General features: G+C 43.3%; 6 protein-coding genes across 10 annotated transcripts in view; 2 read left to right on the plus strand and 4 right to left on the minus strand.

Moving 5' to 3' along the window:
* tent5bb (terminal nucleotidyltransferase 5Bb) overlaps positions 1-88 on the minus strand; it is an 8,241-nt gene extending 8,153 nt beyond the window's left edge. Inside the window, exon 1 of the mRNA XM_076011503.1 lies at positions 1-88. This exon is cut by the window's left edge and continues 512 nt beyond it. The gene's annotated coding sequence lies outside the window, so the exon portion shown is untranslated.
* Positions 89-25,489: 25,401 nt separating this feature from the next.
* Positions 25,490-39,754, minus strand: zdhhc18b (zDHHC palmitoyltransferase 18b). Of its 3 annotated transcripts, XM_076051821.1 has the most exons (10): positions 38,432-39,751; positions 37,360-37,520; positions 34,839-34,988; positions 34,501-34,638; positions 34,157-34,208; positions 33,752-33,854; positions 33,284-33,393; positions 33,078-33,198; positions 29,226-29,286; positions 28,033-28,154 (listed from the first exon to the last, which is right to left on the minus strand). In XM_076051821.1, the coding sequence occupies exons 1-9, from the start codon at positions 38,677-38,679 to the stop codon at positions 29,242-29,244; spliced, it is 1,128 nt and encodes a 375-aa protein (XP_075907936.1). In that variant the 5' UTR covers positions 38,680-39,751; the 3' UTR covers positions 28,033-28,154; positions 29,226-29,241. The 3 variants fall into 3 exon arrangements, with proteins under 3 accessions (XP_075907933.1, XP_075907936.1, XP_075907935.1); XM_076051818.1 differs by lacking the exon at positions 29,226-29,286 and having other exon boundaries at positions 25,490-28,154; positions 38,432-39,752; XM_076051820.1 differs by lacking the exons at positions 28,033-28,154; positions 29,226-29,286 and adding an exon at positions 31,787-32,066 and having other exon boundaries at positions 38,432-39,754.
* Positions 39,755-40,158: 404 nt separating this feature from the next.
* kdf1b (keratinocyte differentiation factor 1b) lies at positions 40,159-46,757 on the plus strand. Of its 2 annotated transcripts, none has more exons than XM_076051823.1 (4): positions 40,159-40,860; positions 41,762-42,744; positions 42,831-42,917; positions 46,065-46,757. In XM_076051823.1, the coding sequence occupies exons 2-4, from the start codon at positions 41,817-41,819 to the stop codon at positions 46,151-46,153; spliced, it is 1,104 nt and encodes a 367-aa protein (XP_075907938.1). In that variant the 5' UTR covers positions 40,159-40,860; positions 41,762-41,816; the 3' UTR covers positions 46,154-46,757. The 2 variants fall into 2 exon arrangements, with proteins under 2 accessions (XP_075907938.1, XP_075907937.1); XM_076051822.1 differs by having other exon boundaries at positions 40,165-40,860; positions 41,795-42,744.
* A 1,331-nt stretch (positions 46,758-48,088) lies between these two features.
* LOC142905240 (nuclear receptor subfamily 0 group B member 2-like) lies at positions 48,089-49,565 on the minus strand. Its single transcript, XM_076051824.1, has 2 exons — positions 48,965-49,565; positions 48,089-48,873 (listed from the first exon to the last, which is right to left on the minus strand). Exons 1-2 carry the CDS (start codon positions 49,491-49,493, stop codon positions 48,632-48,634), a joined length of 771 nt encoding a protein of 256 aa, XP_075907939.1. The 5' UTR covers positions 49,494-49,565; the 3' UTR covers positions 48,089-48,631.
* A 1,662-nt stretch (positions 49,566-51,227) lies between these two features.
* nudc (nudC nuclear distribution protein) lies at positions 51,228-55,276 on the plus strand. 2 transcript variants are annotated; one of them, XM_076012066.1, is made up of 9 exons: positions 51,228-51,500; positions 52,076-52,153; positions 52,235-52,453; positions 52,547-52,627; positions 52,703-52,816; positions 53,122-53,316; positions 53,409-53,492; positions 53,664-53,782; positions 54,946-55,276. In XM_076012066.1, the coding sequence occupies exons 1-9, from the start codon at positions 51,342-51,344 to the stop codon at positions 54,995-54,997; spliced, it is 1,101 nt and encodes a 366-aa protein (XP_075868181.1). In that variant the 5' UTR covers positions 51,228-51,341; the 3' UTR covers positions 54,998-55,276. The 2 variants fall into 2 exon arrangements, with proteins under 2 accessions (XP_075868181.1, XP_075868182.1); XM_076012067.1 differs by having other exon boundaries at positions 51,229-51,413.
* Positions 55,277-62,292: 7,016 nt separating this feature from the next.
* Positions 62,293-65,436, minus strand: tbxta (T-box transcription factor Ta). Its single transcript, XM_076011726.1, has 8 exons — positions 65,149-65,436; positions 64,563-64,827; positions 64,149-64,283; positions 64,002-64,063; positions 63,855-63,916; positions 63,573-63,746; positions 63,346-63,469; positions 62,293-63,229 (listed from the first exon to the last, which is right to left on the minus strand). The coding sequence occupies exons 1-8, from the start codon at positions 65,331-65,333 to the stop codon at positions 62,971-62,973; spliced, it is 1,266 nt and encodes a 421-aa protein (XP_075867841.1). The 5' UTR covers positions 65,334-65,436; the 3' UTR covers positions 62,293-62,970.
* Between the last annotated feature and the right edge of the window lie 3,796 nt (positions 65,437-69,232).

Below are 69,232 nucleotides of genomic sequence, written 5' to 3' on the forward strand. Positions count from 1 at the left end.
TCTCTCTCTGTCTCTCTCTCTCTCTCTTTCTCTCTGTCTGTCTGTCTGTCTCTCTCGCTCGCTCTCTCTCTCTCTGTCTCTTCTCAGATTAACGGCGCCTCCCGACTCACAGTCGGTTTTTTACCCTGCGAGGATTAAACGGAGCCTTCTGATTGGCTGGCTGAGATTGGCGAACACCGCAGTACGCGGAGGACTACAATCATCCTTTGCGCGCGCGCGCGCGGACACACACACACACACACACACACACACACACACACACACACACACACACACACACACACACCTACTTCCCATGCGTCAGATGACAGGTTCAAGGACTGTAGGAAATATGGTAATTGCCGGTTATGCGCAATTAAAGGACGCCGTCCTCCGGAGGGAGGCACACGAGGCTCGAAAAGTGTGTCCCATTGCATCCTTAACCCTGTATTTTAAGTATTTTGCATGTGCAAGGAAACTGCAAGGAAAGAGACAAAAATGCATTTATTTATTTATTTATTTATTTATTTTTGCCTTAAAACAGTGCACCAAGTTCGACGAGTGTAAACAGTAATAGAAAGATGGTGAGCGCTTTGGTGGGAGTGTGGACAATTAGCAAATTTGGCCCTTGAAACAATATGCTAGTTCATTTGTGACTTTAGTTACCTTTTAGTTGCCTATCTTACTTTCCCGAAATGGACACAATAGACTTCCGTTGGTTTCAGATACAGTAATCGTGGACGGGGACTGCTTTATACGTGCTTCTGGGAAATGAGCTCGTAGAAAGCATTTACGAGAAGGAGAGGGAGAAGCCCCCTAAAGGAAAACTTTAGGCCACTGGACAAATTTTTCCGAGAATCAAAGTTGAAACGTCAGGCGGACTCCTGCATTACCATTGGGGCCGGTTGGTAACATGCAAGGGGACTCAAGCTGACATACTCCACCACCCTGTGGAGCTGGGGGGCCTTTAAATCACCTCTCTTTTTTTTTCTTTTTTTTTTTCTTTTTACACCCACGCACCAAGTAAATCTCGGCTGTCGCATATCACAGAATGGACAGGGGAAAGTATCGCAACTTGTATGAGAGAAGCCTCGAAAGACATGGCGAATAACAGTTGAATCATCAAAGTGCCCCCACGGTCTACGGACTATGGGAGTGACGTGACGAGACGCAACTAACCAACTCCACTCTGCAGTCACCAGAAGTAGTGTAAATATTCACACTGTGTACTTAAGTAAAAGTATGGATACTTGTGTACAAAAGAAATGCTCAGGTCAAAGTAAAAGTAGTAAAAGTACTGATTCAACTCCTCGACTAATAGGAAGAAAGTACAGGATCTGAAATGTACCTGAAATGTGTCTTAAGTAAGAAGTAAAAAAAGGATTATTTTTTTTTGCAATTAATGAAAATATACATTTGTTGATAAGTCAAGGTACTCTAAAATAATCTCCCTCTAAAATGTGATCCAGTTTCACATTCTACATGCTACACACTACACAACAGCATAGTTCAAATAGCTCCACTTCAAGCATCAACAACTATAATAAGTGAATTACTTTTCCTAGAATTTGTATGTTTTAAACAAAAAAAAGTGACAAGCATGTTTTTCCCAATGTAAGGAATAGAATGAACAGATGTTTGCGTACAAATTTAGGCAGTAAGTAAAGTAAACACTTCCTGCTATTCCAACACAGCAAAACTTGGGCCACAGATCAAAACTCATTCACCCATTGCTTCAGTCATATTGGGACTGGCCCTGTTTGCACTTGGTCACTTGTAACTGTTTTGGGGGATTGGATCACGAGAACGGATCTCGAAGCATCTGTTCGCACGTAGCATTAACATGCGCCTCGAGCGTGCCACTTGTGATCGCATTACAAATGCGATTTGGCGATCGGAATACGAAAAACGCATGAAATGACCAAGTGCAAACAGGGCCTGAGTGCAAGACAAACAACTGTGCATGTCTTTTGGACTGTGGGAGGAAAAGGGGGCACCCGGAGAGAAGGAGCACCTGTCTTTTTGCGTTGCCAGGAAGTAGCTGTCAGTTCTATCGGATAGCATGAAAGCCAACATGCAGACGGTGAGCGGCTTCCTCTAATGTTCCAGAGCCATGGACATATTTTGCTATTGAGAAGTGATTTTTAACTTGGAACAGAATACGTCTCAATAGCTCACGCCTTCACGTCTGTGCCAAAAACTCACTCAGCATTTATTTTGAGTTTACATATTTAAAAAAGTGGTCTTTCAGCGGCAGTTTGTCAGAGCAAACCTTGTTTGGCACGGGGGGGAAATGCACAAGACATTGTCCCATGAGAGAGGGAGGGGGAATTGATGAATGTGGAATTCTGTCGTTTCACATATTTCAGGAATCTTCATTTTGATGGATGGAAGTCCGGGTCCAGAGTTAGTGTTTGATCTGTGGAAGTCATCAGGGGAGAGGGAAGAGGTAAAAGCAGATGTCTCCGATGATATTTCACTGGATGTATTGACACTTGACCTGCAGGTCAAACTGGACAAAGATCAGGATTTTCATCTTCAAGGGAGCTTGAAATGCCTGCAGAAAATTTCCTCCAGCCCAGTCAGCCAGAGTCCATCACCGGCTTAGCTTTGTCCCCAGAACACCTGACATCTGTTTTTGGAGAATTTTATTTCTGCGATTGGTTTCTAGAAAATAACTGGTGCTATTTTATGTTTCCACTGAACCGAGAAGGCAACTCTTCAGCAAAAATCGTATAAATCTAAGTGTGTTTTAGCCACAAAAATTGCAGAAGCCCATTGAAGATGATAAAGTCTGCATAAACCCCAGATGTCAAGTCAGATTTCTTTCTAAGTTTACCCTATTGATGCCCTTGGGAAATTGACTCTGCATTTGAGAATGGGCTGCTTCAGTGCAGCAAGAGCTTCCAGAGATTTTTGTTCTATTTTTATTTACATTTTTTGAAAAAATACATTTAATGATAGCAAGCAGGTTGTGGGTTCAATCCTGGGCCCTTTCTGTGTGGAGTTTGTCCTCCCTGTGTCTGGGTGGCTTCTGTCCTGGTAGTTCAACTTCCTCTTACAGGAACATGCATTTCAGGCCAATTGGGAACTCTGAATTCCTCGTAGGTGTGTCAGTGTGAATGGTTCTTTCTTTGTAAGTGGCCCTGCGATGACTTCTCTAGGATGTACCCCTGCCTTCGCACCATGACCGCTGGGAGAGGCTCCAGCAGACCCATCATAAGTGTAGGAGGTAGCATATAAAATAGATGGATGGATGCAACCCCATCTTCTGCAAAAGGTAGCAAGGAAGAATTCCAGCACCCCCCCCCCCACGCACACCACCACCACCACCACCACCGCCCAAGAGAAGACTTTCTCACGTGTGGAAAGTTGACAGAGAAGCGAAAAGCAACGTCGTGACAGCCAGCGAAGCGACAGTTTGAAAAGAATCTCCGAAAACGCACGTCAGACTTTTGTGTCGAAGACAAAAAAAACAAAGTGCGTCACGCACCTGTGACTCTGCGGCCACTCCTGGTCTGGCACGTTGATGGATGGGGAAGTGCACCTGCCGGCGTGCGCCCAAAATAACACAATGCAGTTTTATGATAGTTGTCGCCGCCACACCCACTCCTCTGTTTCCTGTTTTCCTCAAAACGGATCCAGCCGAAGGATCGGAAAACAGGCTGCATGGCATTCTCTCTGTTGTCTTTCACTCGCAAGTAAAAGATAACGAATTATGTAAACTAGGAAACATTTCAGTGGGGAACATTTAGTAGTATTTTCCAGGCGCTCATTTGAATTGCACTTGCAGTTTTCCCCACACACGGAAACAATGGTGGATTTTGCGATTACTCACGTGGGATGAAACTAAAAATTTGCTCCAAGCTAATCGAAACTAAGTTCAAGGTGAGTGGATACCAGAGGTGTCGTTTTGAGTAAGTAAAAAGTAAAAATTATTTTTTATTTACGTACTTATTTACGTTCTTATTACCATAAACAATGCCATTTTCTACACATTTATCATTTCTCTGTACTGAAAACTGAACAGTGACCCCAAAGTGAGGTCCTCTGAAATAATCTCCCTCTAAAATGTGATCCAGTTTTATATTGAACTTCACGAGAGCAAAGTTCAAACGGCTCCGCTTCGAGCAACAACAACTATCATTTAAAATAATAAGTCAGTAACTTTTAAGATCATTATTTTTGATCCACCCCCTTTGAGTGTGCTGGAACATACTGCCCTTTGTCACACAAAGGTTTAAAAGCTTTGCCGATGAGCGACGATTCTTGTGTCTGACTGCGGAATCAGACAGAGATTACAATCAAAGCGCCTCGTGACAGGGTAAATCCTCAGATGTTAATCTATTATCTGAACTGACATGTTTATTAATATATTATTATTGAAGGACATCCGGTTTCATTAAAGCATCACTCAGACAAAACGAGCCCAAACAGAGGTCGATATGTAAATCGCCTGGAACTCATCAATGCTTTATGCAAAACGCTAATGTCACGTTTTACACAACAGTTACTGTCACTGAGTTACTGTACATGTGCATTTTGACCGGACAGGACGCATTCCATGTGCTGCTCATTATGCTCCGATAACAAGAGGAGCAAAGTTCGTCACGCAGTCTCATAACTTTTCATACCTTTTTTATACCTTTTTTTTTTTTTTTTTATCTTGAAGCAAAAAGCACAGAAAACAAAATAATTGAACAAATCATAATCTTCCTTTTTTGCATTTTTTTTTTTTTTATATGCCGTACAACTTGGCTGAAGTATGGTTTGCAGAACTTCCATTATGCTCCTTTCATTGACAGTGGTGTGTAGTGGCTTTGCGTGAGGCGCTGTACTGTATACATTTTTCACTCGAGCGGCTCAGCGTCGGCGCGGTTTTGCGTGCCAGAGGAGGAGACAGCGTCACTCTTACATAACTCCGTGGGGCCTGCTGCGCCTCTTCGTTTCCACTCTCCACGGAGGTGGCTCTTCCTCACTGAAAGGAAAGAATGTGTTAATAACTTGAACACACGCGGGATGATGCCGGCCAATACTAGTACAATAATGCCGCTGACAGGTTGAAAAAAAAATGCGCTGACATTTAGTGGGACTAGCTTGCCAGGCAGATTCCAATAAGCTCATTTGTTTTCTGGCTCGCAACCCTATTATTAGCCGTTCCGTCAACTTTGTCCTGTTGATCGTCCCTGAGATAAACATTGTGTATTCCTTTTGTAGCCTGGTGGAGATCAGTCGAGCTCGAGTTTCACCCCGTGTCGGTCTCCACGTCGACGTAACCAAGAAAAAAAAAATTCCCTCCAGTTTGCTTAACCATACATGACCATGACGCGCTGCCGCGGCTGTTTACATCCACCGCCTCTCTTACATAACGGTCCCTTGTGTTTACGTCGGCGTGGAAACTAGGGGTAGCCTCGGCTAATACGTTATCCGCTGGGTTGGATCGTGTAGTAGGACGTTTATTCATGCCGTTCCTTGGAAAGTGTGCTGCGCGTGGGCCGGATATGTGATCCGCCGCCTCTTAATGTGTAGCCACGGGTCAGACTTAAATCAGCCCGTTGTCAAAACATTAAAGTAGGTGATTACTCTGAGTGTAAGCACGGAGGTAAAGGATGTTTGAAACATGTTACTTGTAATAAATGTTGGCGAGCAAAGACCAGTTTGGCTATTTTATCCAGCACTATTTTTGCCCCCTTTTCCTCAAACCTTTCTTCTTAGTCTTAGCCAGGTGTTCTTTGTTGTCTATTCCCAATATGACGGCCCTTTCACACGCTGTTTTTTTTTTTTTTTTTTTCATTGTGAGTTTATTACCACTTCAGAGATAGGCAAATGTATGGGGTTATCCTGACACAATGGGCAGCGATCAACAATAGTGCAACAAAAACAGCGACAGTAAAGACTGGTTCTATATCAGAAAAGCTTGTTGGCAACGTGGTTCTAAAATGTTTATTCATGACACAATGAACAACAGTTAAGCTATATAACTAGTTGTTGCTTAAAACTTATGCATCTGTCCCTTTGATTTTCCCTGTGTGAGGGTTGTGCAAACTTGGGGCATTTCTAGGCGTATGCAAGCTAGGCGGTATATGCCACCACCTGATGGAGGTGGTGGCATATATTTCCAATTTCCGAATTCCCACCCCTAGTTTGTTTTTTGTTTGGGGGGGTTTGTTTTGTTTTGTTTTTAGAATTATCTTGTATAGTAATGATAATCGGTGATGTCCCGTAATAGCATGTGGAATTTGAACTTTAGAGTCTTTTGTTAACCTGCTCTATGCACCTGCAATATGCAGTGAACTGTTATGCTGTAGTAGCATAAAAATGTGAATCTGAGTACGTTTAATTTTCATGTTTATATATTCTATTTTTACCAATGGGTAAAATTATAGGTGGGTGCTAGTTTGTGATCTTGTGTAAGGGTGCCAGGGTGGCTCGAAACAAACAAACCACTGAAGCAAACCTTTTAATACAAAGGGACACTGTGGCAAGAACCCTGGTCATTTCCGTGCAATTCATCCAGGCCCAGTAGAGGGTTTTGCTAAATGAATTGAGATTAAGAGATTAAGAGTCTCATAATAAAAATATTCACCTAGCTTTTCAACAGCATGAAGTGTCTCAGGTCTGTCAATGAACTCCACTGAGTAGCAAGAAAGCCTGTATTTTTTCGCATTAATCTTGTAATACAAAGGGCACTGACATCACGTCAGTGTCACCACCCTGAGCCTTGCGTTCATTCCTTCTTCTTGGGCCACTTGAAAGCTACCTTGTTGGTGCGCTGAGCACAAGCTTCCACAATATGTCAATATCCAACGAAGCCTTCACTTTTTATTTGTTGTATTTACACATTTGGTAATAGCATCTTGCTTTCAATGGTTTCGCTATTGCTCTTCGGAATATTCTTGATGGACTGTGTTAAATATTGAACAGCCATCAGCTCGGAGATGTTTTTTGTTGCCAAGATGTTTTTTGTTATGCTTCATCTGAATTTTGTTTCAAGTTTGCCCATGCCACTGGCAAGCTTGTCTACTCCCCTGAACATAAAAAGTCACGGCCCCTGCTGCCAGGTTTTTTTGGAAATGCCAGGATTGATCAAACTGCACAAATTATTCTGTGTGGTCATTTCCTGTCCAATCAGTGGCCTGCACTTAGTTGACGGCTCGACTTACCTCGATTAGAACCAATGTTATACCCTACCAGGCACTACCACCCATTGGAAAAGTTTAAAAAACGACTACAGCCAAGTAGGTGGTAATGGAAAAGGCCCGTAAAAGTGCATCAGCGTGAAGAAGAGATGGAAGTGGCAGGACACACTGTTCTAGCTCAACCTGCTACACTAGAAGTGGTTGTCATGTGTTCTTCATTCCTATTAGATGTATTTGGAAGTAAGCTACTTTTTGATTATTTTTCCCAGGTTCACCAACGGTGTGATTCATGGTCTATTGACGTTCCATTTAGCATTTGTTGAATTAATGCCAACAAACACTTAACACGTTTCGTTTTACTTGGAAGTCACACCACATGATCAGCAGAGATCAAAACGTGCTTTATGAGGTGCGATGGTCGTAAAGTCTAACGAAATGGTCTATTAGGGGTAAAGCAATTTTCTTCCTGGCGGTCAAACAACAGGTCCACTTAAACCACTTGCCATTATGTACCATTGTCGAGGAAGTTGCAGCTGGACGCCCATTCCGTGAGGCTCTTGAAGCTGCCAGAACACTGGTTCTGGTCCATGTGGTCACATCTGGTCACATCTGAGGGCTGAAATGTGTCAGGGTTTCAACAAAATAAAAGGGAGGAAGATTTTAAATAATAATAATAAAAAAAATAGTATAAAGTATAGTACTTAGTACTTAATTCTTATGTGGGGTCTTGAAACTGAATCAGCATGTTAAATTTGGATTGGAGCAACACTCCAGCCACCATGTTTGTTGGCTCTCAGTCACAGACCTATTCATATGTGTGGGTGTCATATGATCGCTGCCAGTGAATGTTATTTTTGTTCTGTCAAAATCTACCTCAGTCTGTGGTTTCGTCGTCCTCCAATGCCAATGCCAGGGATCAGAACATATTTCATCATTCAAATGGTCCATTGCAACTCTGGATTTAAAGAGATCAGTCCTTATACTGCCTAAAGAGCACCTACTGACGGATATATAGTCTCGCAGCCTATATGGAAGTCACTGACACAGGAGGGTTGGGGGAAGGGGGGCTTCACTGTTTTCAGATGTGTAAGTGGAAACACCACACATGTATTTTTATTTCACCTTCAGGGAGCAAGATGTCAAAGCGTTCACTCGTAAAGTCGGTGGGGCCAAACTGTAAGTTGCACTTGAAGCCAGGCTTTCACAACCAGTCAGCAAAACTAAATTATCTGTCACTCGGCGCAGGAAATCTTTTCAAATGCAACTTGATATACAATAAACTCATCGGTCACTTTATTAGATATGGTACTTAACTGCTCAGCCAACCACGTGGCAGCAGACAAATGGATGCATTTAAGCATGTAGACATGGTGAAGAGGACTTGCTGGAGTGACATGGTTGTTGTTGCGAGACGGGCTGTATATACTGTATACACCCCACAGACAGACAGTCTCTTCAGCAAGTCCTGGGTCTGCCCCAAGGCCTCCTCCTCACAGGGTATGCCCAAAACACCTCCCCAAAAACGCGTCCAGTAGGCATCCTGACCAGATGCCCGAACCTCCTCAGTTGACTGATCTTGAGCTGCAGTTGCGTGGAGGAAAATACCATGTTTGATGTCAGGCGTCAGAGGTCAGAATGGGAATAGTGGTTGTAGACCACAGAGAGGCAACGGGAACTCAAATAACCTGAGCCTCTTACAGGCAAGACTCAACACGTGCAGTCTAGCTGCAAGGTGTACTTCATAAAATGGTCTGTCAGTGTATCTACTGGTAAAAAGTAAGAGCCACAGTTGATGTGAGATTTCGGTCCATGGTGATATGATAGCAGAAGACAGCTGATTGAGTTGCTTTAATGGACTGAGACATTTTCAAAGACTGATACTTCTGAAATCCTTGTTGTGTCCAAGAAAACAATTTTAGATGTTGTTTGATTTCTGAGACATGCTGCGTTACCCTGCTGCAAGTGGCCATCAGGAGGTCATAAATGTATGAGCATGGTCTGCAACAATATTCTGGCACGCCTGGGTGTTTAAACAATGTACTTAGTGGCCCCATGTGTGGAAAATATCTTCCACACCCTGAACAGCAGCATAAAGTCTTGACACCAGGCAGGAGGGATCATTGCTTTCTTGTTGTTTACTGTAACTGACCTTACCAAATAAATATCACAGCAGAAATTGTGACTCAGCAGTTTTGCTTGTTTGTTCTTTGCTGGCAGGAGGGGAACCCAGTGTGGTTCTCCGCTGGTGCAGCAAATCTGTTGGAAGCAACCGATGACTTGGAAGCAGTGGCAGCGGCAGGGTCGGCTCCATGTTGGTTGTTCTGGATGAAGTGACTGCATGAACTATACTCCAGCCCCTCTGTCAAATTTTTGAAAACATTTTGGCCTACGGGTCAAAAAGTTTTCCCACTCCTTCACGAAGCCGTAAGTGGCCCTCCACTGCATAGTGGCCCTTCAATTGTGGCTCCTCCCTTAGTAGTTGGCATTGACGGTTTTGTAACTCACTGTTTGTGATATGTAAAAATCCCCAGATGCTTCAAAGAAGCCCTGCAGCAAAATCACACCCATTGATTTCTGCTGATTGAACAACGGCAACTGATCAAACGTCAAAGTTCCTCCAGAGAAGAGTGATATTATCCTCTTCTCAGGAATACGGGTGCGGACCGGTTGAGTTGCGTAACAAACGTCGCCTCCCTTCAAGGCAGCACGGTTGTTGTTGAGAGCAGCAGTGTTGAGCATAACGTAGCAACCTGTTTGCTGCCTATCTCTGCGTGACGCAACCTTGGCCAGGGCAACAGAAGGTTTGGGCTTCAATTCTGTAGTTTATTAACTTCACATAACTAAACTATTTAGACTCTTACCGAAGAGCATGAATCCTGCTGAGTTGGGAAAAACGACATGTGCCCATAGGAAAAAAAATCTGGAGTCCAGTCTTTGCTGATGTATTTTGCAACCTTTTATTTTTAAAATTGGAACAAACATAAGAGTGTTACATGGCAGGTTTTTGTTCCATACACCACCAAGAGGAACGCACATCTGGTGGTCTTGTTTGCCACACTGCCTCAATTTTGCCACAAATGTGATGTAATGCTAACAGGCCTGTGCGCACACCAGTTTCTAATTGAAACACTGCTGCAAGTAAAATTAATACAAAATCAAAACAACCTGTAGCTGAAGGGATGTGCTGAGTAAAACTCATTTCCCATGGCGTCATTTGCAAAAATTGAAGGTACTTTTCAGTCCCGAAAGAAAGGTTTTTTGTTTTCTGTTTTGTTTTGTTTTGGAGACACTAATAATCAGACCCCACAAGGTATGAGAATTCAAATGTGGAAAAAAAAAATATTCCCAAGCATGACAATTCCAAGATTCGGATATCGTGATATTCTTGAAACTTAAACAGCAGGGTTTATTTTAAACAGGTAAAAGTCTGTCGCCGTTTGTCTCTCTCAGCTCTGGATTGGGGGCAAAAAAGAACGAGCTCTCGGCTTTTCCCATAGCCATATATCTTCCTGGCTTTAGAGGCTTCATTTAAAAAGGACAAAGTGCTGATTCAGAGTCCTTCAACATTCAGACCGCTGACCAACCGCCACCCAAGTGTCGAGTGCCCTTTGGTTAAAAGGGCATGGTAAGCTGTAAGCAGCTGCACCCAGTAGACTTTGACCGCATCGGAATCACAATCAGGTTTTTTTTTTTTAGGAGGGCCGACAGCGTTTCCAGATGCAGTTTTAAAACTCTATTTAGTCAAGTAAAGTCAAGTAAGAAATAGAAACTTTGAATGGCATTCTAATTAGAAAACGAGAGTTAGCATACATCTCTAGAGCTTGCTTAGATGAGGCAAAATGTGTGATATACAGTAACAGTCTACACTTTGTTCCACATCTTTTGCCACTTTTGCAGAAGTGCCTCAGAAAAGTGCATCTCAACCTTGCAGTTCAGTGTGTGTGATCTGAAATGGCACTTTTGGTTGTTTTTCCTCCTAGATTTGTGTGTGTGTGTGTGTGTGTGTGTGTGTGTGTGTGTGTGTGTGTGTCCCGAATTTGCAGCCAACGAAGGCTTGATAAATAATTTGTCTTTACGGTGTTTTGATGTGATGTATGACTGGGGAGCCCACATGTGGGTTTTTTATTTTGAAAATAAAAAAAAATCACCATGTTCTTTTTGCCAGTTGCTGCGTCTGACATCCTGCCTGGCTCCATCAGCTCGGTGCAGATGACACATTAGGCAGCCAAACAGGGAACCACATCTGGGACGTTTGTAAAATTGCAAGCTTGGTGTGGAATGGCAACCGTCGGCTCCAGGAGGCCACAGTCAAGCCATGGTCCCTTTTTTTTTTCCAAAGCAACCATGGTGCATTTTGGTTAAAGGGCCAATACGTGATTTTCAACATTGTCAGATATAACAGAACAACAAAGATTGGTACTGTTGGGTGTTATTTCATCTTGGGGCAGAGCGTCACACCACGTGCCCTCTCTGTCTGTTGGGTTTTTTTTAACCTCCTGTTTATAAAACTTCACCTGTCGCGCCTGCAAGTTAGCGCACGTGACTCTCCAGCTCCTCCCGCCCATCTGTACAGTTGCCACACCAGGGTTATGAATAGCAGAAAGTAACCACCCGGAACAGAGCATCAGCGCATAAAGATGCAGAACTCCGATGTAACATTTAATGTCTTGGTCTGATCGCAATGGTGTTTTTGAGCTGCGAGACCACCAAACAGAAATTATTTAATGTAAGTTAAGCTCCAAGCGTTTTTGTTACATTGTTACATTTGGTCACATGTTCCTCGCTCCCTCAGTGGGTTGCTATTTGAGAACAGGGAGGGGCGGTGCCACGGAGATGACAGGAACGTGAGGAGGTGTGGCTCCGAAACCTCTACATTTTTGGTTTACATGTTGTGCACAGCTGTTGAGCTGTGAAAAAAATCGCTTGTCGTCCCTCAAAGTGAGTATTTCTAAAAATTTCAAAATAAAAGAAAGCAATAAGCTTCATTTGTGTTGCTGTAGTAGGTAACATGGAGGGTATTGTGTGATTGCAGTTTTACATTGGGTTAATAAACTTCATATACACTAGTGTTGTCGTACTCGATATTGGTCTTGGTCTCCAGACCACTTTTTAAGGGTCTCCATCTCGTTTCGGAGTCTGAGGCAATTTTACTGGGTCTTGTCTCGGTCTCGATACTCTCTAGTCTTGATAATGCCTTATAGTCTTGGTTTGTGTGGTCTTAATTACAACACTGCACACACAAAATTCAAATATCAGTCTTTATGTTAGTCACGTGTTAAGCCGTCTTCTGTATTTGTCTGTATTTAGCAAGGATTTGGGTTATTTGAATATGTAGGTGTGTTGGCCTGTTCAGGCATCAGTAGACAATGTTTTCAGAGTTGGAAAAAACATAATGGTTACATCCAGACTGACAGACACGTCACTTTGTGTCAGACAGGTGGCAGGGAAGTTGACAGATGTCATATTGTGTTGATTGCTTATGTTGGGTGACAGCGAGTAACTGTGACAGCAGGTACAAGATGTTAACTTGCTAACTCTGCCAACTATTTATGAAGTATTTAGGTGTGGATGTTTGAAAATTTTGGGGATTCTCTCTCTTTCTTTTTTTTTTTAACCTTATGAGAAAGACTTGCTCGAGATTCCATCAGATCTGTCAGTGGCTCACCTTTCTGGACTCAAAGCTAACCTACTGACCCTGGCCTTGTAGCGTGGCGCAGTTGTAGCTGCAAAAAGGTCAAAGATGAAGTGTATATGAGAAAGTGTGTCAGACTCGGGTCAAGGCTCCAGCCGCACTCTGCGCTTTTATTTGTGGGAGATTCCAAACCTTTGGTCGGAGGTGAGAACAGATTATCCAGACACATGGTTTAACGGCTGCTAGTAAGACCTCCAGTTCAGCATCGGGGCCTTATTCTCCACAGCACCTCTCCCCCACTAATGTTTTCCATCAGCCGAAAGGCCTACGCTGGCTTACCTGTGCCTCGGCCCCCCCCCTACCTGGCTCCATCTCTCCTCTGGAAGAGAACAAAGGCCCTGTGATCCTCATTACACGCCACAGTGAAGATTGAGCACAGATGTTGGGGCCATTTACGCTCAGCCCAAAACCCTATTTTATAGCCACATAAATTCAATGGAGTCCACTCGTTTGATCTCGCACGGAGAAGCGGCGGACGTCACCAGATTGACAAAGTTTTGGGCCTTTGAAGTCCTGCGCTGATAATCTCGGTATTTCCAAAGGTTTGATCCGCCGAGGTCACATCTCCATGCAAGTCTGTGCAGCGAGACTTTGGTCCGCCGCTTGCCAGACAGGGAAGGTTTGACTCAACGCAATGTAATGCACAGATATATGTACACAGATACGCAACATGCGTTCTTGAGGGAGAGGGTTTAATGCGATAATTGAAGCGATTTGGGCGAATCCATTAGATGTGATTAAAGTGATGAATCAGGGAATTAGCTGTCTTGATTTTATAGGTGCAACATGCAGTAACAGTACACCCTTGTTTAGTTTTACATGCAAACACTGACTCAATAGCACGGCAGGATCTTTCAGGGGTGGTCTTCCTTTATTAGCGCTCCATTTAGATTTGCTAAATGTACACAAAGCGTGTGGGCAGATATGGCTCCGAATTCACCAGGGGGTGCTGAGCGCAGTAGGGAGGCAAAAACTTAAATGCCGAATGATGAATTTTTAGCAGTTTCATCCAATCAAGCTCTGCCGATGACATTGGATTTTAGGTCCTAAGTTTGGTTTTTGACAATGTGTTGGGTTAATGTAATTCTGCATTGACATTTAAAAAAAAAAAAGCATATCTGTGCACATTTCATCTATTATTGCCGTGCAATTGTCCATTAGTGTAATTGTATCATTGAGGTTAGCAGATGATTGTGACATTTTTCATTTTCAGGGTGGCTGAATGGTGGCACTCGATTGCTGTTTGCAATCTAACGTGACATTTATTTACGTATTATACACACGATTAAGTTAACTGAAATATTATACATATACAAATTCTTTTTTTGGTGGTCTACCATCAACATTAAACGTTTTTTTTGCTAAAAAAAAAAAAAAAAAAAAAAAAAAAAAACTCAGCCTTGACTAGTTTTGTTTCTTCTTCCCTCCCCGACCTGCTCAATTCGTGGTTCTGCCTTTGAACAGCTTGCTCCCTTTTGATTGGCCAGCCTCGTATTGCTACTGAGCCTGCTCTTTGGGTCGCATAAAGTAGAAGTATCCCTGGAAGCCAGTTTAAAGTGTCAGGCTTTTTCGGTGTAAGGACTAGTTGAGCAACTCCATCGAAATAAATGAGTAGCTATCTTGGATTCTAGGGGCCTTGATTTGCTCTCATGCGGTGACGCCTTGCCCACTTTAAAAAAATAAAAAATAAAAAGTCTTCAGCGTCCGTATGTCTACTACTATGCCGTTACTTGATAATCAGCTCCCATTCCTACGTACCAGGTTGAGAAAGATGGTAAAGATATTTTGGTGCTTCGCACTCCATTAAGATATATACATATATATATATATATATATATATATATATACATATATATATATATATATATACATATATATATATACATATATATGTATATATATATATATATATATATATATATATATATATATATATACATATATATATATATATATATATATATATATATATATATATATACATATATATATATATATATATATATCAGTCCTCATGTGTCGCTTATACTTTCAACTTTGAAATTTATTTAACTTGTGTTCATTGTTTTAGTTAAACATAGTCAATATCAAGCAAATTAAAAAAGCAAACAAAAAATGTTCAACATAAACGGCTGTCGTTGCATCAACTCACAATGAATGTTGCTCCATTCAAGTACAGATCCCTTCTCCTCTTCCTGATCTAAGGAATGTTTCTCCTGGGATGCACGCTCGCTCGTGTACCAATTTTGACCAGCTCCTGAATCGCCTGGTGACCTTCAACTTTTGTGGCCCTAAATAGAATATTTCTAACATTAAATCTACTGCTGCGACAAGTAAATGGACTCTTGCATAGGTGCGGGTTAAGGTTGGGCAACTAAGACAACTATATTTATGTCTTGGGTGAGGCTATGGTTGTGCTTAGGCAACTAAAACAATTTTGGCGAGGGTTTAGGGAGAGGCTTTGGTTATGGTGAAACGGCAAAAAAGCTTCAGCTAGACATTAAAAACTTGACTCGCAGTGTGTCCTCGTCTATCGTCGTGAATTAAAGGCCATCCGTCCGCCAACTTGACCACAACACCCTCACTGTACTCTCATGCCTGCTATTTAAACATCGGACCGCCTCTTATGTTTTTACTCCTTCATTTTTCCCGCTTGTGAAGAAAATCATATTTCGTCGGACTCAGTGCAATTTTAAACCAGACAAGAAGAAGGTTTTCTTCTGCAAATTCAAACGGTGAAGCAGTGAGACCGTTTCATTGCATGCGATAATCGTGGTGACTGTTCTGCTCCGAGCCGGACCGGCTCCTCCTTTTCCTGCAGTCTGTTTCCTAATAGCTTTGTGATGAGAAATTCCAACACTTTTCTCCTGCAACGGCCTCATTTTTACCCAGAGCGACTCAAATATGGAAAAGGGGTGGAGATTCCTTTGATTATATTTTACCGCAGGCTTATTTTTACACGCACAACACGGCCCATTGACCTGTCAATTGCAGTCCTTTGCTCTATTTTGGGTCCCCTATTTTCTTGTTCTCGGTTGGACTCGCACGGCAAGTTCACTGGTTCCACTTGTTGCTGTTGTTGGCCATTGACTCTCCCTGAGCTCAGAAGCAAACTCAGTTTGACCCCTCTTGTTCATTGCACATCCAAAGGCTTTTATTCGGATTCTTCGGGGGTTGATGAGGCGTTCTGCAATCCGTGGTCCGTGGACAGTTGTGGTGATGTGCTGCTTGCAAAAACCGTCAGTGTCTAAACGCATTGGGACGTTCAGAACAATGGGGGGAATTAACATTTTTAAAAAAAGAACAGCATTGCAATGGATGCTTGTGCATTCCAGTCCAGCTGACTGCTTGAGTGGCGTAGCCAACAGGATCTCACGGTGATTTATGAATTTTCCCAAAGAAAGGATTAGAAGAAGGATTGAGTTGCTGAAGTTTTTTATTTATTTATTTATTTTTATTTATTTTTTAAAGAATTTTAGACTCAGAAATGGAATGTTCTTAATCATTTCTAATCTCTTTTGGCAAGTGTTCACTACAACTGGTCACTTTAAAATAAAAATGTAAAGTTTAGAAAACTTTAAAAAAGAAAGATTACCATTGAATCTTTATTGCATATTGGGCATAAATACTGAATCGACTATAGTATATAACCTACAGTTATCACTTTTGCCTTCACTAAGCCCTTTTATTACACTGATACATATACTTATTATGCGGATTAATTCAAGGACCCAGCCTGCACTGAAAACTGAAAAGAGCAGTTGGACATGAGAGCAATTTCAAGGTGGTAATGTTCCCAGTATAAAGCAATTACATCTCGTTAGACACCGCTGCTAGTTTGGTAGCTTGGCTGCTCTTTCATCGTAGAAAGAGTGGAAACTGCCACTTGCCAGATCTGTTAAGGGACCAACTTGGTACCTTAGCCAGACAAGGAAAGTGTGAAATTTCAGGACAATTTATTCAATTTATAACCTATTTCTTATCTTGATCAGTGAGGTGTGCCTTGCAGGAGGCAAAGAAAAAGCGCTGATGCTTTTTTTAGTTCCCGAAAAAGCAGCATCCATTAATGAGCCGCTCGAGCCAAGCACCTGCATTTGATATGGCTCTGCGGGTAGGAAAGCAGTGTTCTTTCTGCACGTCCAACCATCCGTTCGCTCTGCCAGGTTTCACGCTGGCGGACCCCACACGGCGTTAGAAGCTAAACAGTTGGGGGTACGGATCAAGTGTGAGGCAATGCCAGCCCACACTGTAAAAAAAAAAAAAAAAAGCCACAGTTTATGCTAATTATACTGAAGAAAAAAAAACCCTGATAGACAGCAATTCTGTTTCGGCGTGAGGGAACGAAGGGCAGCGGGATTAAATTAAATAAAGGAGGAAGAGGGGGTCAGTTAAGCACTTTCTTCTTCTTATGTGTGTCCCACCTCCATCCGAAGCAGTGTCACAAATTCTTAAACCAAAAAAAAAAAAAAAAAAAAAAGGCATTATGGCTCTTTGCAGTCAACATGTGGCCTCAAGATGCTCCATCACAATTTCCATGTTCCAGCTGTCCAGCAGCCGGCCTCGGAATACCAAACCATGGAGACACAAGACAGCGAGACCGAGCACTCACCTGGCATTGGTTTCACAGACAGAACATTCAGCACGCAGAGAAAAGTGCAAAAGTGGTTTAAGTTTCCGCATCATCTCAGACATTTAAATATGATTCCATGAATGTGTAGGCATGGAACTCAAATTTTCTCCTTCCCCTTTGAAAACAAATATTCCGCCTGCCCTGACGTACAAGGTTTTTGATGATTATGTTGCTGCATAAAAAGCCATCTGTGTCCTTGTGTGCAGCAGCTCTGTCTGAGCAAAGCTGCACGACACATTCAGTGAGACGCAGAGCGGACACGCCCAGCCAAGCAGGAAAAACACACAGTTTTGATTTCAAAACGCCTTGTAAAATTATCAAAACACAATTCTTCTTTTGTTCTGGTTTGCTGCTTTGTTGCTCTGAATAAAGTCGCCTTCTTTAGCATGCTGGGCCACTGCTTTGTCTGTCTGTCTGTCTGTCTGTCTGTCTCTTTGAACAAGAATCCAGTCCATGGATTTCTGAACTTGAAGCTCTAGATATCTGCGACCTTGAAGCAGATGTGCATTCCAGCATCTGTGTTAATAGATGGCACAAACAGTCATTTTCGAACTCAGAGGACAGTGCTACCTTTGGGGGCATGTCAGACCTGTAACCACACACACACACTCAGGGTTAAATACATACGCCAATGCAAAAGTTTGGAAGCTGCAGCATGGGGTGGTGACTGAAACCGATCTATGATTTTAATAAGATGCTCATGATTACAGTTTAAAACAACCTGATCAAACAGGAGGTGTGACCGTCTCTCTTGGGGTTTGGTCAGAAACATGAATTAAGCTAATAACAGGCCATAGTGCCGAGTGTCTGCCTGACTGATTATAAACTGGATGCAGACAGAAAGGGTCCCGCTAACTCCAGCTTTGTCCAAACATTTTCACAAATAATACACTTTTCATTTCAAATTCAGGTGTTTTCATGGTCCAGTTCGTTTTTAAACTTTGCTCATGTTTACATTGTGTTACCTTTCTGGGTGTGATGGGAGGAAAAAAAGAAAATCCTCAGCCAGATATGATTGCAGGTGGAGGTAAAAGGGGAAAAAGAGGGAAGAAAGTCTCTTCCAAGCAGCATTTTTTGCTCCTGGAAGATAGGGTCTGTAATAAACATAAGGATTCCACATGGCAACGTCAGCCAAAAACCCTCCCCTGCTGGAGGAGAAAGTGGGAGGATATGGTTTGGGGGTGGTTTTAGTTCAAAGGAAAATGTTCTCCTAAGGGTGACTGAAAAGGTTAACATAGGTACAAAAACTTTCCATGTGACTTACACTAGCCAAGGCTGTCACAACATTTGATGTCCATCGTGAGCAGTGAGTTATGGCTCGTGGAAAAAAAACAAAGACAAAAAACAGGGTTAGACAGTGTGATAGAGCCTTTTCTGTGAGCCAACAGTCACAAAAGCAACATCTGGACTCCCTCCTGTATTAAGCCAACTATTCCGAGCCTAATTTGCTGCTGCAAGCGGTCCACTTTTCTCTGTTGCAGTTGGGAGCCGCAGATAAAAGTGACGCCAATGCTTTTTTCACCAAGCTGGCCTATTTGAAAGTACAGCGTGTAAAAAATATGCCCTCTAGTGGTTAGATTTTAGATTGCAGCGCTCATTCGCTCACCCTCCCTCTCCCAAGCTTGCCAATTAACTACAGTGGCCTGAGTACACAAACCTGGATATATCATTCATCTTCTTCTTCATTGGTTTATTTGAGGACAAGAGTGTTCACCCTAAGTACAAAACGAGCTGTCAGGCGGACTGGATTATCCACGCCAGCTTTCTTGATAATATGGCGGCGCACGATGTCAGCTAACTGGGAGCAAGACCCTTGATCTATGAATACTGTTTTATATAAATAAGAACTGTTTGATGGGTAGTGTTGTAGTACTCCAGGTTGGTCTTGGTCTCCAGTCTCAGTCTCGCACCCAGCCAAGCAGGATGTGACTTTTATTTCATACATATCTAGGCAGTATAGTAAGCTTTTACCAATATAGAAAACAGAAATCAGGCGAGAGGGAGCGTGAGATGGAAAGGGTTTGTCGCATGCCACAAGCCTGAGAGTACTCAACTTTATCATGTCCCAGACCAAACAACTGTCACACAAGTTAGCAAGCAGGCAAACTGGGAGCAAGCAGCACAACGGTTTACGGTTTGAACCATTCATTTTCATTTCTTTTGTCTTCTCACCAACTTCTTCCAGAGTCACACGTTTGTGCTGGTCGAACTTGGGGTGAAAGGGAAATGTGGAGTATGCACATCTGGTCTGGGTCCGATCAATTTAGGTGTATATATGCAGGATTAATTTAACCCTTCATTAACTGGGGTGGGTTCTGTCAGATTTAGGAACACAATAACAGGCCGAGTCATGTCAGATCAGCGGCATGTGGCCTATTTCAACTGGTTTGCTGACTCAGTTAGGACTGCTAACAACACATTTGAACTGATCCTGGGTCAGAAATAGAAAGTGGAAGAACAGAAAGAATGACATGACAGTAGCACAGAAGAGTAACTGATGACGGTAACATGCTTACATCTGTGTTCACATCCATGTGCTGTATAGTATTGACAGTGAAGACAACCTGGAAATTTTCAGTTTCAGTTTCATTTCAGTCCCAGTTACATCCAAAAATAATAGTGCATGTTGAAGGGAGGAGTGGGAGGTGTGGTTAAGAAGCGTTTGGGATCTATGAATGATATTTAAATCCAACATAAATCTGAAATGTGAAAAGAAAACTTCCTCTAATGTTTTGGACACCCACAAGTTAATGCCAATGTCTCTTCTTCAGCCTTGCAAAGCAAGTAAGTCAAAATGAATGGCAATCTGGGCACCATGACTAAAGAAACCTTCCTCCAGGAGACAAGGCAAATTAGTTTCACGTGAGTATATGAAGAGAGATACAAATCTCAAGATCAAAGCGGGTTGGAATCCAAAAACTCCTGTCTGCCAACTCTTTTGCTGCGTCACGTACGTACTGCGATCTCATCAGAGTTGAAGGAGGATATCCCATCGAGCTTCAGCGACTTCTTGTTGATACGTGCATTACGAAACTTCGAAGGTAGGATATTTTCCAGTCCCCGTGTTTGCTGCCTTATTTCTAAGCTCCTGACTTAAGCTCCATGGTTGGAAGTCTCCCTTTGTGTTTGTGCTTCACTCACGTGTGACTTAATGTTTGCTTGCCGTGTGGTAGTGCTGTGATACCTTCTTTAATTCTGCAGTATGATGATACACCTTTAAATTCAATTAACTAAGGACTTTTTGGAAAAACATTTACGAAAAACCAAGCCAGTATCTCGCTAAATTTCAAATACAGACAACTGGAACAAAAACTGCACTGACTTGATTGAAAGGACTGAAGGATATTAAAAAATTATATTATTTTTCAATAATACTTCAAAATTTTGAAGAACAGAATGTAGTCTCAGTATAGCATTGTTTGCATATTCTATAGGACTTTTTCACGCAGTTTGTACCCTCAGGACCTCAGCTAAGGTCAAGTAGATTTGACGGTTAGGTTACGACCAGTAGAGTAGTTGGGAACAGCAAGATGGTAGCAACTTATGACTGAAACTTCCTGTTTCTACCAACTTTAGCCCCCAAAGGACAAAGCCCACAAATTTGGTCTGGTCGTGTTCTATTGACTTCGTCCTGGAGTAGACAGCAAGATAAGTAAATAAATCGCTCGCTGTCCACAGTCAATATATTTTTTTAAAAGACTTTGACTTTTAGCCATTAAAGGTTTAATTTTTTTAGATTGCAGCGTTCATTTGCTCATCCTCATACTTTTATTAATATATATATTGGCTGTATATTTAGTGTAGAAAATATATAAAAATTGTAAATCAGGACAAATTTTACTCACTGGACCCTTAAGACCTCTAAATACAGCTTTACTCAAAAACACTTGGTTTCAACTCTCTGTCTGTCAGCTTTTAAAATCCCAAATTTGCAAAACAACAGACGGAACCGTTCTAGTCAGGTTCTAGAAAAACTTTCTCCACGGTGCCCTTGATCTTGAGTTTGGCTCTGGAAATTGTGAGCGGGGGCCTTTTTTTTTTCTTAAATGACGGTCACGGGGTCTGGCGAGACGTCACCAGTGCCAAGAGGTGAATGCAGAGTGGAGGGTGATGAAAAGCCAAATACCCAGACAAAGAGCCTGCTGAGTACAAAGAGGAGAGGGGGAATCTCCTCGGCAACCACGCTGCGTTTTCATGACGCACTCGGCGCGGCGGACGGGGAAGACAGGGGAGATCACCGCTGTCGAGCGGCTGTTCTCCATAAACATTTATTTGTTCTTCCAAAGGAACTCATTAAACATTTCCTTGACCCAGAGCGAGCTAATTTGTCTCCACATTCCTGGGAGCATATGGCGAGAGGGGAACCCTGCTTCCCTCATAAGCCGCACACATGTATGACCGACAGGTAAACTACCGCCTGGACAGCTGCTAATAAGAACTTGTAAAGGCGTTACAGCTTACAGTTTGTATGCAACACTTTGTGCATTCGGTGCAAAAGCACGAAGGATTTCAACTTTTTTTTCTTTTTTTTTCTAATTTGTGTGCTTAGATCTTACTATGTTGTAGAATTAGACATCCAATTAAAGATTTGCAGCACTTTTTGCTCTTGTTTGGTCTCAATCAGCTTATTATAGAATTAGCTCTATGCTAAATACTCGGTGTAGTCTCAAGCTTGGCGCATTAATATATGATGGCATGAATCACCTGGGAGTCTTTGTGTTCCTCAAAACACCGTGGCTGAATGCGGTTGTCAAGGTGTGCTTGACAACCGCATTCGTTGTAGTAGTGTTGTAGTACTCAAGATTGTTCTTGGTCTTGGTTTTTTGATTGGTCTTGGCTGCTTTGCCAAAAATAGTTGGCAAAGCAGCAAATTGTTGAAGAAAATTACTCAAAGATACCTCGCTGAAAAGAGATCTTTCTATTATACTGATATAGCAAAATACTGACACTGGCCTTTTTTGTTTTGTTGCTATTTTTCTTTGATATATAGTAAGTCTTGGTCTCGATAGACCCTAGTCTTGATGATGTCTTGGCCTCGCTTGGTGCGGTCTTGACTACAATGCTAGTACACACTCATGACAACATGACTACAAAACAGTCACAAAGGTTGGCAAGCTTTGTTTTCTTGATTTTAATCAACGACGGGCGATCTGAAAATCCGCGAGAACGACGCCGAATGTGAAAAATCAACAAAACTGATTCTTTCATTGGTCCCAAGCTGCTTGCGATTGTTTAATCGCTGTTTGAAAAGGAGCTTGCAACGATGCAAGACAAAGCCATGTTGTTTTGTGACATAACACGGACAATAGCCGAAGCCATGCATCGACAACGGTGGACCAGACGGAACAGTGAATGGTGAAAAGCCAGTGCAATAAAAGAGGAACGTCTGTCAGCACAAAGCCTGTCAGACGACATGAAGGCTCGGCGTTTTCACAAGATCCCGTCAGTCCCCATTCTTGTCGGGGAACATCTGAAAGGGTATTTACATTGCTCAAAGGCATTCCAGTTACAGGTCGTTCTACAAGGAGTTACATTAAAAAAAAATTAAGAAAAAACATTCCCTCACAAGATTTTACAACTTGACAGGGACATCAGTCATCAGGTTAAGCTTACTGTGACTGAAATAGAACCTTGCACAGTGTGTTTTCCAGATACTCGTAAAAAAATATATTTTTTAAAACTAATATTAAGATTTAATCACACATGCAACCAGAGTTGCCACAACAATCCAGCAAAAAAAAAAATAGTGCGCAGTGACAGAAGTTAATACGATAATTCATTCATTCATCTTGTATACCCACTTATTCCTATTCAGGGGGTCTGCTGGAGCCTATCCCAGCTGTCTTAGGGCGAAGGCAGGGTGACACCCTGGACAAGTCGGCAGTTCATCGCAGGGCCACATAGAGACAAACGACCATTCAGAAGTTAATACGATAATAATAATTATTAATACTGTGGCATTTAACTCACGCATAACTTGTTTGATATATTTGATTTATCTTCACATGAACTTTCATCAATTCTCCAGGGATCCAAAATGTCTCCTCACCTGCTGCTTGATTCACTTGTCAAGGCCAATCTTCGTTTCTGAATTCGTGCCGTAGGCAACGTGCTGACCGAATTATTCTCAGCGCTCTGTACAGCTTTGGTTCTTATTGCTGAGGAATGTAACTAGGCAGCAACGCCACTGCTGGCTCCTTCGAGTATGAGCAGGAAGCAGATAGAGGTTGTTTTCAAAGGGAAAGAAAAATCATGATCATCTGTGTTGTTCGTCGCGTAAACTTTGCAGACTTATGACGGACACAGGGCGTGATACGTGATTGGCCGCTTTCCCGAAGAGCTGGAACCGGGAGGACAACGTCCCTTCTCAGATTAGCGCTGATAGAAAAATTGCTGACAGACAAATCAGATCACAATCTTTGATGAAAATCTTCCTAAATATTACCCCAAAAAATAAGGCTTCAGTGGCGTTACTGTGGTAATCAGCTCAACTTCTTTTATAGAAAGTCGAGTAAAATCCTCACGTCGAGTTTCAGCACAGTAACACGGAAAAATCCAGCTCATTTAGAAATACATAACTTTTCATTTTTCCTACTTGGTGTGTTAGCTTGCATGCTAGCCAAGCAAAAAAGACGAGTTAAAGAGCTGAAAAGGTCAGTTTTTGGTAATAGGACCCTTTGAATTCAGTAACCATTTTCGAGTGCAATACATATTTCCAGTGCAATATTTCTTTCATTGTAGCCCATGTGTAAAATTCATTTTCATTTTTTATATTCTTAGTACTTACAAGAGTATAAAGTATTATAATATAGTTAGATATTGCATAGTTTATATAGATAAGACCAGGTTTACTTTTTGGTATTATATTAAAGATTGTTTTCATCATTTGTTTTAGGTTTCTTGTACTGCTGAAACAAAGCAGCAATTTCCGCACATTGTGGGATAAATACAGTCTATCTCATCTAATCTAAATGTTTAACTGTTCAACTAAACAAGAACCCTCAACTGCTCACTGCAACGTCTGATCAACTGCAGACAAATTCCGGCTCACCTTTCACCACTAAATTTCGCAGACAGACGAATGAGGAAATACATACGGCGAACAATACATCCTGTTAGTTGTTTGGTGAAAATAAAATTATTCTGCTGTAAATCCTGTTTGCAAACCAGAGTGACACAAGCTCTTCCTGGCATTGATCCACAGGAGCATGATGGATGTTTACATTTGACAGCGGTCCAACAAATACCATCATCACAGCTATAAAGTTCAGTTTCTTCAGAGTGTTTCTTGAGAGCAGGCTGCTGCTAAGGCAATGGAGTCAAGCAGCTTTGTTTGGGTTTTTTTTATTTTTTTTCCTCGATAATTTCTTTGTATTATCATTTTGTTTATTTTCACAGGCTACAGCTAAGCCCGTCACATTGAAAGTATCACGTTGCAGAATCAGTTTGTTTGCCTTGTGTTTCCTGGTACAGCAAAAGAAAGTTACGCAACCCCTCAAGTGAAAAGGTTACAGGATCAGGGAAGTTTTCGGCCCCATGTTTCTGTCAATAAGGTGCGGGAATCAGGAAACTGTTGTTTCCGACAAGCACTTCCTCGTTAACAGAGGTCAAAGGACGTTATTAAAAAATTCTAATGGCTGTCAAACGACTGCTACTGTAACCTGCTCATCTGGCTGTGGGGAGAAAAAAAAAATTTGACTGCCCTGCAAATGAACACAAGGAACTGCAAACACATTTTCCTATGGGCCTCCTCTTCCGCAGTGTTTGTATTTTTTATTTTTTATTTTTTATTTTTTTTTCAGATGATGCACAAAATAAAAGTTCCACTTGGCTTTTCAGGATTATCATTTTTGAATGCCACACGAAGCAAAGCAACGTTGCGTCCAGACCGAGAAAGAGAGGTGTGGCTTCTTAGTCTCTTGAAATGTTCCCTTTGCTTTGTATTTTGTTCGATTTTCCAAGTTGCAATTAGCGTGTTATATAACTGCTCAGAGTCGAGCCACAAACATGCCTCTTATATTTATTTTTTTTTCATTGTCACACTGAAAATAAAAAACTGTGTGGCAGATGTTTTGACAATAGAAAAATGCCTTCGCTGTCGTTTGGCAGCCAGCTGGAGTTGATTCTCTTTTAGTTTTACACGTGGACGGCTATAAATCACACAATGCCAATGAGACGAGTTGATTGGCAAATAACAAAGCCAAGAGGTTGGATAATAACAGCAGAGGGTTTTTGTATGTATAGTTATGCACGTATGCCGAAGTGCATACTTTCTCTTTTGTTTTCAAAGGGCCGCGGGCATCAGTAAATACTGAATCGGGTAGATGGCTGAAATGGAATTCATTCCTTCTGCGGCGCTGAGCGAGTACGAGGAAGGAAAGGACAGAGAAAGTGGGGAGACTGTCTTCGCCACAGCTGCGCAAACGGTTTTTGTGCTCGGTGTGGGTCATCACTTCCCTCTAGTGTTCAAAAGCAGTACTGAAGAACAACCGAGCCTCTTTTTTTTTTTTTGTATCACTAAACTTTTTATCTTCTCGTTTTCCGTTTCACAGTTTCAGCTCACAAAGCGTCGCCATTGATACACACAGTACAATTACAGTAGGGTGCATTTCTTCACAATGACACTAGACCTCATAGTGTGTGTGTGTGTGTGTGTGTGTGTGTGTGTGTGTGTGTGTGTGTGTGTGTGTGTGTGTGGTGCAGCTATTGCCTTTGATTTTCAAACACATGTCACAGGAATCTTGCATTATTGCATATTCTTCACAAATTCAGTCGTCCACCTGAGAACAAATCGACCAACCCGCCGTTCACAAAAGATCGTGACGGGTTTCTCTACGCTCACAAAATCTGGGAATACGAGTGACAGTGTGCAGGATATCCGGAGGGGGGATTCCACAATGCGTTGAGTGCAACGCTAATGACAAACAGCATCATTAGCTGGTGATGAGCGGGTGAGCATACTCGGGGAACCTAAATCGCATCCGTCAGGTGCACAATGCCGTCGTTGGTGTGGATGTAAATGAACAAAGAAAATACAAAGTACTTGAGTATATGATTTCAAGTCGTCATGCAGTTGCAATTTGCTGCCATCGACACAGCACGAACATCTGAACGTCACACACACACACACACACGCGCACATCAACAAAAGTGACATGCTTGCAACTCGCTCTGCCTTTTTGTGCACCCAAAGGGAAAATCTACACAAAGTCGAGAGGCAGGTGCAAATGTGCACACTAAATTTCCAACAGCAACATCCAGACAGAGACGGTTCTGAAGGTGAAATCCATCCACACACACTGAACGCGTCCTTCGCTGAAATACTCCAGATGGGTCGAAATACTGCCGTAAAGCTTTGTTTTTCTGTTTTTTCCCTGAGAATATGAAATTTCTGTTTGGTCCACCCAGAAGTCAAATGAGGCTTCTGGGCAGAAACCGCAACAGGAACCCGAAATGGATTGATTTTCACCGGACAGACCAAATTTATTGGTGTGGAAGTGAAGGGGCTCAGAGGCATTTTCAGCATTTGTGAAAATTGGGAAGTTCTTTTCTTTTCCCGGGGGACGCAACTGTCTTTTCCGGTTTTCGTTGTTGTTGTTGTTGTTGTTTTTATCAGAAAACTAAAACAGTCCCAGTCGTTGAATTCAGTTTGAGGCCCGAATCGAGTTGCATTACAGGATTTTATAGACAATTAATAGATAATAATGTAGAACTCTGTATTATGGGTAAATTATAGGACATTATAACCAGCAGTTCTATGGACGCTACAATTTCAGTCTGACCCTTCATAACCTGACAATGGAACTTTACTCAAATCTGCATTTGTTTCAAATGCCCGACAGAACGCATTGGAAAGTGGGGCGCTTGGTGTTTGTGTAAGATAAATACACTTCAACATCCATGTCAAAAAACTCACTTTCAAAGGTTCAAAGGTCATCCTGCTGCTGTCATTTTCTACTTTTGACAACAAAAAAAAAGGGGAAAAGGAAGCTGATTGGCTGCTACAGTCTGCAAAATGTGTTCTTGTGTCTTGAAAATGTGGGGCTTTTTCAAATCACGTGACACATTTCCGATTTTCAGAATCACACAGCAGTCTCGGCTGCAGTGCAAGGTGCAGTGCATTCAACACATTTGAAAAAGGTCGTGCTCTACGTTAAACCAACCCTGGCTGCTAGACTTCACACAATGTGTGCGTTTTTGTGTGCTTTCGTTACTTTTCATACAGAATACCCTTCCAAAAACCCTGCTCTATTAATCCTATACTTCCACTCACACTGACAAACACACACTTAAGATTCCCATCCTCAAAGAAAGTTTCAAATTCATTTCATCTCACTTGTATCTCACTGCCATTGCATGCAAGCCCCTTCGTCGCTAACAGTCAGTGCAGGGGGGGTAAAATTGCTCTGCCGCCTCTGGGCTTGGAGCCACCGTCCACGGCGGGAGGAGGAACCGGGTCATCGAAGGCCGGGTTGGGGATGTGCAAGGCTTCGCGTTTGCCCTTCTTGGAGCGACTCTTGCCATGTCGCGGCAGCGAGGCGTCTGTGCGAACGGTGCCGCAGTTTGTGGAACGCTCCCGCGAGGGGTCAGAGTTCACGATGGGGCTGTCGCCTGGGCTGGTTTGAGCGGTCTGAGGCTTCCCCTGGGGGCAGGAGGTGGCCAGCAGCGGCGAGAGGGCGGCCGACTCCAGGAGACCTTTGGTTCCCTGCGTGCACTGGAAAAGGAAAAGACAGGAAGTGATGAGAGGCTTTGGGTAAGAGGGCCTGGCGGCCGCACGTTCCGGTACATGGCTTCTGTGAACTCGACCGCAGTGGCTGTGAGTCTGCCAGTGGGACAGGACAGGAGAATAAAATTTATATTGTGCCATAGACCCGCATGGAAAGCGTGGAACGAGGCGCCTTATTTTATGGGTGTTTAGTTTGAGTGTGATCAGGTTGTAGCAACATACATACATAATGGTTAAACAACTAAGAGAAAAAAATTTAAAGGATATTTTTAACACTATTTCCCATTTTTGACTGTTCGTGGTCTTTTTGTCCAGTGTGTGCGTGCGTGTGTGTTGTGCTTCAAAATGGATGCAGAAGATGCTGAAAGTACAAAAAGTTAAACGAAAGGTTAAACGAAGAATTCTGCGGGTTGCACATTTCGCCTTAAACATACGTATGAGCTGGTAGGAGTCTGACAAAGAGTTGCATTTAATGTCAATTTTTTTTTTATGTTAACGAGACCGACGCCTTAAGTCGGATATAAATCTGAATTGAGGGGTCACTGAGTCCAAGAGCGTTAAGTTGGTTTTCTTTTTCTTTTCAACAACGTACCAATTTAAAGTGCTTTAAATAGGACTCAAGCATATTAAATTACAAGAGACCGAATGCAATACAGCATTTTTTTTTTGTTTTTTAAAAAAAATAAATGCAATACAAATAGACACGTAAATGTTTGCATAAGGCTAAAACAGGGGCATCATTTTCTCTAAGAGCAAAATGAAAGAATGATTGTTTCACTGCAGTGCGGCAAGAAAAGAAAAAAAATCAAATAGTCTTAAATTTACCGTCACCAAGGCCTCATTTTGAGGAGTCTTGTTTCAGGACACTTCACTTTGGTCTTTCTATTTTTCTAAGTTGCTATTTGTGTCTCCTAGCTGTTTTCTCCCGAAAACTGGGAGAAGGCACTAAAAAGACAATTCTGACAGTAATTGTCCCGCAACACTGTCGTTGGCCATTGTAAAGAACAATTGTCTGGATAAGTGTGAGACAGACATCCACTCAAATTGTTTTGCTTTTACCTCAGATGGACTTCCTTCAGACTTGCATCTGGCCAAGAGCCACTTTAGGGCCAGAACAAATCTGAGAAGGTGATTGGATAAAAGTTTTGTCATTGCATTGAAGTGGACCGTTTTTGTTTTTTGTTTGTTGTTTTTTTTGTTGTTTTTTTTTCCTTTTAGTGAACTTCCAGTTCCGCCAGGTAACAGCAGAAACTTCCCATTGGTGGACATTAAATGTAGGTCAACGCCCTGCGGCAAGTTGTAATGCACAGCAGTGCTTAACTAAACGGTTTGGCCAAAATATCCGAGAAACGCCTCAAGTGTTGCTTTTTTCTCCATATAAATGCGACGCTGTAGCATCCGCACTAATCTCTTTAGCAACAGCCGAGCCTCCAGCCACTTCCTGCATTTCTTCATCACCCTTTGTGCTTTTTTGCTGCCGCTTGCTCCCAACTTTATCAAATTTAAAGGGCATTGGTTGGTTATTGAAAACTGAAGTCAGCTAAAACTAAATCAATACATGGGAAATCCCATGATACTGAGACATTACGAGTTAGATAATTAAGAAGTACTCCTGCTAGACTTAATATTGACAGTGCTTATCCATGCAAAACTTGAAAATTGATCTGCCAGGACCAATTAGATCACGTTTGTGATATGTGCAACACGTTCTGATTCCACATAAATGGCCAACTCAAAAAGAAAAAAAATACTTTCAGATCACTAGCTGTGTTTACACTAAAGTTTTTTGCAAAATAAAAGATATTTCTAAAATTCTGAGAAAGTACAATTGCGATTTGCAGGTGTTTCCATTGAATGGAGTGAAGCGCATAAGCCGTAATTCTTGTAACATTTCTTTCTGCGGGCCCCACTCTGAGGAGAATGAAGGTACAAAATTTCTGGTATAAATCTGCAATTCGATGTCATTTACTGTCACAAATGGTTGTCATATTTTTTTCTTTGATTACTTGTAAAAAAAAAGCGTCCAAACGTAACGCACCATTTTCAGTTGAAAAGTTTCGCCAAAAAAAAAGTGTTATCATGACACTTTTTCAGTATACCACTATAACGATGAAAAAATAAAAAATCGTCAAAACCTTTTAGGCATATTTGAGTTTTTTTTTTTTTTTTTCAAGGTTTAGGTGTTTCCGTGACCAGTTTTTTATTGCAATATTTAGGTTTTGTGCATTTCTAGTGGTCATGGAAACGCAGCTACTGACTGTATAAAAAGATGGATGGAGCAATTGTGACGCCACCCATTAGTGTATGAACAGTTATTCAGAAGCCTGGGATTTTATTTTTTCACAGTCAGGAGCATCGGGAGCTTCTTATTTGTTTTGGTATATTTTCCTCATCATGTATGGATGTGTGGGCGGTACCTGAGGTGAGCAGTGATTGGAGCATGACCGGCAAGCTGACAACACTTCCTAAACTTGACCTGTGCCCACAAGTTTATCGCCATATTTCCCTAAAATTAGGCCAAGTCTGACACAATTGATTTTTTTTTTTCAATAGTTTTTTTTGACTGATTTGTCATTTTTGTTGTTGTTTTTAAATATGGATTTATACCAACAAAAAATTTAACCAGTTCCTTACAATATGAATTGAGGACCAAGGATTTCTTTTATCTTTTTGCAACCAACTTTGGCGGTCTCTGCTGGCCAAATAATAGAATGCAGGTTTTCGGTTCTTCCACATTGGCCTCCTTTTCGAAGCTCCGTCCATCTTTTTATACAGTCAAGGCTGTAGACCCACAAAAACACGCGAAAGGGAGGAGACAGCAGCTAGTGTAACTGGGATGAAAAGAAAAATATATTCGGAATATCTCACGACTGGAAAGAGCAGAACTACATGCACATGAATTTTACATACAGTACATCAACTATTGTGGTAAATTATGCAGCCCGCACTGGGCTCAACATGACAGCATTCAAAATAAGCCGTGCAGCAGCAGGAGTAAGACAGGAACACGCGAGACATGCAGAAAAGAGACTCCCTGTCTTTCCCTTCCCCTACACATGCTTACCAAGCTCAAGCAGCCAAGCTGTTTCTGCACTAACGGCGGCTAATCAGCCGGTGCAGGTCACAGCATAGTCTAGACATTTCTCCTCCTATTGTCGTCGGCAGGGCACGGGGACGGACAGGAGACAGGCAACATACAGAACAGCAGGTTAGGACAGACGGGTGGCTGGGGGACGGACGGACAGTTACTGGAACTAAAGAAACATCAGGGCACACAGATGAATTGCATGGGGGGGAAGGATGTTTATTACATTGTTATATTTTAAATAATGACAATTTAAAAATGTTTGATTTTATTTTTGTTATTATTATTTCTTAAAATAAATACACAAAATAGAAAAAATAAAAAATGCAAGATGAGGGAGAGTGTGGCTGCATTGCATTTCAATTACAAATATGGCATAATAACAATAATAATAATAATAATAATAATAATAATAATAATAATAATAATAATAATAATAAAATTAATAATAATAATAATTCCATTTCAGAAAAAATAAAAAATGTATACACACACATACAGTATGTATACATATATACATATATATATACACACACACACACACACATATATATACATACGTACATATATGCATACACACACACACACACATATGTGTATATATATACATATTTCTTTCAAGAAACTTTCTTTCAAGAGCTTCAGCTCCGACTGCATCTGAGTTTGTACTTGTAAACATGAGTTGCTGAACTGAACTGCTTTCCAGGCAGCTTTTTATATCCTGGGCTGTCGAAGGGAGCAACAAACACTCTCTGTGAGGAGGCAAGCAGCAGCTCTTCACTCCTCACAACTCTCTTCTGTTTCAATTGAAGGCCCTGAGACGACATACTGCATAAAGTTTAGCGAGTCTGTTCTTGATCAGACGAAACGTGAGACGTTTGCAGCAGCTCATCACACCAAAAAAGGCGGTTGACAATACTCAAGCTCCCTACAATACTTGACTCTTTTGTGTAAATCTGACTTTCTGCTCTGTCGTCACGCCACACACCAGGACTGACACAACTCTAAAAGCACTAAGTTAGAGATGGGGATGAAACACTTCCACCTCCTGGACGGACTGCAGTGGGAAATGGATCTGGGCTGAACGCATCCCTCCCTCTACTTCTCACTGCCTGTTCAAGTATTTTTCACGTTTCAACCGGATTCAGAAAATATGGAAACTCTTCTTTTGTCATAATACTACTCACAAAAAGTTAGTTATATAATATAACTGTCAATATCTCAATAACCACAACATTTAGTGGAGGATTCGTGGGTCAGACGGCAGCGTTTGTGATTTTTGGAGGGTAAATCAAATTGTCAGAGAACAACATGTTATGCAACAAGCACCCAACAGTCGGACACGTGCATTCAAAACTTTGCAAAAGGTCGAACTAAGTTCACCTGTAAAGATTCATTCTGAAGATTTTCATCCAAAGCTCAAGATCCCTAATTTTTTTCAAGTGTGGTATTGCAGCTTAAATTTCTTAAAAGACATGAACTCAAGATAAGAAAATAGAGATTAAAAATGATGACGGACTTTCCTGGGAGGAATTTTATTCTTCAAGGTACCAAAAATCTTGCACGCTCGTCTTTCGAAACAGACCTAATGCTCCCGCACATTGCAATTCATTTGATACTTGAGCAAAACGCAGTGATTTGGTAGAAAGAGGGATCGACCATATTGTTAGTTGGGACGACGGGTAGCAGGAAGGGGGGGGGGGGGGGACTGCAGGCACAAAAGGCTGTCAGGGTGGTCAGGCAGAGGAGGAGCTGTGCTGCGACTCGGGGTAAACGGGCACAACAAACTCCGTCAAGCCAGAAGCCGGCCGAGACGACCCTCCTACCACGTTCATCTCGCTTTTGGTGGCGGCGGCGGCGGCGGCGGCGGCGCCGGGCACCTCAATGCCGGTGGTGGCCGTCTGGACAGACTGGTCCTCGGGCAGGAAGCCTCGTCTGTCAATCAAGCTGACGAACACAGAGACAAGTCGAGCAGGTGACAGAGGAGTTTAGCTTTAAATTGTGCAATGCTTCCATATATATGAATATATACCTGGGTGGCATGGGGCCGCAGAGCATAGTGCAACAGTTGATGAAAATGTTTTTGTGACTGTACGGGTTGGTGACGTCTTCTCCGCTCTTCCCCGACCACGAGCCTTTGATCTGGTTCAAGCAAAAACACAAAACGTATTTGTTGTATTTTAAATTAGTTTGTGTATATATTACAATGTACCTTTTCATTTTGTTTTTTTGTACTCAGTGAAGTTGCACTCTGAATTTTGTTGTTCTGAAAATCTAAATCACTTTGTTTGTACTGCAAATATACACTTTTATCAATGCATTTATGGGCAATATGTTAAGCTTTTACCAATATAAAATCATAAATTAAGCCACATTTTACACACTGGACCTTCAAATGAAACTATTTTTGTTGATGAAATAACACTGTTCCTTTTTTTTTGCCCTCAGACACCAAAACCTTTGGTGAAATTGAGCCAAACGACGCCGAGCCTGTACTCACGTCTTCGTTGGTGGTCAGGTTGGAGGCCACGAGGTACGTATGGAAGCCTGAGAGGCCCAAGATAGACCAAACTGAGAAGAAACATATGACGAGCTCCACAGCAGTAAAAGTTGGGTCAAGGGGAATAAAACCGAAGACGGGATAACCACGAGAAATCCAACATGGGACCAATTTGATCGTCAACAGTTAATAAGCCAACCTAAAAGTCAGAAGCAGCATTAATAGTTTAGAAACAGCTGAAGTATGTATAGTGTTTCATTCATTCATCTTCTATACCCGCTCATTCCTATTCAGGGTCACGGGGGTCTGCTGGAGCCTATCCCAGCTGTCTTAGGGCGAAGGCAGGGTGACACCCTGGACAAGTCGCCAGATAGTGTTTCATGTAGGACAATATTAAAAGGATATCTGCCAGGGCTCTCCTGAAGAGCAAACACCAGGCCTTTCCCTCCCTGAGCTCCTGAGGGAGAGAAAAATGCTGTGACATCAATAGATAGATAGATAGATAGATAGATAGATAGATGTCTTTCTGTTAATGTGCTATAGCACATCAACAGAAAGACATCTATAGAATTTAACTATTAAGACATTTACCACTAAAATCTGTACGTATACGAAGAATAAAGACCTTTTTTCTTCTTCTTTTTTACTTAACATCTGAAATGCTGAAGTGTTAAACCAGGAGGGTTAAAACTTAAATCAAAACCAACAGAAAATTTCAATTTAAAAAAAAAAGTGAAACAATTCCGTACTTAGCGCCAGGTGTGTGGTCACGCAGCCAAAAATGAACGCCGTCAAGAAGGACAGCGACACGATGAAGGTGTAAAAGAAGCGGTAGTTGCGCTTCCCCACGCAGTTGCCCACCCACGGACAGTGATGGTCGAAGCGCTCTGGAAGGCAAAGGCAGACAAAGTAAAGCACTGTGTGTGTGTGTGTGTGTGTGTGTGTGTGTGTGTGTGTGTGTGTGTGTGTGTGTGTGTGTGTGTGTGTGTGTGGAGGGGCCGAGGGTGTTAGCTCAGCTAGCCTCTGTGAGCCGCTGGCCTCGGCTATTAAAAAGCCCAAACGTGTGGGCGAGTGTCCTGCGGCTCACCCACGCAGTTGTCGCACAGGCTGCAGTGGGAGGTGCGCGGCGGCCGGAACATCTTGCAGGTGAAGCAGTACTTGAGCTTCACCACCTGCTGGTTGATGACCACCTCCTTGGTGCGAGGCGGAGGCCGGTAGCTGGTGCTCCCGGTGCTGTCTGCAGGCAAGGTCGGAAGCGAAGAGAAGACAGAGAGAGCGAGAGAAAAGAAAACAATCATTGTGGAGTTATTTTCCCCCCCGACCTGTCGAATGGAACCATTCACCATAAGCCCCCTTCAAGATCAACCACCGGCAAGCAACCTCTGCTTCTTCTTCTTCTTCTTCTTCTTTGTCTTCTTCTTCTTTGTCTTTGGTTTTAACTAGTCGCCAGAGCAAGAGGAAAGGCCAGGTTTTAAACTTTGTTTTAAGCCAGGCTAAGCTGGGGGTGTGGTTGAGCCATAAGAGGAAGATAGTTGATGGGGCAGAGGTCGATCCCTCTGTCATTTGTAAGAAACGCATTGACTTTATGTTTTACAGGAGGGCAGGGGACTTAGATCTTTTCTGTGAAATGTGGACTTTTAACAGTGCATTGTGTGCGGTGACAGAGGGGGAATTATTTTTTAGTGACATACTTAAAATTAACTTTTTATTAATTATTTTTATTTATTTATTTATTTTTTTATTTAGTTTTTATTTAGTTTGATTGATTAATGGAAATGAGAGCGGCAAATAAATGTTATTTTTCAAAAATCAAAATCTTCTTCTTCTTCTTCTTCTTCGCTGAGAGGGTCTCACCAGGAGTAAGTGCAACCTTATTTTAGTCTCACCATCTCGAACTTCATCAGGCCCTGTGAAAATATAAAAGGGACCTCCTGGTCACAGGAAAGTCAGTGTTTGTACCACTGCAAATCCCACAACGGCCAAAATGAAAATTAGCGGCCCATATGGTGGTGGTTAAAATAGCTCAGTTTGAGAAGAAAAAAAGCTATGTGATATTTTTAGATACTCGCATTATGCCATTAAAAAAAAAATAGATTAGGAGCTTCCTCAAATCTTGTGTTTGGGTGTTCCAGCCACAAAACTCTTCAACTTAATCCAAGTCCACAGTCCAAACTGTTGGCTTGGACCTCACACAGGAACGGATCCATCTAAAGGTATTAAAATTCAGTGTGCCAGTGGTTCACGAGCACATTTACCTGAATGTATCCATTATTGGTGTTATTATAGCGGCAGCGCCTGAGTCAGCTGCTCGGTGCCAACATGTTTGCGGTACATAACGCACAATATTTACTGAGTTATTTTAACGTTGCCAGCACATAAACACATATTGTTCTGTGCCTGTATCTTCTGCAACTGTACCATTTCGATACCAAACTTGTTGAACATCCAAAACTCTGGCTGACAGGCAATGGATAAATCATAAATTCACTATAAAGTCTAAAGTGAAGATTTTTACGTTTTCTAAGTATGTCAAAAGCAAGAGTGACTCAAAGAAAGACCTCCTGTGTGAGGTTTTTTCACTGCTCTGCAACACCTGGACTTTTTAAGTTTTAATGTGTTCTTATCTTGAGAACAGGTGGTGCGGTTACTGATTAATGTTAGTTCACAGAAAATGTACCACCCAAACAAGGCTCTCAATCCTCAGTCTTCACCAAGTGGAAACGGGTGTGTGGGTTAGCATTTGGTTAGCCTACACTGCTAACCATATATAGTAATACAGAAATCTGAGGTTTTTTATGTTAAAAAATGCAAAAATTCAGAATTATTCAGCCTTAGGAAGAACGATCTTTCCACCATACAGTAGGAACAGTAGGGTTTTTATCTCACTCGCGACAATACAAGCCTCCTTGTGTCATCTGAAACTGTAGGTTCCGTGGCAGGTAAATAAGTGATGGGCCCTGTGAGCGTCTCCATTTCAAAAATAGCCGCAAACACCAGCGTAGTTGGGTAATGTCACCGTCTTACATCACGCTTTCTAAACTTTGGTCATGTGTAGGAGTTTTGGAGGGGGGGGGGGAACGGACATGCAGCCAACTATAGATGCTGAGGTCGTTACACTGAAGTACGAAAAGCAAAGAAACCGTTGGCAAGATTTCACTGTAAATGTGAATGAGAAAGAACCGCAAAAGTGAAAGGAGGACAAAGAGAAGAGTTTTCTTTCCAAACCCTTCTGATGGCATTAGCGCAAATGAAGGTTTTACACCAGTGTGTCGTCTCTTGCCGTGATTTATCAACGCGAAAGTCACGACTTGAGATGGCTAATGCTAATCCAAGATAAACGGAATACAAGGAGCCTCTGTGCTTCTTCTGGTCACTGTGTGTCATGTTTGCAACTGTGTCTCGGTGTCAGCCATGTACGAATCTATTCTTGATTGTTACAGCAGCCTGCATTGAAGTATTTCCTGTTTTGTCCAGCAGTTGACCGTCCGCTTTCTTTCTCTGTGTGAACGCACATTGCACACAAACAACAAACTAAAAAGATATAAAATCCCAAAGTTTCGTTGCCGATCCCGAACGCGAAAATCACTAACAACTTGTTTGGTTCCCACCTATTTGTTTCTCGATGTCCGCAGCTTCATCGGGCGTTGCTCTCGGCAGGATGCCGGGGTCGCTGAAGCTGGTCTGCAGCAGCGTGATGACCACAAACACAAAGAGGGCTCCTCCGATCACCGGGATGCAGCCCGTCAGGTGTTTGACCAGGAAGGGGCAGCTGCAGAAAGAAGGACAGGGCACGGCTAACATCTCAGTAGCCGTTCTCGCAGCAGCAGATAGTTGCTCCTGTTTGTCGTGGGGTCGCAGTCGCAGTTTCAAATGACTTACAAACAAGTTATTCTAAATACTGTGCAATAACTTGTTCCAATACCAACTGAATGGGGAATGACGCTTTTCTCACACGGCAGTGCGGAGTGGTAGATACTAATGAAACATAACTTTTCTAAGCATCATTCATACATAATACAGTCCTCTTAACACATCTGTTCCCGCTGTATTGTTGGTAGGAGGAAGTAGGATGGAATGAAGGCAGCGAAGGATGCGGTTAAAAAAAAAACCTTGTCGCGCGAACGCTGAACTGCGCTGACCACGTCAAGAGCTGAAAAAGGAAAAAAAAGGGGGGATGTAACCCATCAGTGGATGCTTTCAAATTAACTTCAAGAATCTTTAATTACCACTGACTCCCTGGAGGTGGAGCACATTGCAGAAAGTGAGAGACAGAAGGGTCATTAGGTAATTACACAGTGAATAATGTGCAATAACGATACCTCAGTTGACAGAAATGTTTATCTGAATAATAATAATAATAATAATAATAATAATAATAATAACAATAATAATAATAATAATAATAATAATAATAATAATAATAAGTTTGAAAAAAATGTAAACAAATATTAGCTAAAAACTATTTTGTACATCTTTCCAAAGTGCATTACGCGACCTTGTGATTTTTGATTCATTTGATCAATGAAAGAACTAATAAAGGCTGCTCAAGCAGGATAAAGACCTTTTCTTTATCTTCACACTATGAGGAACGATTCGGCGTCAATCGAAACAACCAAACAGGAGTTAGTTTCATTTCCATGCAGCATCTCAACCGCGTGTCCGTACCAACATTTGACTTACTCAAATATGAAGAATAATCCACTTGTGACGAGGATGAGGCCCAGGGTGAGGGGCAGGACCCCACTCTGGCGGGCCACGATGATGCGTCCACCGCAGTAGAAGCGATTCTTTCCGGGGAAAACTTCCCACTTTCTCCTCGGTCCCCTCCGCGGCTCCTCTCTCTTCTCCTGGCCGACGTGGGGCGGCGGAGTCGGCGTCGGCGTCGCTAACGCCCGCGGGTCGATCTGCTGATACTCGCAGTTCTTCATGGTGTTATTAGAACCCTAGTTCGAGTCGGCCGACCCAGGACACGACTAGTCGAGCCATCCACATCCACATCATCACCGCTCGCGCTTGAGGCGGCTGCACGGTGCGAATGTCGTCATCCCTCCCCACGCATAAACACACACACACGGGGGCTAATCGTTCACCGAGGGCTTTCCGGTTTTAAAACACCCGACGGCTGCGAAATTCTATACCAGTCACTCTCCATTTATACCGGCGGCCCAGGAAGGCTGCCCGCTCCCTCCCGGGATGGGGGGTGGGGAGGGGGGGGGGGGGGGTGCGAGAGAATTTGGAATAAAGCGAGAGCCGCCGGTGTTGTGTCCCTACTTGTTTCCGATTTAACTGTTTCCCTCGCCGAACCTCTGCAGGTGCGTTGCGCCGCCGTCAGCAGATTCGACACAAATTCACAAACATGCACAACATATTACAGGCGACCATCGCTTAGCTGGTTAGCCGAGCCGTTCAAGTGGAGCCATCCCAGATTCCCAGCCAGATGTGGAGCGTTCGACATCGGTTGGAAGTGCCGTCACCGCCGCCGCCTCATTGCTCGTCATTAATACGTCTGCCAATCTTCTTTTTTACGTAACTGCGTTGCATGCACTTGGTGTATAAAATCCCCCACACCAAAATAGCGTAAGATTTATCAGTAATAAACCAAGCAGCTCCGACACATTCGTGACTGCTGCTCTGTGGGTGAAAGTGACGTGCTGATGAATTAGCTGCTGTCAGTCTGGCAAAATTCTGTTTCCGGTTAGCGGTTTAAAACAAAAATACTTCCTTATAAACTGTAGTGTGCGTGTTGTGATTGATCAAAGTGTGAGTGGTATTAGAAACGCTCAAATAACACACAGTTCCCTTACAGAATAGGGCAAACAATCGTAAATTGTAGAACTGTCGAGCTATATCCGGTAAAGCCACAAGCACTGACGGTGACTTGATGCAGGTAGATGAACTACAAGCGCTTTTAAGTGTTCTTAAAAAAAAAAAAACTGCGCTTGTAGTGAGTCCTGTATAAACCAAATTAAAGCCAAAATAAACTCGCATGGATTTTTTTTTCATCTTTCATCTGTAAAACGTTGAATAGAAACTACTTTGGAAGAGAATAGATTATCTCTTATAGTCATAACAATAAACTTTTTTTTTATAATTAAAGAAAAGAGAAAAAAGAAAAGAAAAGAAAAATTAAGCCCAGACAATTATTCTATAATTGTGATCAGAAATTTGGGACATAGCAAAAGTGTGAAGAGGTTTCTACTGCACATCCACTCTTCTCGCCCAGGTTCCTAAAGTTGCCTTTTTATGTGCTATGTGTGCTATACAATAATAATAATAATAATAATAATAATAATAATAATAATAATAATAATAATAATAATAATAATGCTTCTCAAAACAAACTTTAAAATTAGAGCTATCCTGATCGTGTCTTTTGATCTGTGTCAGCCCACAGGAAGCAATTTGACTCAGATATTGCAGATGAAAACGCTAATGTTGAAATCCAAAGACTGCAGCACGCTCGCAACAGGTTGCTCAGTTTGACAGGTGCTTTTCACTATGCAAAAAGATTGTCGTAAGAAAGAAACACTAAATATTTGGCAGTATTTAGTGACAGAAATGCAAACGACGTTTATTTCCTGTTTTTGAATTCGCTTTTCCGAAAATGTATATTCTGTATTGTTCAAACAATGACCGTCTTGTTGCGCTTCCGCGATGGAATAGTTCTAGTTGTCACAGGTAAACGGAATTAAGTCTGGACAACAGCGGAAGAGATATCAAAACAAAGTGTTAATATGTTTGGTCGCTGTTGCGTCTGAGTGGCGACTTTTAATATTTAACCTATATTATTATAAATGTCTAACATGTTACTACCCATTGGTGCTAAGCTATAGCGCGCAAACAGACTGCCTAGTTGTCTCAATTAAATCTCAAGCGTTTCTGCTATAACCGGAAGTTGTACGACTTACCTATGACACCTGGTACGGTTTTACTACCTTGACGCTCAGGTACATGGATTTGGGCTAAACGTTTCCTCAAACCGACGTTTTTGCTGCGAATTTGCCTCAAGAAAACACATCTAATGGACTGAAAGCGGGGAAATGTAGACGTTTTTGAACGCACGAGCAAGGATTATTTCGGGAGTCTTTTGGCGAAGGCGTCGTGTCACGGTGAGTAATGTTTTTGACTTGTGTCCTCTAATGGAGGAAAGGACCGCGATGGCAAGTCGCCATGTATACGAAGTTCTTACGTGGTTATAATGTTTAATAATAGTAATTAGATTAATAGTGTGTCGGTAAGACATGTTGAAATATCGCTGTTAAAACGAGGAGGAGGAAGTTGGGGCGCTGGTGTTTACGAGCAACTTGTCGGCTCGCGAGCTACATCGAATGACGTATTGTAAACACTTGTTCCCGCAGTGGCACTCGGAGCCTGGTAGTCTCTCTGAATCTGAAAGCTCTCAAAGCGTTTTCGAGTGTTTTCGTTGAGCGTGTGTGATTTCACTCGGCACATTTAGATTCTGTAGAAAGTGTTGTGCAGTTCGACAAGTAGGAGGATAATTATTATGCACACTTATTCAAATAACACGCCTATTGCACAGCCATTGTGAGGTCGTCGCCGTGGCCTAAACCGGTAGAAGGCATAACCTGTGTGCGCTTTGTTTTCATGATTAGTCATCTCTTCGTGTATAACAAGCCCTTAATTCATCGTTGATAAAAAAATTCTGGTGAATTAGTCGTGGGCTTTTTGCTGTTAGTTCCTATCAACATAAATGTTTTAATGATATTTGCTTGCATTGACTGAGACGGTGTATTTCATTGTGGGGTTTTTCGACTGTTCTATCCCCACCCCACATCCCTCAATGTCATCCCCACCACTTCACGTCCTGAATGTGATATGTGTTTACCGTGTGAGAGATCAAGAGAACCAGTCGGGTCGGTTTATTTGCCACTTGCGAATAATAGTTTCCCATTCCCTTTGACTAGAGATGCCTTCAGGTAACTGTAAGTGATTTCAGGTTTCCGTCAGATCGGATGTCTGCCGATGCCGTGTCGTGTTTCTCCGTCACAGCTCAAGTCCACTTTCCTTTTTTTCCTCCTCAAGATCTCAAGAGCGAGGGAACGCCATGACCGGGGACGGCACCGCAGGCGTCGGGAGACGCAGCTCGGGATCCAACAAGTACGGCGGCTCCAGTGGGAGCAGCAGTCAGAGGTCGTCTTACGAGGAGCGCTGCGTGGACCCGGTGGAAGACGGGCCCACGAGGAAATCGCCTCACAAAGCGCCGCTGAGAGACGCCAACGGTAAGCAGTGCGAGACGGTGGGTTTCATCTCCGGCCCACGAGAACCTCCGCCCGCGGCACAAACCTGCGGCCCTTGCGCCTCCGCGAGAAGCTGCAGGACCTTCGTGTGCAGCGTGCTCACCTGCGGCCTGTACAGGGTGTGCCAGCGCACCGTCCTCGCTCCGTGCCTGGCTCCGGAAGAGAGCTCCCCGGACGAACCGGAGAAGGTAAGCCTCCGCGACGTGAACCCGGGGGGCGACAAAGAGGAGGACGCCGTGGACTGGCTGGAAGACCTCTGCATCGGCGGGGTCAAGGTCCAAAGTCCGAAAGAGTACCTGGAGGCGAGCAAGCCCCCTCCGCCGCCGGCACACGCGCGCCCGTCGGCGGTCGTGGCGCAGCCCAGCATCCAGTCCCTCCACGAGTCCATGCAGTTCGACGACTGGGAGGACAGCGAGGAGGACGTGGACTCTCTCATCTCCAAGAAACTGCTGGAGCTCTTCTCCGAGTACCAGATCGAGGAGTTGGCCAGGTGCACGACGGACTCGGTGTTCCTGAGGAAGAGCAAGGACATCAACCATCTCATCAACTCGGTCGCGGAGGAGCACAAGATGGACGAGCAGGAGGCCGAGTGCCGCCTGGTGCGCGGCATCATCCGCATCAGCACGAGGAGGAGCACCAAGAAGAGGCCGCTCCACCCGCGGCGAGAGCAGACGCTGTCGGACAGCGGCAACGACACGATGAGGGACAGCGAGTCCTTGTCCTTCAGCAACAACAGTAAGTTGGAGGGTCGGTTCTGTTCCCTCTGTTTCGCCCCGCCGTCAGATAACAGACACTGTCCCTTTTTCTTCCGTTTTCTCAAGACGACTACAAGTCAAACCCGAACTTCCAAATATCTGAGGTGACCTCTTCCGACAAGTGCGCCAGGGAGCTGTGGAGGAACAATGGAGGTAACCTACAGACGTCCAGAGCGATGCCTGGCCCTTGTTTTATTGCATTATCATCAAGTGACAGTCACTCTTGTTGCTCTCGGCCTTTTTTTGCCTCAGTTTCATCTCCGGCTTTGTAAAGTCAAAGCTTGGTAGCGTTTCAGCCGGCGGCCTGGGTTTGTTTTTCATCAATGAGCCTTGTAATACTGGTTTAGCCTCTTGATAAAAAAAAAATTCCCCTCAAGAGAATTACTTACCACTTTTGCTTTCAGCAAGACAATGAATCAGCGTTGAGTAAGAATATGTAGCAGAGTATCGACTTGAGCTTCAAAATTTATGATTGTGTGTCACCTAACTACTGAAATTAATGTATGTAAATTCGACATACACCAATGAAATTGGGGAAAAAGTAATGACACCGATGTCACAAATGATTATTTATAGCTTGTCCACCATGCTGTGACCGAACGTCCTGGATTCCCCCTCGACTCATCTCTGTCATTGTCCCTATTTGAATTCTTTATTGTGCTCTTGTGGCACAAGAGTTCCCTTCCAGGTCTACCGGCACACCAAGCAGCCTTAAATCTCTCTCTCTCTCTGTCTCTGTCTCTCTCTCTCTCTCTCTCTCTCTCTCTCTCTCTCTCTCTCTCTCTCTCTCTCTCTCTCTCTCTCTCTCTCCCTCTCTCTCTTACTCTCTCTCTCTCCATCTCCTACTCTCTCTCTCTCTATCTCTCTCTCACTCTCTCTCTCTCTCAAAAATGTTTCCTTCGGTATGAAAATGTCTATGATGTTCTCTTCATACCACCGGCACACTCAGTTTGAAATGGTTTTCTCCACTTCAGTCACTAAGAATAAACACCTGGTCATGTGATCAGATGTTTACACTTGTCGTTGGTAATCTAAATATTGGGCAGACGTCTGTAGACCTTTCACGTGACCTTCAGCTTTCAACTGAATTCTTGCTCAAGCATCCCTCCCGTCCCCAGCAGCATATTTAATCGGCCTTACGTGGATTCCCTAACCAATCCCCTTCTTTTAGATTCAAAGGGGTACAAGATATGATTCACGTCAAGCTGGTGCATGAGAAGCTGTTGCGGCAAGTTGAAAACCTGAAAAAGTAAACGGTGGCTGCGAAAGAGGTTAGCGTGGAAGCTGTTGTAGCGTCGGGTTTAATAAAACGATCAATCAGTCAATCAATATCTTTTATTCAATAAGGTAAAAGACTCATTGAGATTAAAATCTCTTCTTTTTTTTTAAGAGCGACCTGACCAAGAGGGCAACATAAACAATGTTTACTTTTTTACCAGAGCAAACCCTCGTATGCCAGCGCTGGTGTGATTTCCCAGGTCGGTTGAGTCGGGCTCAAACTGGTTTCTCAATCGAGTTTCAGTCGCTGCACCACAAACAAGATACGGACGCAGTTTCGATGATAAACGTTTGTGTATGGAGAAATGAAGTTTTAATTTAAAATCCACATTGTCAGCGGCCACAGTCACAGGTTTTCATTCAGTGTGAGTCACTCTGAAGTCCATATTTCTGCAAACTTTGCAAACTCACACACAATCTATACAATCTATATCGCACAATCTCCTAATGATGGATCAAATGTGACTATTCAATGGGCTATTATATATATATATATATATTTTTTTTTATCACAGATGTGACGAGCTTTGGCTATCTGACATCATCTTAAAATGAATCAGGCATTTCTCTGAAAGGATGCCTACTTGGACAGCAATTTGTGTAAAGTCAGGGCTGAGGAGATTTTTTTTTAATTCTTTTCTTTGTGGCTGGATTGTTGCAATTACTTTCCCCGGCACAGCCCGACTAATCCTCAATCCAGAATTGAGAATTAATCTGGTGCCTTTGCGTAGGCGTTTTATATCTGCGTTTCATACCAGCGGACACAACTGTCTCAGTACGCAGTTGGGTGAGTTTTGCGACCAATCGGGGAAGCGGAGCGAGTGGTGTAGGCAGTGTAGCAAGCAGCCTTAAATCTCTCTCTCTTTCTATCTATCTCTCACTCTCTCCCACTCTCTCTCAACAACGTTTTAACGATTCAAAGACACTTTCACTTCTTTTTTTTGAAAGGCCGTTTTAAGTCACATGAGTCTTATTTAAATCTATTTCTGTACAGCTCAGATTACATTGCTGTTTGTTCTTCCTGGGCTTTCATAGAAACACATGAGCACCAATAAAAGGAGGCTTCAGGAGGAGATCAAATACATATAAATGGTGATTCCTCTTTATGGTGACTTTTATTGCGTTTCACCTGTCACAGTACACAACCTTAAGTCTCCCTCGTCAGACCTGAAGTTTTACGAGATGAAAAAGATGCTCAGGTCAAGGTTTCACTTGATGACATTGGATCTTGTGGCCTTTGGTGAACCCTATCAATAAATCTATCGAAGTGCTCCCCTATCCCATAACATTGATGTTGACTGTTCTTCTGTCCGGTTACTCATTGAATCAAAGTTGAAATAGTTGAAAGACATTAAGTTTAACATGCTGTTTTTCTCCGCACAGGCTCTTGTGTTTCCATCCTACAGTGGTGGAAAAAAGTTTTTGGACACCTCATGTATTTGCAATTGTCAGAATTAGTCAAGTGCAGTTTGTTTTAGTGCAGTCATCAACATCTACCCACATGCTGCATATGCACTGTTCCATCCAGCATAGAAGCGGATGTTTTTTTAGCAAGATGACGTCCCCTGCAACACATACAGAGTAGAAGTGTACAAGAACTACAATCATTTAGTTTTATTATTTTGTCTTAACAACAAAATAGTTTCCCTTTAATTGTGTGCCTCTGATCCCGCACCTATATACAGTATATATAAACACAAAAAAAGTTATCTGGCAAATATTTAATGGAAATAATTGGGATTGGCTAAAATTTTAAAGGTGTCCAAAAGCTTTTTTTTACAGTGCCACTTACCTTGCAGCCAGTTTTGGTTCATAGGTGCCACCTGAGCATCGTTTTACCTGTATTCATGAATTAGTGCCATGCAAGAAAGTCTCAATAGTAACAAAAAACTGAAACAATGCCATTTGTCACATAATTCTTTGTTTTTCATCCTGATTTTTTTAATTTGCTTTTTTTGCATTTAGCGTGTTGTTTTGTACACCCCCACACCCCACTTGAACGCTTTTCTTTGTCCCCCACAGGTCAGACGTCAAGTTCTCCGTCGGCCTACTCCCCCACAGGAACCACTTCCTCGGGCGTCCAGTTTATCCGCACCTCCGTGAGGACGTGATGCCGATCCTCCTCACGAGCGTGACTCGCTCGTCACGCCGCGTCCACGAGGTGACGTATGGGGTGTTTTTAAGTCGTGACCTTTCTTGCACAGGAGTCTTATGGCTGAGCCAAGCTCTTTATTAGGACCAGGGCTGAATGAAAATGTGAAAAACCTCACATTATCTGAAGGACTTATCTCAACTCAGGCCTCCGTGTGTACATATTTACCCTCAATAATGATGTGGATTTCTGAAGGATCGCTTTATTCAGAGCTTTCCCCACAGGTAGTAGCTGTTGTTTGCTTTCAAAGCCACTGCATCGCTAATTGCTTTCCAAACCTTATCTTCGAAGAATTCGTTGTTCTGGACCTGGACCCAATCAGATAGTTCAGCTGCAGTACTGAATGCTTGTGTAGCACGTTCATTGTGTTTCTGTTTTTGGCACATTTTACCTTTTTGTAGATGTAATTTCAAAGAAACGCGTTTGACTCTCAAGGGTATCGACTTGCATATCATTTGTCCATTGGTGAATCTCAGTCTAAGTCAAGAAATTGTGTTTTTCCTTGAGTTGAATATTCTGCTATTTTGTATGGATGTCAGAATGCCTGCGATTGACACTATTGGGGAAAAAATGAAGTAACACTAGTTCTCTTGTAATAATGTCATTTGGTGGATTTGTTGTTGTTTGTGCTTGGCGGCACATCTTTCTAAAAAGTTTGCTTTCTCCTTATTTTGCATACGTGATGTTGCTGCTGTGGCTGCAGGAGCCTCGGACTCCAATAAACAGGTTCTTAAAATTCAGGGTGAGCAGACTTGAAACCAGCGCTAAAATGTACAACGTAATTATTTACTGCAACGATTGAAATTGATGATTACAAAAAAAAAAAAAAAAAAAAAAAAGCCACAGTCCCTCCCACCGATCAGCCCGACTCCGTCCGGTTCGCACGGTGTCGGCGACCGTCCTCCTAGACGTGGTGTGCGACGAGACAGGTCCTGTCTTGGCACAAAGTTTGATTTAAAAACGTTGTCAGTCTAAACTAACTGAATATAAACCACTGTGAATGTGGAATGGAAGGGAAAAACGTGTCGTTCATTCCTTAAGAAGGCTTCTTGTTACTCTTCGTGGTTCCCCTCAGTCTGCTTCGGTGGCCCCCTGCTTCTCCCCCCCCACCCTCTTCTCTGTCTTTTGTTTCATTAGCATAGCCCCACTGTACCAAAACCCAGACAATTCCATCCCTGTCACACATATTTCTCCACGCCCTTGTCATTGTGTTAGTTGAGCATGTGGACTTGAACGAGCTCCACTTCAGTGTAAAAGTGAATGCCTCGGCAACATCTGTAGCAGCCCAACCTTATTCGTCCGGTTTGAATTTAAGCATAGAGGCAAATTATGGTTTTACAACATAGTTGTTTTGCAACGTTTAACCGACTGTGCATTGAGGAATCGGAATTGCTCTGCGCACGAACAGAGCCGAGCTATCTGTCTACCGGCTGTGTTTGAGTCTCAACGCAAAGACAAGTCAACGTGCTGCGAAACTCATATATGAAATTCTTTTTTCAGTCTCTTTGGGAGGTAAAAATAAAATCGTTCAAAGCCAAGAAGTGGAAACCTTTGAGGTTTGTTGTTGTTGATTTTTTTTTTAATCAAATGTTATATTTCTGTTAACATTGTTTAAAATAATGAAATTATTGTGAAATGTGATTTTTCTTTTTTTTTTATGCTTTCAATTACAAAGTTTTGTAATGGAAAAAGTAATTCCATGGGTGTCATAATACTTCACAATACCAGATTTAGGCCAGAGGTTGCTTTATCTGCAATAGCTCTAATGTATTAGTGACATTAACCGACACAGACCGAGAAGTAAAATAATGTTTTCTAACCCCAGTGTGCCTGCTGTGCATGCTGCTGGGCGCTGCTGATGGAAAGCTGACTCACTGAACTGTGTTAAGTTGAATTTTGTTTGTTTTTGTTGTTGTTGTTTTTTTTATCAGCATTAGATTATGGTAACTCTGGGTCATGGACCCTGTTTTAGTTTCCTCAGGTAATGCACATGGCTAACTAATGCACATTTCATGCCATCGTTCATCAAGTGTAATTTTATATGAAGCAATATTGTAACTCCAATATCCAATTAGTGGGATTCTCATTGCCTTAGTTTTGACCCAAGAAAGCATTTTGAAAGAGGTAAAATATAAAGCTTCTTTTTTCAGATTCATTTATTGGCAGTTTTTCCTGCGAACCAACAACACACCTAAGAGGAGAATGTCCATTTCTGTTGACCTGATTGAACAAACCTTTTGTTGACATTATCAGAACCTAGCCTGTAATCTTTCAACATAAATAAACATGTAATATCACAAAGTCTCTGTGTGGGATTTGGTTTTTCATTCTTTCGTAGATGCTCTTTCATTTCAATAAAACCGCTGTAGGATGGAGGCAGTAGCGGTATGAAAATATTTACTGTACATGCTCAACATTACACTTACGATCTGAAAAGTCATTGCGTTAACAGCATCTCCGTCAGCAAATGCAGCACATTTGTGTTGCCAAGGACTGGCTGGAAGAACAGCTCTGCGACCGGGCTGTGGCTCAAAGTCTGAACGGCTGCGGCTGCTCGAAGGACGTCGGCGAAGCGAGCGGAGTCGTCGACGCGCGGGAGGCGGATGATCTCTTGGAGCGCATGCCAAGCCTCACGTTGGAGGCCTTCAACGGAGGACAAAGCGTCCAGTCCTCGGACGGCTGCAACAGACCGACAGACCGAGGAGCACAATCTTTTACACTCTTCAATACCCATCGTGCAAACTTTGTCACTCAACGCTCATCGTCTTACCAGGGTCGAACAACAAAGCGCCCTTCAGGTAGGCGTACTCCTTCGGACTGAGGTCCAGATTCCATAGCTGATGCAGGCAAGTCCTCAGCTTGCCGACGTCCCTCAGAGTCGGCTGCTCCGCCTCCTTCTGAGCCGACCCTGGTCCGAGGAGGATCTTCCGCAGGAGGCTCGAGTCGGGCCTGTCAGTCACTTCAAAGAAGATCTTGTCTTGGGCAAGACCCAGGACGAACAGAGGGACCCAGCCGTGTTTTAGCAACGATAACTGATCTCCTCGAGGAAGCTGGCGGAAGGACGGTAAACTCCGAAGGAAGCTCATTGTTTTCACCAAGACGTCGGACGCAACTCGGCATGTGGTCTTGGGGTCCTTCAGGCAAACTGTCCTCCGCTTGCAGTGGCAAGTGGGTGCCGCGGTTCCGCAGTCGAGGTGTCGGGCCTTCCGTCCACTCAAGATGCCGTAGAGGATACCGTGCGGATGCTGCTGCCGGCACCCGGAGCAGCTGCTCTCTGTGGTCTCCTCCAGAGGGTACATGATGATGACCGACGAGCAGTCGCTCCTGAGAGTGTGAGCGGTTGTAGACGGTACGTACACTCCCACAAGCCCAGGTGCGTCACCCTTTCACCAGGTGCTCGGGCCCCTCCTTCTTCAGTGGCCACGGACCTCCCACGCGGCGGGGATCTAGGTTGCTTCTACGTGTCTGCGATAAAGGCTTGTTAAACAGGGTAGCCGACAGGGTTGGTGGAATACAGAAGCCGTCGGGGTCAATGACATTTATCACGTTCGCCTTCAGTCGTTCAATCAGCCGGCTTGTCAAGGACTGGCTGTGTCAGCACGTGGCCCGCCAACTCATCCGTGTCCCAGTTCTTCCTGTTTTTTGGGTTGTTTTTTTTTTTGAAAGTTCGAGATTTTGAGAAGTTATCATTGGCTACTCGGATATCAACCACAGATTACGGCCCACTCACAATTGTGTAATATCATTATTTGTTGATTCATTGAGCCATTTATTGGGTTTCCTTTGGAAGGGCAGGAGTTCAACAGCAAACCCTCTAGTGATGACGTAACGGCAGCGAGGATATGTAATCTGGGCCACAAGGAGATAGTACAGGTTGACCTCTAGTCTACTAGCACAATGACTGTACATGGGGTCTGCATTTGCACAGTGTTTGGGACTTTTGTCAAGTCTTAAAATGTAGCAGATTTTGAACTTGGTCCTTGCACCGTGTGTCTCCAAAACCGGTAAAGACTTGTTTTGGACAGAGAGACTTTCTTTCTCTCTGTTACAACCATAAATAAACCTTGGAAAAAAGAAATCCAAGTTTTTGACACTCTGAAAGTTGAGGCTTTTCCCTGTCTCCCTTAATTCACGGTTCGGCTAAACCTTTGACAGCCTTCTTTTGTTGTGGCAACGCTGTTTAAAACTGGGCGTTATAAACTTAGTGTGATTGCAATGAAATTACAATTTCATTACAAATTAGTTTGTAGAAAAGATTGCAACAGACCATGCGACAAACACTGATAGTGCTTTGAAATGCAATTTTTTTACTTTTTTTTTTAAGTAAGCCATGAAGATATGTTATTTGTTGTTTAAGTTTTTTTTATGTGACGAAACCAAAATCAAATAAATGAAGAATTTTCTTTAAAAAAAATTTTTAAACAGACACTTGCTCCAACAATCACCCAGGGTCAACAAAGTAAAATTCATTCATTCATTCATCTTCTATACCCGCTTATTCCTATTCAGGGTCACGGGGGTCTGCTGGAGCCTATCCCAGCTGTCTTAGGGCGAAGGCAGGGTGACACCCTGGACAAGTCGCCAGTTCATCGCAGCAAAATAAAATTGCATTTTATTGACAGAATTTGGTCACGATCATGATAAAGCAAAACCTTTACCTTTTTTCATCCTTTATTGAAAAAAGTGTCAGTGCCACCAACCTTTTATACAGCAAGAGCTGAATCTCTGTTTGTTGAGGAATCGAATGCAGGCAATTGCTGCGAATTTGTATGCAAGGGAAGCTATATCAAAATTGGTTAAATCACTTCTAATTCTAAGTTTAAAAAAAAAAATATTCTAAAGATAATGAAAATTGTTTTCTTATTTACATTTTGTCAGTTGGTATTTTGTTTGGCGCTCTAGAAAATTCTCCTTCTTTCTCGACGCCTGGCTTCGCGTCTCAGAGGTTTGTTCACCTGATTGGATGACTCGACTGTCAATTGAAATACTGTGTCGCTATTGGCTAAAACATTTGCGGGGCCGGGTTTGTTGCCAGGAAGCGTGTGAGTGACTACACACACAGGCCTGGCACGCTACAGTTGCAAACGTTACTCAGCGTTTGTCTTGTCCCATCTCCGTTTTTAATCGTCATTTTATAACTTCCAAAGATGGGTGACGACGAGGAAAAGTTCGACGGCATTTTGCTCAGTATGGCCCAGCAGCATGAGGGCATAGACGAGGTGAGCGTGTCGCCGGCGTGCTTAACCAACTTACTAGCCTGTGAGCTGCTAGCCTCGGCTAGCCACTTAGCATCAACGAACTTTGAAGTAATCTTTGCAACGTTTTGATGCGTTCGTGCGTTCTTTTAGGATATGGCAACGGTCTGTCTTATTAGTTGAGACTTTGAGGGTGGGTTCAACGTTTTAGATGAATATTCTGCTGATTTGGACGTACAAAATGTCTTGCAATATGATTCCATTTCTTCCGGGAGATTCTTAATTGCACTGCGTTATGATAATTTGCAATCGTAACGCGCTATGAAGTCAAAGTGAGCATAATGTGTTTTATTTATGTGCTTTCACTGCTTTGTCAGGTCGATAGTCACATGACAACCAGGAGGGGGAATGAATTGGTGTCGCTTCCATGCATGTCAGTCACATTTTTTGACAGGGAGCTTTTTCTTCTTCGATGCTTAACGGCAGCGAACATTAAAATGTACATTACTGCCATCTGCTGTCATTAGTCCGCTACTTACCTGGACAAATTAAAGGATGAAATAAGTGAAGGATAGAAAGAAAAAACAGGAAGACCTTAAAAATATTAGCAAGAAATAAGTGAATATAGGCATGCACATGATCAAAGCATGATGCTAAATCCCACAAAACTGTTTTTCCTTCGACAGTTGGTCAACACATTTTTCAGCTTCCTTCGCCGAAAAACAGATTTCTTCACTGGCGGCGAATCGGGCGCTCCGGAGAAGGTGAGCGCCGTCCCCCTGTCTGCAGCTTCCTGAATCCAACCCACAGACTGAATCGCTCAATCGTCTTTCCCTCCTTGTTAGCTCATCAAAGATGCGTTTGCGCGCCACAACAAGCTCGCGCAAAAGTCCCACAAAGAGAAGCAGATGAAGGCCGAAAAGGACCGGAAAGAGAAGGCCGAGAGAGCGGCCAAGCTGGCGCAGGCCGAGACGGCGGAGAAGAAGAAGAAGAACGACGACGGCCCTCGAATTCAGGAGCTCACCGACGAAGAGGCGGAGAAACTGCAGTCTGAACTGGACAAGGTTCGACCCGGAAGTCTCAACCACGTACGAGACGCTGTTTTATTTTACATTCCAGTGTGAGTATTAAACAGCGTGTTTATGTGTGTGCAACAGAAAAAGAAAGAAGAGGAGAACGAAGCAAAATCGCCACCAAATGCTGAGAAGATGGCAGACAGTGCAGAAAAAGAGAAGGGGGTAAGAGAAGTGGCTGAAGACGGTGTGTGACGGTGGTGTAGGTGTCGTCCGGTTCCTCACCTTCTCGTCTCTCAGTCTGAATCAGAGGGAGAGGAGGACGAAAAGGACAGCGGCAAACTGAAGCCCAACGCAGGCAACGGGGCCGACTTGCCCAACTACAAGTGGACGCAGACGCTGTCTGAAGTCGACGTGAGTGCCTTGGTTAGCTCAGGAAGCTGTGGAGCAGATCAGTATTTCCTTCAGGAAATGAATGATACGAGAGATCATTCTTCTTCTTTTTTATCCGTTCCTTCACGGTCGTATACGTGTTTATGCTCATACTTGGCTACACCCTCGTAGTTTGCCGTCAAATTTTACAAAATAAGATGAGGGGTCGCCGTCGACCTGAACATATTTTTGACAGAAACGCAGAGTTGAAGTTAGAATTTAACTTGTCAGGTGACAGTGTCTCAGGGAATGGGGACATTCACCTGTCCTCTTCTCCCCCTTCACAGATTTCGGTGCCTTTCAACGTCAACTTCCGCATCAAGGGGAGGGACGTGGTGGTGGACGTCCAGCGGCGCTCGCTCAAGGTGGGCCTGAAGGGCCACCCGCCCCTGCTGGAGGGCGAGCTCTTCAACGACGTCAAGGTGGAGGAGAGCTCGTGGCTCATCGACGACGGCAAGGTCGTCACCGTCCACTTGGAAAAGGTGAGGCCGAGGTCGGTGCGACGGCGGGCGCCTCGGCGACAGGCGGATGGAGAGGACGCTCGAGTCTCACCTCTCTTTTCGCTTCTTTTCAGATCAACAAGATGGAGTGGTGGAACAAAATCGTCACCACCGATCCCGAAATAAACACCAAGAAAGTCTGTCCGGAGAACTCCAAGGTGACATTTTTTTTTTGCAACGTTGTCGTCCCCACCGACGTGAAGTTGGCATCTCATCGTGTGTGTGTGTGTGTGTGTGTGTGTGTGTGTGTGTGTGTGTGTGTGTGTGTGTGTGTGTGTGTGTGTGTGTGTGTGTGTGTGTGTGTGTGTGTGTGTGTGTGTGTGTGTCAGCTGTCGGACCTGGACGGAGAGACCCGCGGCATGGTGGAGAAGATGATGTACGACCAGCGGCAGAAGTCGATGGGCCTGCCGACGTCCGAGGAGCAGAAGAAACAAGACATCCTCAAAAAGTAAGACGCCGACGGTGGCGACGTTTTCGCCGACTCATCAGAGGCGACGCCGCGCCAACAATCATCTCGACGGCAGCTTTTATGGTGTATAAAAAGTTTATTGGAAGCGCTGTCTCAGTAAGCTGCATGCGTTGTTTTTCCCCGTCTTTGGCGACGCTTTTATTTACGTTCAAGGCCGGACGCACCTGCTGTAAGTGCAGGCAGTAAAAAAAAAATACATAAAAAAAAAAAAAGAAAAGCCGTGTGTCCTTTGGACGAGCTTGTGTCTCGCAGCGGAGTTTCCTCACTGGCCACAAGGAGGTGCTGCACTTGATCAGGGTGAAGAATCTACATCGGTGGTTCTCGACTGGTGGAGTCCCAGTCAGGACCCACATTTCCTAACTGGGGGTGGGGGGGCGGGGGGGTTGGCCGGGGGACTGCCCTCTAAGCTGTGACCCAATCAAAACCCAAAAGTGGGCCCCGAACCACCAGTTGAGATTCGCTGATCTGCATTGAATTTGCAGGAAGAGAAAGTTTGCATCCTCTTTAAACCAGATGTGTTGAGAGTATTTAGTCGTTCAACAAGTCAACAGCTGTCGTGCATGGACTTCAATACATTTGTAGCATCGAGCAAAACGCTGAGATCCTTTTGAATACACAACAAAAATTCATCATCTTTCAGTGTTGATTCAGTTCCATTGGAGACACTTGCAAGCTTCTTTTTTTTTTTTTACACTGGGGTGAAAATTAGCATCACACCAGAGATTCTATAGTACGGCTCCATCTCATTAGCAAGGGTCAGAATAAAGCAGAATGCATCATTTGTGCCAAGGACGTAGCAACGAGGGAATACGAGTCTGATTTGGAGGAAATGCTCATTTGAATCACCAGTAAAATGGAAAAAGGAAGCTGTGCTGTAATTTCAATGTGTTTTTTATTGTTGTTGTTCAACGTGGTTTTAAAGCATGTGGTAAATATCCTTCTGGAACCGGCATGGAAACCAAAGGTGTTTGATTTGGCATCACATCCAGCTGCTGGTAATGTGGGTCAGCGGATGCAGTGCGTGTGTTTGCTCGAAGCCTCGCGTCTCCCTGACCGTGAAGCACGGCTCCTGTCGTGATGGCGCCTCCTCTTCGTGTGGCTACGGTGACAGCATTGCCTTGTGTCTCGTGTCGCCGCCGCAGGTTCATGGCTCAGCACCCGGAGATGGATTTCTCCAAAGCCAAGTTCAGCTGAGAATGGCAACTCGTCTCGGAGTTCACCGTCGTCCGGATCTCAACCGGGATCCAGGTTCCGCTGTACCGGAAGCGACCACCAGGATGTCATCAGTCCCCCAGCAACCGCCCAGTCGCCATCTGCTCTCAACCTACCGGGAATATTTTTGCTGTGTTTCCATGCCCCTCTTTTGTTTGTCATTATGACTGTAAACACCCAGATGCTCATTTGCATGTCGTGTCTCCATATTTAAAGGTGTCGGGGTTTGTTTGTTTTTTTAAATAAATAAGTGAATCTAAAGCCAACCGTGTGTGTGTGTGTGTGTGTGTGTGTGTGTGTGTGTGTGTGTGTGTGTGTGTGTGTGTGTGTGTGTGTGTGTGTGTGTGTGTGTGTGTGTGTGTGTGTGTGTGTGTGTGTGTGTGTGTGGTTTTAATTGAAAGACGCAACCTTGTCTTTTAAAGGCAAATTAAAGGATTTTTACTGGGCTTCCTTTGTGTTTTACAGGCCATAAACTCAAAGGTTCCCATCCTTTGAAAGTTCAAGGCCGAGGTGTTTTTCATGCTCTCAAACTAAATTTTAGAGTCCCGCACCTCCTGCTTGAAGCTGCTGCTATTTAGGGAGCCGAGTCAAACTGGACATCCGTCGGCATCATTGTCACATCTAAATAATAAAAAATACCGTTGAACACAACGTTGTTGAGGTTAGTCATTTCTAAATATCTGCGCTTGCAGTATGTCATCCTACTTCTGACAGCAAATGTTATTGGCCTGGGTTTTATCCGCCGGTTTAGAGGTTCTATGTTCAGCCACAAGAGGGCAGCGTGTCCCTTTCAGCACATTTCTCTGACCTGTTTCCGAACGCGAAGGAGCGTCAACGCGTCGTCATATATGGTCAGTAATTTCCGCATAATTCATTTCAATTAATATAATTTCTTCAAATTCGGCGGGCCGGATTAAAAAGTTTAAAGGGACACTTATGGCCCCTGGGCCGTAGTTTGCCCCATGCCTGTTCTAGTTAATAGTTAAAGGCCTAGTGCTTTTTGAATTAAAGAGCATTTAGCTCTAAGAGAGAGAGAGTACACTGTATTTTTTGTTGTTTTGTTTTTTTGTTTGGGGAGGTGGGGGTTGAGCGGCGCCTTTAAAACCCACACACATTCTCCACACGAGTAAGGTCGTCCTCTGCACTACCAGGCATGTATCCTGTCATTTAGCATACCAGTGTGTAAAACAACACCAGTGAATTTTTTTCTGCTTTGTTTTTTTCTTTGTTTGTTTTTTGCTATCTGTCTGTATTTGCTTTCAGGAAGCACAATGAAAAACTCTGTTTGCGATCAAGCAAAGCAGACGGCGCTTGAATTTCTACTTTAGAACCGTTCTGGCGATGATCCTGTCAAAAGTTTATCTAATGTGCAGGTCACAATGTTTTTAAAAGCAGCTCATGACTAAAAGTGTGATGACAACAATCAACAAAAGGCTCTCTTTTTAAAAAAAAATATTTTAAAGCTCTGCATAATTTAGTGAGTGAGCGTTTTCTAACAATATCATGTCTATATCCTGTCAATGAAAACATTTTTTTTTCCACTTTTCAAAAACCACGTTCTACACAAACAGTTCTGTAAACCTGCCCCTTTGTGATGTCATGACTGACAATTGTAATTCAGTGACTAGGTGTGGCAACTGGCAAATAACCTTTTCTTTCTTTTGCATTTTTTTGTTGTTTTTCTATTGCAGGTAGGTCATGGATTATGGAATTTTCAGAATAGATATGACGTCCCGTTGCGTTCAATCACTATTTAAGTACTTTCACGTACGTCTTGTCACTCCTCGTGTCGACCTGCGTCGAGGCCACGGATGGCACGTCGCGTGAGGATAATCCTCGCGACGACCGAAAGACACGCTTTCTCACTGGGCGCCCACTGGATATCATGCTCCTCTGCTAAATGTTACTTCACTCGGGGACCAGTTTGCTTACAAGTCTTTCCTGCTCGTGTGACTGTGCACAGCTAACAGCCCTGTCAGGATGGTGAGAGGCTGTCGCCATCACTGTGGCGACCGGAGGCAACATACATTAGCTTATGCCAGCAAGCAAGTCCTGCTAATGTGTGAAATTGCTCATGTAGTTCAAAAACGCTCCTCGGACATCTGTCTCGTTTGGAACGACGCATTTTTTTTGCAAATCGCTGCTGCGTTTCGGAGCAGCTTTCCGGTTTCCATGAAGGGCCGGCGATTGGGACAATTTGCGACAATTTTTCTCCTGAATAGAAACATCAGCATAAATTGTATTTTTCTCTTTTTATGCAGTTTCCTTCTGGGTCCTTACATTAGTGCTTCCTCATTTTGAAGGATCCTGATCCTGTGGAAAGCTGTTTGTTGTTAAAACACGCAGCTTTACAATTAGTATGAGGAACAATAAGGCGTCTTTTTGGGAGACACAAAAACTTTAAAAATGTAATATGTTTGCAAGTTCTGGACACAAGTTTGAAATTTCAGGCCTATTTATTTAATCAAAAATTATTTGTTTTTTTTGTGCAAACCTTGCGTTTGTGATCATCAAATGTACTCTTTTTTTCCATTTTCTGACTGTAACAATATTTTTTGTTCATGTGTGATTAACGTTTTGGGATTTTCCAAGAACCAACATGCAGCTGGAAAAGAAGTGAGAAGAGTTCATCTTAAAAAAAAAATTAAAAGAATATTATATTGAAAGAGTTTGTGAGGTATTTTGAAATGTGGTTGGTGTTAAGACTGACATTTGTTGTAACCACATTCAATTTGAAATTGAATGCTGTCAAAGTCAAACTCCAATTGTCAATGGACGGAGGCCAACAGATTATGGGGTCAACTCGCTTTCGCATCAATATCTCACATTTGTGTCAGTTAAGTGAATATTTCAAGTGAATCAAGTGAATGTGTTCGACTTTCAGTACCTCCACTAGCTGGGAAGAGAGATTCCAGCCAGCGACCCGATGGGATTGCGGGATGGCTGTGTGACCGTCCGAGGGGCCGAGGGCAAAGAGGAGGCAGAGTCTACTCAGCTGACAGCAATGTCTCACCAAGGTACCAGAATTTCTTCATTAACGAAGGCACACAGACATCAGAGGGACGGGGTTGGGGTTGGTCGGGGCGGGGCGAGGAGGCGGTCTGCAAACACCCCTCCCCAGCACTCTGCTGACTCGCTGTTCCAGACTTGACAACTTGTTTTATTTTTTTGAGGGGCAGCGCGCACCCCCCGCCCCCCGCTTGTAAATTGCGGGCAAGGCCTCGCACAATGTGACTCACCGTCATCATCGTATTTGTCAAGCCCGCTTCTGGCATTTTCCATAATAGTCCGTCATATTCCTGGAAATGGAGTTGAGATACATGACGGGATACGAGGGGATGGATTGGACAGGAGGTTTACGGGTAACAGTCTTGTCTTCCACCAGGGATATGGTTCCCCCCCCCGCCCCCCTCCATGCACATTGTCCAACGAAATCACAACCTTTGTTTCACCCAACAACGTGAACGGAGATCCAAATGTCATCTGCGTACGGTATCAGTAAAACTAAGAAAGGTTAATGAGACAGATGCTGAGCATTGACAGAGCATGATAAGACACTAAACTATACCGTCTCCTTTGGTTTTAATGCCAGTTCGTACTGCAATTCTGTGGACTGTTTGTTGGAATGTTAAACGTACGTAGTTTGCACGTAGTTAAACCTAGTACTGTTAAGAGGGTAATCCTAAATGTTTTGCCACTGTCACAATTTTATCGTAGTCTATCTTTGGTCACGATATCATGAAAGCGCCAGTGCTTTCGTAGGACCCCTACTTAAGAGGCTAGACCGAAAATATTTCCAGATGAACATGCTGTGTAGCCAGCCTTATGTCCCCGCCCCCCATAGATAACTCATAACTGAAGTCACACAAAAATTTGAAAAGTGACCCAAACATCTGTTGCCTAGAGCCCTCCGTCCTCCACACCTGGGTGCCGGGCACACTCTGTAAAGCCTATTTGGAACATACACACACACACACACACTTCCATGGGTGGAGCAGTGGCCAGTGTGCAAAGTCAAACTCCAGTTGTCAATTAGCGGAGGCCAACACAGGCTGCAGGCTGGAGGCGTACGGAGCACATCAACCATCTTCATCAGGACAAAGGCTTCAGTCAACTTTCCGTCCTCAGATCAACACACAAAAAAACACACATGGCACGGTAGAGTCGGCCCCCCTGGGCCCAGCAGGACCTGTTTAACACTCCAGACTGAGCAAAGATCATCGACAAACATCCTCCCCATCAAGTCTGGACCACTGCCCATAAACAGGCACACACACAACAGAGAAGATGAAACACCTGGTGTGAGGAAGACTTTTTATTTCAATGTTTACTGGTCATTATTTAGTCATTCTACTTCAAATCATGTTTAGTAGATATAACAAAGACTGGAGCTTTCAATGTGTAAAATATTGAAGAGTTACAGTTTATAGTGCAGTTTGTGGGGGAGAAACAATTAAATAACAACCCGTTTTCCATTTGTTTGTTTTTTGTTTTGTTTTTCTAGAGTTTAAAACAGAAAATAATGTATCAGTATTTTGTGTATTAAGTGGTGACAGAAAACAGAATATTATTATGCATCTAAAAGGAAGATTTAGCTCATAATGTCGTTGGGGATCAAGGTCTTACTGCTGCAAATGTGCCGTATTGTCTAATTCTATGAAATGAGCTAAATTACACCATCGTTCCAACCAATGTCCCAAACGTCCCTGTTCTCCCGTTTGAAACAAAGATGCCTCCTGTGCTCCGTATACGCGCAGAGGTGGATTCCTATATTTGGAGGGGCAGTAAAAGTGGAGCTTTTTCAGAGTTGTCAGTGTTTCATGAGGAGACCTTTGCTCTGCCACGATGAGCCCTGCCACCTGCAGGTCACATTGCTGCTTCATTACTGTTTGCTTGTGGCCCCGTGACCCTCCATCCTTCATTTGCACCTTGGTGAGGACCTTTCCATCACGACTGAGGGCCGAACTTCTGTTGGCATGGCACACACACACACACACACTTCACAAGTGACATCATGCAGCCAATGGCCTCAGGGATAAATAATCCAATCTTTTGATCCAGTGTTATTTTTCATTATTTAAACCAGTTTCTTTTTGATGATCTATCTCGTATCCTTTTTGTTGGTAGGACTTCTCGTATCATTATTTTAGCAATTCTGATCTTTAAAAAAAAGTTAAAACTCTCATAATTCTGCTGCTAAAACCAAAGGAATTGTAAAATGCTCAATAAATATTTTTTCATGTTTTGTTATATTGAATTTGCCTCTGTTTACTGTACTGACCTTTGCATTGACTGCCTACTTAGTGTTCCTTTTATCTACCCATCCATCCATTTTCAATACCCGCTTCACCCTGCACTCAGGGTTGCGAGGTCCTTTTATATAGTCATTCGTAATTTTTTTTGTTAATATATTTATATCTCTTATTATTTTTATACCTGTGTTTCTGCCTTGTATAATGTAAATGATTTGCTGTATTTTTCTTTCTGCATATTCCAAATAAAATATGTTGAAACCCTTTTTGTGCCATTTGTTTACTTTTTCTTGAAATGCATGTCAAATGTGCCATAAACATTTTCCAACAAAGTCCGCCTTTTTTACCCTTTGTTCCTTCCTCTCGATTATGAGCAGTTGCTGGTGCTCTTCTGGGAATCATTGCTCTCTGTGATGTCACAGAGGGCAGTAATACCTCAGCCGGGCCTCTTCAAGGTGAATGACAGCACCTCCAGCCAGATGTTGAAACAATCTAAAAGTCACCTGTTTTCTGAGGCCCTTATCAGGTGATGAACATGTAATGACGCAGCAGTTTTAGCAGCGAGCTAAAGATTAGCATGTTGGTGAGAAAGACTTTTTAGGATAATGAATTGTGTCAGGCTTCTTCTGGGTTAAAAATAAAAGCTTGGAGTCCTCTTGGTCTCTGCGGGGCATTTAAGAGCTAACAGACATATAATATTGTATTCAGTCCTTGGTGTCAGCTTCTCAGCTCTCCACTCAGAAGCTTTGATTTTGCTCTCATGCGCTTCTGAATGTGTTAGCCGTGTGTCGCACCACAACGCAGAAATGACAAAAGGGTGCCAGTACTGGAAAAACACCCTGATAGATTTCTTCAACAGAGCAGCCTCACTTCAATTACACGTCAGAGAAGCCACACGCACTTAGCGTAGCTCTGCCGACGTGGTTATTTGTAGAAAGTTCATGTGGCAGGTCTGAAAGTTCAGTTACGAGGGAGCAGACTTGGTGTTGGAGAGGTTTGGCACCACATAAATCCTATCTGCAAAATGAAATGTTCTTTTTCAGCAACTTAAACTCAATTATATTTTTGAAGGAACCACCAACGTCTTCTTTTCCCATGAAAAAAAGGCCTTTGGATGCCTTGTTTTTGTGGTGTGCTCATATTGCATATGTTATATTTGATATTTTGTATGTGTGTGCGTGTGTGTTTTTTTTTTTACTCTTGCAAATATTTGGAAATACAGCATTGGTCCGCTGTTCACACACACAAAATGGTCTGAAAATTGAGCGTGGAATAGTGGACGGTTCAGACTTTCCCTCTTTTCTTTAGACTTTGTCTACAAATGGTACTTGAGTTTGGGTTAGGGTTAGGGTTAGGGTTACACCAAGCACCACTACAACACTTTTCTACTATCAGCTGTTAGTTTAACTTTTGTTTGTTCCATCATCGTTTTGTAACAGCTAACACGCCAGTGCTCACGCGTGAAAAGTAGTGTTCGGCCATCTTAGCTATTTAATCACGTCAGTATCATAAATTAAATCTCCTGCTCGGCATATCCTGTATATTAAGTCCAACAAATGACAATTAGTATCACATTTCTCCATGTACGACGGGACTTTTCTTTATATTTTCATCATAAAGTTGAGTGAGTTGTGGTCAGTGTTGTGGCATTTCCATCCTTGAAAAATTGTGATTTGTCTACAGACCATATGTCCATCCATTAGTACTATATGTGACGATGTACTTCCTAGTAGTGTGACTGGCTGGCCATGGCTAATCAACTCTCAACAAGTACATCAGTTATTGACAGTGGTCTTTGCTCTAAAAAGACATGTACAATAAGGTTAAATAATACTGAGTGTATTTATGACTATAGTAGTAAATATATTAAGTAGTAGAGGATGAAGAAAATAACTAGAATACAACATTGTCACTCCCAGCGTTCACTCACCAATGGCACTGTTCTATTTGGAACACATAGTTTCTGCTTTCAACGTTTAGGCAATGACAAAATACAGGTGCACAGAGATGAAACTGAAGCACTGTTTTTTTTAGATGACAGACATTTTTAATTTATTATTAAATGACATAAATAAAACTCAGAGTCAGTTCAAATACAAATAGACAGTTATGTACAGGCATTTTTCAAGGGAACTGGGGTTTCTGCCCGACAACACCCCACCACGATTCAAAAGGCACTTGTGTTCGATCTCGATCCGATCTTTTTTATCATCAGAAAAGGCACATTTAAATGGAAAGAAAACCCACAAGACGTTAATTTATTCTATTTACACACATGTACACATTCATGTTAGCAATTCATCTCGCTTTTCCTTGAGCTGTGAGGACAACAAAATTATCATGACAAGGTCAGTTGGAAAAGTTTTCATCTCTGAGTCTGACAAACATGTCCTAGGCATGTTTTAGAATTACTAAGAGCTGGGAAACAGATTTTTAAAGCTTTTTTTTTTTTGTCAAGTCCATGAAGAAGTGTGGGAAGATTGTCCTTCGAGTCCTTATCCCTGCACCTCAGCAAGCTCTAGCCTCTTGTTCTTTTGGATGGATCACCTCAGCTTGGCCACAAACAGGAGCCAGTAGATCCTCGCAGGTCTCGTCACATCTCCATTTTTCGCTAAGATTATCAATTTGTCTTTGTCTCTCCTCTTGCTCCATCACAGTCCCTATCCTTCCGGGTGGACACAAAACTGCAGCCGCTGCCGCCGATCAGTAGCTCTGGGCGACAGGCGTCCAGGATGCGGTAAGCCTGGCGATGGAGCTCTCGAACTGGGCGTCCCCTACGCCCACCTCGCCCAGGTTGGGGTCGTACATGGAGGAGGGCGAGGAAACGGGCAGAGACGAGGTAAGGCCCGTGTAGGAGGATCCCCTCAAGAACTGGGAGGTCAGACCTCCGGGTATGGAGCCTGAAGACGAGCCTGTAGGGGTGAGGGTGGTGCCGGCCACTGACCACAGGCTGGGGTACTGACTGTGGACGAGGACGGAGGCATGGGGTTATTCTGGGTTCATGTTTGACAATCCGACACGGAAAACTAAACAACAGAAATTGACAATGTCGAATACAACCATATGTAAGGTATTTACCTGGAGTTCGAAGTGGAGTTGGTGCTGTGGGACAATGTGCCCATGCCTGTGGAATTGGGGATCTGGAGAGCGGACCAGCTGTCATGAGCAGGCAGAGTCCCGCTGGTGTTGTCCATGTAGTTGTCTGCAAAAGTGGAGAAAAAGACCAAGATTTTAACATCAAATATCCCCTTTCCACCTCAGCTGTTGCCCAGTATCATCAATCCGTGGTGCGTCCAGTTCCCTACTTGTGCTGGAGGTGCGGTGCGAGTAGTGGCTGGGGTACGGGGCCGCCCTGTGACTCCTCAGGCTGGAGTAGCGCTCGCAGTAGGAGCCTGAAGAGTGGCCCGCTGTGCTGCTGAACTGAGGGGGGCTGCTGCTAGGGCAGATGGGAGCCTGGCCAGGGATGAACCAACCTCCAACTGCAGAGGATCGGAAAATAAAATTGAGGCCTCGCAACACACAAAAAGACACGGCGTGCCCGTTATTGCTATCTGTGCGGGGAATCGCTGAAAAGTTGGAAAACTCACGTTGAGAGTAGCCCGACTGCTGACTGTCGGTGTTGTGATCGGGGACATCTTTGTGGTCGCTCCTGCAATCAAAAGTAGTATCAGAACATCTGCTGTCAAATGGTTGAACAGATCGGCTGACAAGGCCTTGGTGCTTCTTGTATGTACCTTTCTTTGGCGTCTAGGAAAGCTTTGGCAAAGGGATTGTGCTTGATCTTCAGAGCAGTAATCTGTGGACAGAAAAGGACAAATTTAGGAACTTGTGCTAAAGTTTGGGGCGAGGCAACGTTGGCAGTAATGCTGGCGGGGACTGACCTCTTCGTTCTGGTAGGCAGTGACGGCAATAAACTGGGTTTCGGGGAAAGACTGGCTGCTGATCATCTTCTGGATGCCTCCGACCTTCACGATGTGTATCCTGGGCTCATACTTGTGTAGAGAGTTTAGCATGATCTGCGGGAAGATTTTAAAAATGACATTAACGTCAGTAACTAATGTCCAGACTTTTTACATCCTCTCAAATTGTTGTGTTTTTGGAATAGTGGCGAGTAAACTGTCATGGCTCCAAATGACAAATCCCACCGTTTGCGGTAAAGTGTTTGTCTCTGGATACCAATAAAGCAAAGAACGTTGTTTTCAAAAAATATATATATATGTTTTTTCTTTAAAATAAATAAATAAAAAAATATAATACAAAAAAATTATAAAAAATGTCTGTCATGTCGCCCTCACCTGTCCGCCGCCGTTGAGTTTGTTGGAGAGCTTGACTTTGCTGAAGGACACGGGCGCCTTCATCCAGTGCGCCCCGAAGTTGGGCGAGTCCGGGTGGATGTACACGCAGCTCGGGCTCTGCGGCTCCGGCTTGCCGCCGGGCACCCACTCCCCGTTCACGTACTTCCAGCGGTTGTTGTCGGCGGCCACGAAATCCAGCAGCACCGAGTACATGGCGTTGGGATCCAGACCGCTGACGCTGGCCCTCAGCACCGGGAACATCCTCCTGGGGTCGGGGTCGGGTGGAGGGGAGAAAGCGATTGGACAACGGTTAGTTAATTGGGAAGCGCATCAAGTGGAGCCGGATTATATATATCTAAGATCGGATCGCAATATTTTTACTTTTACTTTTATTATTATTCTTATCTTTTTTTTTTTTTTTTTTTACACAATAAGTCTCCTGGCTGCTTCGAGAAGGAAAGCAACAGTTTCGGCTGTGTTTATTTCCCGTTGAAATGGATTTCAGGCGCAAAGTAACAGGACGCAGATGTGCGCAAAAGGCGCAGAAGTGTTAAAACGCCTCCGACCCGCTGGTGCCGGAACTTACCTCCCCGTCTTGGTGACGATCATCTCGTTGGTCAACTCTTTGAACTTGATCCACAGGTCGGCGTCGTCCAGCGTCAGTTTAATATCCCGCTCGGTCACGTCCCCTTTCTCGCTGCCCTTCTGGAACTCGCTCTCCACGGCGCTGAGCAGATGCTCCAGGCGCTGGTCGGGGTTGGAAGAAGACATAATTTCCTCGCGGGCTGGAGAGACGTGGGTTGTCCGTTGTCGGGAGGCCGAAGCGCAGTCGAGACTTTGGTGGGAGGCGAGAGGTAAGGGCCGAGGAGTGTTCTGCTTTCTGGCCCCTCCGAGGCCGCGACATTTAAGGGCCCCAAGGGACCGCATGGGGACTGGGGGCGTGGCTTAGGCGCACACATCTCACTCCCCTTTGGCCACCCAACCAACCCCCCCGGCCCCTGTGAGAAATAATTTAGAATTATTGAAATAATATAATAATAAAATGATAATATAATACTCTTTATCCAAAACATATTTATTTCCAATCGAATCTTAGTTCTGGGCAGAGATCACATGTGCAGTGCTTAAGGCCCAACGCTGTGAATCTTGTTTCCATCGCCGACCCACCTGAGCTCACGCTCCTCTCAACCGCCGGTCCGTTTCAGAGCCGAGCCGAGCCAAGCCGAGCCGAGTTCCCACCCCTGACTCGGCTGTCTGTGATGTACTTGATATTGAGTGAGGCCTTTGGAGCGCGACTCCACTTTACTACGCCACTTCCTCCTGTTCTACAGAGGCCATAAATGTAAAGGGGCTCTCTCACACCTTTCCATCCCATATCATTCAGTGGCCTCTTCCTTTTCCCCCTTATGTGTCTGCGTGTCTGCATGTCTGTATGTGTGTGTGTGTGTGTGTGTGTGTGTGTGTGTGTGTGTGTGTGATGTCTCTTCTTTTTTCAATTTTGGAGGCCAGAGAACACTCACAGTCGAGTGCAAATAAGAACCCAACGAGAGAACAAATTTCACTCAAATGGTTCAAAAACAGAAAAACCTAATTTATAGTCGGGGGGGGGGGGCGTCAATTGTATTTGACTTCGATAAATTGTGACTGTTCCATCAGTGTCCTCTGATTAACTGTATTAGAAGGTGTGTTTTAATCAGTGTGCGAAATACAGACAAATACAGACAAAGCAAACATTTTAGGGGGTCTCATATTTTCTCAAAAAAAATTAGAAATCATTAGCTGTGTTTCCAAGACCCCTAGAAGTGCACAAAACCTAAAGAAATAGAAACACCTAAACCTGGAGAAAAAAAACTCTCAAATATGGCTAAAAGGTTTTGACGCTCTCATGAGGTGGTTTTTCAGACGCATCCATATGGAGGTGTATCTCAAAAGTGCCATGGAAACACTTTTTTTCCCGCATTTTTACGTCACTGGACTTGGCGCACGGGGTCACGTGACCAGTTCACTTCAAGTGAAAATGCCGCGTTTTGTTTGGACGGAACATTTTTTTTCACAAGTCATCAAAGAGAAAAAATGTAACAACCGTTGTTGACGGCAAACAAATGTAAACAAACAAAAGCAAACGCTATTCTCATAAAATCTTGGCAAGATTTTACCAGAATTTACGACTTGTGCACTTCACACCATTCAATGGAAACACCTGCAAATCGCAAGTGTACTTTATCGAAATTTTAGAAATATCGGTTTTTATTTTGTGGAAAAACCGTAATGAAACACAGCTAGTAACGCTTGTCAAAGCCTCTGGTTCCTCCAATCAGGTGCCCGACTGGACGCCAGAGAGATATCGAAGTGAGATCCCGCAACCGGTGGGGGTCGAAAACGCTGTCCAACAGCGCGACGATGCCGGCCACCCAAAGAGCTGGTGTTTGTCGCAGGCCACCTCCAGAATTTGGGAGGTGGAGAGGATGGAAAGGCCTGCCAGCGGTCCCGACCTCTGGACACTTGTGGGGTCGGGTCAGCTCGGCCAGGCTGGTCGCTCGTTCCTGCTAATGCTTGGTTTTAATGGATGAATTGTAAAATTGCCTTGATTCACCAGGATTCAACCCAACGACACACACACACACACACACTCAAATGCATGTCCCTTACACATACAGCTTCATTTAAAAAGGAAGCTCTTACTTTAGTCGCTCTTCCATGCGAGGACACTTCTAGCTTTCTGAAAGCTCTTTCATTTCTAGCTATATTAACTCTAAGCTTCTTAGAAAAGCAAATTTGGGCCTTTGTTTCTTCAGACTACAGAATGTGGCAGCATCCCTCACACACTCACATGTGCGATCCTCTTTGTTGTTGTTAAAAGAATCACAGCAAACCTGGATTCTAAAATGTACTTCCTTCACACGGGATAGATTCCTATTTTCTGTCTTTGGCATTTCATACTTTCATTTCCATGCTCTCTCCCTACTTTTTTTTTTTTTTTCAATTTATGCAGTTCTACGGTATGTATCTTTTGCATGGCAGACTGTTTAATATCAAATAAGTTTGACCTTTTTTTTCCCCAAAAAAAGGTGATTTGGGCTAATATACGATCAGCTGCTGAAACGGAGTGACTTCTAATATCAAGAGCTTCATTTTAGTTTCATTTCAGCTACCCGCTTCAGATGCTTCACCCGTACGTGCAGTCAGGAAAACCCACCGTCGGCTCAACTGCAGCTCGGTGTCGGGGGGCTTATCGGCCGTCGAGAGGGGAGACGGACCGACTCGCAAAACAGCCTGGGAGTTTGACGGACGGCCCAGACTGAGGTGAAGGAGCAGCCCAATCCCACGCGGTGAGGGAACGTCTGACACCGAGTCAGTTTACCTGAAAAGCCACCACAAGTTTCCCACAGTTTGGAACCTCCGCACCATCGCAGGCATGCACAAATGCATGCGCTGCGCTGCGCTGAGCGGCGAGCTGAGGGTTAAAGCGCCGCTGGCCCTCGGCTCCGGCCGTCGGCACACACTCACCTAGGTGAGAAATATTGCAGAGGTCTGGTGCTTCACAAAGGGACAGTTATAACGATGCATATTTTCCAGAGGACTTTGCCGGCCTAAATCGGTAAACACAAGGCATGAGGATGAGTCAGTCCTGAGAAGTGAAAGAAAGTTCCCTCACCCACACACAAACATCATAAACTCTGGGGGGTTTTTCAATGACAAATGACATAACGTGGTCAGAGGTGAAAACATCTGATAAGGAATAAGGAATAAGCCAGTGGAGGAGCTCAGTGGAGGGTTTGCAGCAATTATTTTGGCAGAAAATATTTTTTAAGCTGAGGCACATACAAGCAATAAACATTTCTAAAATATCTGCCTTTTATTTTTACTGTTTTAAAACCCTTTTCCAAAAATTAAAAAAAAAAGCTGGTATTGTTTTTGAATATTTTTGGTTCGTCCTATATTTTTCAAATCATATCTACAAACACACAGCCAAGATACATTATACAAACAGCAACTCTCAAAAAATGTCATTTTTGATTTCCTGCACGATAAACAGCCGACCTGAGGCTAAATATTGTGCGACGTGTCACAGCGGGGATCCTGATAACGACTCAACCTGAGGGTAGAAGATTCTCGTTTGAAAACTTGAAAACAACATAATAACTTGATAAGAAATGTCTTGAACACCTTAATATGTTTCACTTTCTCAACCTTTCATCCTTTATTTCCCTCTTTGATCAAATCCATAAATGCTTCTCGCCATTTGGTACATTACACTCATGCGTGGGCACAATAGCAGAGTCTGGAGGTGGAGGATTAAAGAGTAAAAGGTCTTCCCCAGTGGAGAAGCACTTATGCCTCGGAATACAGTAAATACAGTAAAAACAAAACAAAGAATGAAACATGAACATGAAAAAAAAACATAAGTCACCATAAAACTTCCATTTGATAGGAATAAAGGAGGCGGCGTTCCTGGGAAGGGCAGAATGATGACATCATCTCGTGGTGAAATAAACCGGGAGTGAATCCTCTCCTTCAGCCTACATATGTATACACTACCAGTCAAAAGTTTGGACACATACTTCTGGGTTTAATGGTTTCTCTTTCTTTTTAATGACTATTTACATTGTAGATTCATTCAATCAGATCACTCAATACATCAAAACTATGAATGAACACATATGGAATAT

The sequence above is a fragment of the Nelusetta ayraudi genome, unplaced genomic scaffold (assembly GCF_046127955.1).
Source record: "Nelusetta ayraudi isolate G7.1 ecotype Tasmania unplaced genomic scaffold, CSIRO-AGI_Nayr_v1 ptg000135l, whole genome shotgun sequence".
NCBI lineage: Eukaryota > Metazoa > Chordata > Actinopteri > Tetraodontiformes > Monacanthidae > Nelusetta > Nelusetta ayraudi.

Excerpts from the sequence above, each read along its gene's own strand:
- nudc (XM_076012066.1), top strand. The coding sequence starts at position 51,342 with ATGGGTGACGACGAGGAAAAGTTCGACGGCATTTTGCTCAGTATGGCC. Across the intron at positions 52,454-52,546 it reads TGCAGTCTGAACTGGACAAG|AAAAAGAAAGAAGAGGAGAA; the intron begins GTTCGACCCGGA and ends TGTGTGCAACAG. Across the intron at positions 53,783-54,945 it reads AAACAAGACATCCTCAAAAA|GTTCATGGCTCAGCACCCGG; the intron begins GTAAGACGCCGA and ends TCGCCGCCGCAG.
- LOC142905240 (XM_076051824.1), bottom strand. The coding sequence starts at position 49,493 with ATGTACCCTCTGGAGGAGACCACAGAGAGCAGCTGCTCCGGGTGCCGG. Across the intron at positions 48,874-48,964 it reads CGCTTTGTTGTTCGACCCTG|CCGTCCGAGGACTGGACGCT; the intron begins GTAAGACGATGA and ends GGTCTGTTGCAG.
- tbxta (XM_076011726.1), bottom strand. The coding sequence starts at position 65,333 with ATGTCTTCTTCCAACCCCGACCAGCGCCTGGAGCATCTGCTCAGCGCC. Across the intron at positions 64,828-65,148 it reads ATCGTCACCAAGACGGGGAG|GAGGATGTTCCCGGTGCTGA; the intron begins GTAAGTTCCGGC and ends CCCCGACCCCAG. Across the intron at positions 63,470-63,572 it reads GCACCGCACCTCCAGCACAA|ACAACTACATGGACAACACC; the intron begins GTAGGGAACTGG and ends CCACTTTTGCAG.
- zdhhc18b (XM_076051818.1), bottom strand. The coding sequence starts at position 38,679 with ATGAAGAACTGCGAGTATCAGCAGATCGACCCGCGGGCGTTAGCGACG. Across the intron at positions 34,989-37,359 it reads GGACATCGAGAAACAAATAG|ACAGCACCGGGAGCACCAGC; the intron begins GTGGGAACCAAA and ends CCTTGCCTGCAG. Across the intron at positions 33,394-33,751 it reads ACCTGACCACCAACGAAGAC|ATCAAAGGCTCGTGGTCGGG; the intron begins GTGAGTACAGGC and ends TGCTTGAACCAG.
- kdf1b (XM_076051823.1), top strand. The coding sequence starts at position 41,817 with ATGACCGGGGACGGCACCGCAGGCGTCGGGAGACGCAGCTCGGGATCC. Across the intron at positions 42,745-42,830 it reads CTTGTCCTTCAGCAACAACA|ACGACTACAAGTCAAACCCG; the intron begins GTAAGTTGGAGG and ends CGTTTTCTCAAG. Across the intron at positions 42,918-46,064 it reads GCTGTGGAGGAACAATGGAG|GTCAGACGTCAAGTTCTCCG; the intron begins GTAACCTACAGA and ends TGTCCCCCACAG.